A 60,948-nucleotide genomic window follows, 5' to 3' on the forward strand; every position below is an offset into this window, starting at 1 on the left:
AAGTTGCGTAGAGAGCTCGCCTTAGCCATGATGGCTTCTTTAAGGGTGAAGTCGTGGAAACAAATTACGTCCCTAGGACGTGCAGCAGAGCCCTTGGGCTTGAGTGCTCTATGAGCTCTGTCCAGCTTGATCTTATGCGAGGGTGGTTGTCCCAAGATCATGTTAAATATGCCTTCCAGTGTAGCAAAGAGATCCTCGTCTCCGGAAGGCCCCGTACCCGGATATTATTCCGGCGGCCTCGGTTGTCCAAGTCCTCTAAATGCCGCCCCATGCCCCTGAGCACTGCCGTTTGGGCAGAAATGGATTCATGAAGAGTGGATATATATTGCCTGGTGTCATCCTGGGCATTTTCCAGGGAGTCGACCGGGTCCACCACATGTTTAATATCAGTGCGAACTGCCGCGATTTCAGCTCTACAGGCTTCTGTAACTTCAGAGATAAGAACCTGAAAGATCTCTTTTGTAAGAAAAATGGCTAAAATAGCTCGACCAGGGCTGTAGAGGTTCAGACAGGGGTGGGGGGTCCATAACAGCAAGTGATGGAGGGCTTGGAGATCTGACCCAGATGTCAGAAGGGAGAGGAGAGCTGCTGTCCCCTTGATCCAGCAATGGTGGGGCTGGGGAGTGCTTATTTTGCCAGGGCTCATGCAAGGGGGGTCCTAGGAAGGCTAGATGCAGGGTCCCCTGGGGTAGTATCTCGTCCCCTAACCGAAGCCACAGTACCTTTGCGTGATGTCGCCCCCTGAGGGGTGAGTCCAGGAGCCATCATGGTGGGATCCCTCCTTCCAGCAGCGGCTGGCCGAAATTCCAGGGCAGCCGGTGAAAGCCCCAGCTCTGAGAATCTGTGCGAGGACACCGCCAGCGGCAATCCAGACCCTTGATGAGCTCCAGCAGGGGTTTGCAGCGCTGGATCACGCTCACTACTCAGAGTGCGGGAGTCAGACGGGGGAAGGGAGGAATGGCAGGAGGCCCTCTGTGCCTTGGGGCTGCGCGGTGGAAGCGCTGGACCCGGAGCACGATCCCAGCCCTGTTCAAGGGTCCTGGCAGGTGAGGGGGACCTTTTGATATAAAGGGTTTGGCCACCTTTAGAGGTTTTTTTTGCAAACCCCACCTCGTGGGCAGACTTGCAAAGGGAAAAATACTTACCTGCTCCCCGCCCCAGGGTCCTTCACTGACAGGCCTTGTCTGCCTTGCTTGGGTCCCCCGCTGTCAACATCTGCTTTGTACGCCATTGCAGCCAACGGCTTGCTGCAGCGGTGACCTGCCCCCACCCCTTGTGTCATGTGATCAACTGACGCGACAGAAGGCAAGCAGGTGACCACTGCAGCCAGCGATTTGCTGCAGAGGTGTCAAAGTGGATGCTGACAACAGGGCACTTTAGGGAGGCAGCTGAGGCCAGGCAGCAGGTAAGTATGCTTCCCTTTGCAGGTCTGCCCAGGAAGGGGGTTTGGACCCCCCCCCCCCATAAGGTGGCCAACCCTTTTAAGAATCTCCGCAACAGTTAAAAATGAATAATGTAATAAAGAAAATCAGAACATTCAGGAAATATTTTATTTGGTAAATATTATCGTAGGTGAAACTGAGAAGAATCAAGACAAACTAAAATCAACATTATATTACTATGTGCAATTTACACAAAAATAGATGTACAATGCAAATATATAGTTTTTTTCCAGATTTTTTTCAATAAAATGTAATACTTTTAATACAGGGCTGTTCTAAAATATTATATCACAAGAAACACACACAATGTATTCATAGTGTAGTCATATTTTATTGTGATCAGTGTAGAAACGAGCCCTAAAGTGACCCCTAGTTGCCAAGATATAATATAACTGACCAATAGGGTCCGCTTACTGTTTGCTGAAATTAACCAGCTGATAATATGAATGCCCCAAGGTGTGACATCAAAGCTGAGTTCATACGAGCATATCCCAGACGTATTATCTAACCGTATTACTGAAATGCGTCACAACCTGACCGCAGGTTTAACAGCATGTGTCATGGCCTGACTGCAGGATGATGCTGTGAGGTCGGGTTAGTAGGGCCGTGACACACTCAGTTCAAGGCCTCTTGCACACGGCCGTATGGCTTTTTTTTGTATTTTGCGGTCCGCAAAAAATACGTCTGTGTGCATTCCGTTTTTTACGGAACAGCTGGCCCCTAATAGAACAGTAATATCCTTTGAACGGATGTTTTATCTTTGAACGGAACGTAAAAACGGAAACGGAAGGCATATGGAGTACCTTCTTTTTTTTTTTTTTTTTGCGGATCCATTAAAATGAATGGTTCCGTATACGGTCCATATACGGAAAGCAAAAAACGGAACGGAAACGGCCTAATACGGACAGATAAGCCTGGTGTACGCTCATGTAAATATGGTCTAATGGGGCTGCGGTCTTTCATCAGCAAGGGTGCTGGGGCAATACATAAAAGCAATTACATAAAATAATAGGTGACAACCACTGAAGCTCTTCACTAGCATCTTTGTAAGGGAAAAGTTTCCTCGACTTCTACTTAAGATCTGCTTTAACTTTATCTACTGTTTGATACAGGAAAAATAAAAAAATTAAAATAAACTGAGGCAAAAGCACAAAAACTGGCATTTAGGCTATATTACTGTTTTATTTAATAGCACTTAAAAAAGGAGGTTTACCTATCGTAGTAATGGTGAGGAGCCGATTTTGAGAATTGAGGGTCTGCCGTCCCTTCAGATTTCTCTCTAGACAGTGCTCCTTCTGCCCAGGCACTTAGCAGAGAACTGCATTACAGTCCTAGAAGGGTAAATGCACACAATGCGGATTACATGCGGTTTTTCTGCATGGATTTTCGTGCAGAAAAACCACAGGGTAATACGGTACCAGCAAAGCTTATTATATTAGACAAATCTCACGTACACTTTGCTTTTTATTTCCGTGTCAAAATTGACTGCTGTATGGATTTTAAAATCCACAGCATGTTTTTGCACCTTCTGTAGAGTTGCTTTCCCCATAAACTAAACCAAAAACTGCATTAAAAATATGCACAAAAACGCAAAGAATAATGCAGATTTGTGTGCTTTTTGTGCAGATTTTCTGCACACAAATCTCCACCATGTGCAGGTAACCTTTGTGTACCTGAACACGGTGCAGATTATGCAGGTTTTTTTCCGCACGGATTTTGTGCGGAAAAAACAGCAGTGTATTACAGCTTGAGCAAAGTGAATAGGATTAAACACATTTCATGTACACTTAGCTTTTTTTGCTCTGTGCAGAAATTGACCTGCCGTGTGGATTTAGAAGTCCACAGCATGTCAATTATAATTGTGATTTTTGGTGCGGATTTCACCCTTTTCAATGGGAGGCCAAGATCTGCGGCAAAACCGCATCAAATCCGCACTACAAACTGCAAGTAACACATACGACTTTTTGTGCGGTTTTGGTACATAAACGCACAGAAGCAAGTTCACGGTTTCCACCGATTCTGTCGGCGGTTGATTAGCCCCAGTGAAAAACAATTAGGTTACCTACGGGTGGATCTGCTGGCACATCGGTGGCAGAAATTCACATTCCAGCCTCAGATTTCTGCCAAGGATTGTTTGAAAAAAATAAAATAAATTAAATACATGTTGAATTTGCCTATGGCAGGGATGGCCAACCTGCGGCTCTCCAGCTGTTGTAAAACTACAATTCCCACCATGCCCTGCTGTAGGCTGTCTGGGCATGCTGGGAGTTGTAGTTTTGCAACAGCTGGAGAGCCTCAGGTTGGCCATCCCTGGGCTATGGCATCAAACCCATGTGAACACAGTCTTACAATGCTACAGCTAACAAATGCAAAACAGGAGAGAAAAAAAATTAGCAAAAAAAAAACAACAACATCTAGACACACTAGAATAGAATGATATAAAGCTCTGGCATTATAGCTATACATGGTATATTTCTGCAGGAGAGAATACCATCGCGTGCTACACAATTCTGACCGTCAAAAGGCAGTGGAAAACCATGAACCCTCCTAAATTACAAATGCCTATTTTTTCCTCACGATAAGGACAAATGAAGGGAAGAAATGCTCAATACTAGTGTGTGTGTTACGAGAATCCCAGCAGGGCTTGATATCCTGCCGTCCATGTGAAAATATCAGAATGTATTATTCACTAAAGGCCACACACGACATTGTCATCTGCACACACTGTCATTCATTTCTTATACTCCACGTAAGCAATTATATATTAAAAAGCTACATTACCATTAATTGGTCACATAAAATGATAACTATAACCTGATATAGTATCAGCACTGAACGCCAAGTCCACAATGGAAGAAGCCCCATCACATATCACTTGACAACCTACGCACGAGTCTGAAAGGAATGGCCGGCTGCGTCTATGGAGTGTTTCAACATGGCCAAACCGCCAAATATTCTCTGCTTAGAAATATAAAAACGAGAGTCATTTTAGATAATTACGACTATAGCATTTAGCAGTATAGAAATTATGACTATAGCATTTAGATAATTATGAATATAGCATCCATGATCTGTCAGTGATTTGCAAGGACCATCGGTAGGAGATGCTCTGGAAATGAATTTTCAGCCTAGTAGCGCGTATGATCAAATGGAGCAAGCACAGGTCCTTCAAGGACATCTTCACAGATGAACCACTGACCATCTTATTACAGAGGTTATCATGGACACGGATGTGAGAATAAAGACTAAGGCCTCTTTCACACGGGCGTTGCGGGAAAAGATGCGGGTGCGTTGTTGGAAAATGCACGATTTTTCCGTGCGAGTGTAAAAGCGTTTTAATGCGTTTTGCACGCGCGTGAGAAAAACCGGCATGTTTGGTACCCAGATCTGAACCCGGACTTCTTCACAGAAGTTCGGGTTTGGGATCGGTGTTGTGTAGATTTTATTAATTTTCCCCGTATAACATGGCTATAAGGGAAAATAATAGAATGCTTAATAAAGAATGCTAAGTAAATTAGGGATGGAGGGGTTAAAAAAATAAATAAAATTAATCTCACCTCATCCACTTGTTCGCGCAGCCCGGCTTGTCTCATTTCTTCTTCTTTGAGGACCTGGGAGGAAAAGGACCTTTGGTGACGTCACTGCGATCATCACATGGTCCATCACCATGGTCCTCAAAGAAGAAGAAAGAAGACAAGCCGGGCTGCGCGAACAAGTGGATGAGATGCGTTTAATTTTTATATTTTTTTAACCCCTCCATAACTCATTTACTTAGCATTCTGTATTAAGGATGCTATTTTCCCTTATAACCGTGTTATAAGGGAAAATAATAAAGATCGGGTCCCAATCGTCACCTAGCAACCATGCGTGAAAATCGCACTGCATCCGCACTTGCTTGCGATTTTCACGCAGCTCTATGGGGCCTGTGTTGCGTTTAAAACGCACACTATAGAGCATGCCGCGATTTTCACGCAACGCACAAGTGATGCGTGAAAATCCCCGCTCATGTGCACAGCCCCATTGGAGTGAATGGGTCCGGATTCAGTGCGGGAAATGCGTTCACCTCACGCATTGCACCCGCACAGAATTCTCGCCCGTGTGAAAGGAGCCTAAGGGCTCATTCAGACGACCATATGAATGGGTCAGTATCCGCTCCGCAATTTTGCAGACCCATTCATTTCAATGGGGCTGCAAAAGATGCAGACAGCACACAGTGTGCTGTCTGCATCTGTAGTTCCATTCCGCGGCCCGGCAAAAAAGATAGAGTATGTCCTATTCTTGTCTTGTCTATTGCGGACAAGAATAGGCATTTTCTATAATAGTGCCGGCCATGAGCAGAACGCACACGGGCCGGTATCCGTGTTTTGCAGACTGCAAAACACTATGGCCGTCTGAATGAGCCCTAATCCTGCAACGATGTCCTGCAGTGATACAATGACACATTATAACAGCAATGTAAATAAAAGGGGTGACGAGTCTTGCCTATAAAAGGGACATTTACTGATGGATCATAGTAAACTGATGATACAAAAATATATAGAATCTTAAAAAAGAATAACCTAGCAGGCATTTTCAGGTATGCACTTGTCACAAACTTAGTAAGTAAAATAACATTTGTTACCAACATGGTGCGGTGCCTACCGTGAGAGCGTGCAAACGTCACTTCTAGAAGTAAAATACACAAAGTTGCTTTTAGTTCGCGTCGGGAAATTCCAGTTAAATTTATTCTTTAATAAAAATCTCAACAAAAAAAAATAATAATCTAGTATTGTACAAAATAATCAAAACTTTGAGCTCTAAGGCAACTGAAGAAAAAAAAAAAAAAAAAGCCCTTGTGTAAATATACAATCATCTGTATAAAGGACGTGTAAACCCTAAAGCACAAATAGCCCAAAAAAAAAACCTTACATTTAGGACTTCAATGTAAAGTGGCACTCCTGCTCCAGACAAACTACAAGCAGGAGGCAGACACTTGTAGCTGTACATTTTGTGCACGCCGCGTAGCCGTACCCTTTAGGCCTCATGCACGCGTCCATATCAGTTTTGCGGTTCACAAATAGCAGATCCACAAAAACACAGATAACCGGCTGTGTGCATGCCGCCATTTCTTTCTTTTCTTTAACTCCTGAAGAAACGTCCTGTCCTTGTCTGTAAACCGGGCTAAGAATAGGCCGTGGGGCCGCGGAACGGACATAACGCAGACAACACACGGTCCGCAATGAAATTAATCGGTCCGCATCCAATTCACAAAAAAATGCAGATCTGATGCGAACTAAACATACAGTCGTGTGCATGAGGCCTAAGGTCAGAAGAATCACACGTGCCGTTTTTGTGGGAATTTTTAATGCATTTTCTTTTTTTTTTGTCATACACAAGCGAGAGGATAAGGATAAGCCTGTCCTGCATACTTTTACTAATCTAATGTCTTTGGCCGAAAACACTGCTTCAAAAAACATTTGTTTGTTTTTTTGGAAATTGACAAAACTTTTGAAGCGGTTTTTGATGTAGCATATAAGTGGATTCAAAAGGAAGGGGGAAGACAAGGCAAGACTTATACTTCTCCTTCCTGCTGGATCCACTTCTGGCCTTGGCTCAAAAACTGCACTGGAATATTTTAAAAAAATATTGTGTATGAAATCTCCACTTCCTCCACGGTGACGATTCCTCCATTTATAGAGCACCGCTTGAGGCCAAGTGTCCCTGTTATAGTCACCTATCAATGTGGACATGAAAAATAGCAATTTACCGGCTGGGAAACTAGAATCCCCATTACATCTATATATTAAAATGTAACTTTTATTTCCTAATATAAAAGTACAATCAACAAGTACAACAGAAAGTGACATTTTGATGCAGGGACTATGAAGACAGGATGGTGTGTAATGATATCACTTCTCTCATAGTATCTGATGGTCATACCACCCAACGGTGAGTGTAACTGATGCAGCCACACTGACATTATTATATCAGTAGTGTGAACTGTATATATATCAACATATGCTGGGATACTTTTAAATGGTCACTAAGTTTTCACACAACTTTGCATGAAATCGATGGTACAAGTGACCATTAAAAAAAAAAAAAAAAAAAAAAAAAAAATCTTTGTTATATGTCTTATAGAGAAATGTTTAGTTTTTCATTTTATTACTTTATTAATTGCTTTTCGCTTTGAAATTTGCTTTGAATCCATCCAGGACGGGAGAAGCTCACAGAAGGATCATATTACACATGTCAATAGGAGAAGTCTATGGAGAGGGGAGGGGGGAGGAGTCAGCAGGAGCTCAGAGACAGGCACAGCAAGAGAGACTGCTGCAGTTAAATGTTAAGTTTATATATCAGATAAAATGCTTTATTCACAGTCATACAGGTCAGTGCCGCTCTGTAATGTCCTCCATGATCCCAGGGCTGCTTCTGAGTGAGTAAAAGAAGGTTAGGAAGCAGATTCTCCTCTACTTACTGTGTGCAGTGGATGGGAGTTGGTCTGCAAACTAGAGATACTGCATGCACAGAGGAAAACTGCTAAAAAAATGGTACATACAACTCAGAGTGGCAGAAATACTGTTATTCCTAATGTACCAACACTGTGCTATTGATTATGCAAAGTTTGTTAAAAGGTTAGGTAAGTTTTAAGTATTTAAATTCACCCCTAGCAATTTATTATACCGTGCCAGCAATTCACTATCAATAGCCCTGAATCCCCTAGGGGTTGTCATGCTAAGAGCAAGACATATCGTAGAAGGATGGGGGTGGTGGGGGGGCTACAATAGATCCAGTTTTAATAATATCAGTTTTAGTAATCTCAAACTCATACTGATATGCATCATCTTGACTTCATTAGTCTCTGCATAGCAATCCCAACTTTACATTTCACTTACTGAGTCCACTGTACACATTTTCACATTATATTATAAAATAAAAATTACACTTTAATATGCAGAGTGGAATATGGGTTCTAGATGCCCTTTAGGGCCAATTATTATGAATGAAGTCACTTTAAAGCAGATCTGATGACATCATTGAGGAGCTACATAGTTTTCTATTACCTAATTTAGTATTTTCATGAAAAAACCTGTAGACATGCAGTCATGGCTCATAGTGTAACCCTGTGAGCCCTGCTTCCTGCACCTACATAAAAAGGAGGGTATTATACAGGGAGAGTTGTCAATCACTGCATGGAGCCTCAGATAGGAGACCTGACAGATACACATTGACTTCTTCAGCCATAATCCACACCTTCTATGTTGGTCACTTACCACCTGTAAACCTGAATGCAATGCCAATGACTGAGCATTTGCCCATTATGCCAATCATGGAGGATTCTGGTGCATGTTGGTGACATTCATATTGCATTTACAACATATAGGAAATAGGAGAGCTGAACAAAGATGAAGGATTTTTAAGTATGTAAATTTAGTATTAGTACAGTATATTTATTTCTATGGACATATGGTCTAGATAGAAGTAAAAAAAAAAAATCTGCACATTTTAAAATGTTGAGACTATGTTTTAAAAGTGTGTTAAACCTAAATAGCCTGCAGTCTTTCTATGCATGGGTCCTCTGGATGTGACAAGATGCAGGATTATGTAGACCTCTTATCCTAGCGAAGAGGCTCTTCATTCAGAGTTCTGCACAGGCTTCCTGTGGGATGGCGGCACGAGGTGAGGAGGTAGCTCACTGGGCAACTCGAAGCCTTCCAGCTTAATCTTAATGAGATGCTTTGCCAAAGCAAATTCTTCTTCGTCTAGCATGCCATCCATATCATAATCTGCTAGTTTCCAGATTTTCCCTAAAACGCTATTTGGCAGCTTCGAGTTCACCATCTCTTTCTTGGCGTTGACTCCAGAAATCTTGCCGTTGATCGGAGACAATGTATAAAACAGCTCATCGTAAATCGGTTTATCCTTGGCGACCACCCATTCTTCTTCACCGGCGCCTTCTCCTGCTCCTTCTCCGTAACCTTGGCCAAAGGGACCTTCCATGGTGCCTTCAAATGCTCCACCGTGGACCATTTGTGTTGGCATGCTGTTTTCTTCCTCTCGAATCAGACTCATAAGAGGAGAGATTTTATTGGCCAACATATTGTCCACACCGTCTATTAGTTTAGGCTTCAGAACATGGAATTTGGAAAAGTCGTACATCTCCAGTTGTTGCTGAGGATTAAAAAAAAAAAAAGACAAAATATTCAATCGGATGATAAATTTACAATACACTCATCTACTTTACTCTTGGATGCCCAGAATACAAATGGTACACCTGTGATGTACAAAAGCACTAAAGTCTGTGAGCAAAAGCATACTACAGCAGGTATCTGTCTCAGGGGCAAGAAGGCAGTAGAGTATAAAGCAGTGTTCACATGGCATCATTTTCAGGATGAAAATCTATGGAGATGATATCAGCCTCTGAAACTCAGGTGATTTTTTGGTGCATTCCTGTTTTTCCGCAGCATTTTCAACTACATGCCTAGCGAACAAGTGTATTTGAGGTGTACTTTAGAAAAATCAGTAAAATGCTTCAAAGCAGCGACACGCTAACAGTAGTGTAAATACAGTATATGGCTCAGTGTGAACTTTGGAAACCATGGCAAACTGTTTTTGAAGCATAAATGGGTGTTTTATGCACCAAAATGCGCTGCAGATTTTCTCTTAGGGTGAATTTGTTGCAGAAACTTCTGTGATTGTCTCCTTCATCTGAATGGAGCCTGCAGAAATACATGTCCTTGCTACAGAACAGGCTTCATTCAGGTGAACGGTAAAGATTTTAAGACACAAATTTCTGCAACAAAATCTTCCACTTTCGAATTTGCCCTCGAGTCAGAGAAATCTGTACCTGCATTTTCTTGACCTCAGGAAAGTCCCCGGGTGAAATCTGATGTTCTCTCTGGATCTGCAAGAAGATTTCAGGCAACTTGCTTATTAGCTCCTTCTTCTTGGCCTCTTTCCCAAACATGGCAGGCATCTCTTTCTTTAGGTGACTTATTATGTAGGCATGTACCTGCAGGATAAAAATAAATAAAAATATATTTAAAAAAAATAAAATGATGGGATTAATAAGCATTACCATAAAAATAAAGTATATAAAAAAAAGTCCATTACCTTCTACTATCTAAAAATCTGACCTACTTGCATTCTGTTCATGTAGCCACTAGATGGAGCACTGTCTCCAAGAAACATAAAAAAAAACTTCCAGCACATGTTTAGTCCAACTCCACAAAAAACACATTTAGATAATTTATTTTAATTTTCTCAATACGGGGGGAACTGGGTGTGAAGGTAATGGATGGACTGCACCCTTTAGGCCAGGATCTCACGTGACTGAAAACGCATCGGAAAATTCTGCTGTGGTTTTTATTGCGTTTCCGTAGCAAAAAAATAAAATAAAAAATGCACTGCAAAGAAAAAGGGGGTCAGTCAGCACATCCCAATGCGCAGGGGCACGTTGCTATGGCTGAGATAAACACTGTAAAACAAAACATGCAATGCAACAGCTCTCTGCAAACCAAATAAAGTACAAAAATGCATAATAATTTCTAGTGCTATACTTATAAAATAAAGATGCTTGGCAAATCATTTTGTACAAAATTATTTGAGCCAGTCTGCCGCACGTCAAGGCGATCTCTGCAATTATGCATTTTTGTACTTTATTTGGTTTTGCAGTGAGCTGTTGCATTGCATGTTTTGTTTTACAAAAAAAAATATGCATGTATTGCATGTGTTTTTTGCTGCGGAAAAGCCAGACGATTTTACCCTCTCCATTGAGAAGGGTGAAATCCTAAATAAAAATCTGCTGTGGATTTGAAAAAAAAATGCAATACGGCAGCTTTTCTGCTGAGTGTTTTTTTTTTAATTTTGTTTTTACGCAGCATGTCGATGAGAATACTGAAATTCTCATCCACTTTTCTGGTACTGTACAACACACCGTGGATCTGCCGCATGAAAATCCACAACGGCAAATCAGCAGTTCATCAGTCACGTGTGACCCCGGCCTTAAGGTCCTTTTGCAAGGGCAGTTTTATGCAGTTTTTGAAGCCAATGCCAGGAGTGCATTATAAAGTGAGGGGGACATATAAAGAAAATATTGTTCTTCTCATTGCTATAAATCAATCAATTCTCAGTTCTCAGGAGAAAAAGTGCCCTAAGTGAGGTCAACGTTCCAAGGTAACAAGAGCCAGACTCATGCTCAGGGCAGGTCTGTATAGGACGTATTCATTTACAAGAATGATATGTACCATGAGTCTACGTCCTGCATAACAAGTCTACAAGAGCCGCTGTGTCATGCACACAGTAAAAGGATTACACCAATCTGACAAAGGCTAAGAAAAAAAAAGTGGTTCACACACTACAATTACCATTTACCAGTTATTAATACTGCACAATATATGGTAAATGTAACATTTAGGTGAAAATCCTTCTTGCATACAAAATTCCTTAAAGAGGTATTCCTGTATCAGCAAATAAAACATTATTCTTTGTATGGCGACATTTACGCAATTTGCATATATACCTTCTGAATCAATTGCCTTACGGTTATAACCCCTTAAAAAGCATCGGTCAGCATGAGCAGCCCTGTTAAACCAGACACCTGGTAGGGTTGATCATGCCGATTAAAATGATACCTTTGTGATGTATGTAGGTAGAATCATTGTAGGAATATCAAAATTTTTAGTAATATGCAAATGAGCTGGTTTGAGCACCGAGGGGGCGGCCGCAGCCCTTGGAGCACTGTTTTTGTAACAACCCCCTGCTTTGGGCACTCCCCCTCCCTTGAATATCTATATAAATTACTGGTTGAGCACGCATACGTATGGAAGAATTGGTAGAGGTAGCTATCGGACATTTGGACGTCATCTATCATTTGTATGTCCAACTTTAGTCTAAAGGAGAGGAGATAACTGAATTCAGTGGGGCAACAGGAGCTTCCCCATTGTACTCTGTAGGCCAGGTGATTGATTATGTTTTACCTTATATTTAATCACACTTAGTAAATATTTGTATCACTCAGCCTGTTTAATCCTATTTATTCCCAAATCTGGATGGCAATTCATGTTAAAATAATAACCTATAATATTTTTATTCTGAAGCTAGAGTTGGACTACATTTCTGCTGCATACAGATGGCGGTGACACTTGTTGCTCTAACAGTTGGATGTCCATTGTCGATCTGTGGCCTTGGTTGCCATCCAGTAAATCTTTAATATGACTGTGGAAGCAATTCTGTAGCAGTGTGTGGAAATCTCCATTCATTGGTATGAGTCGTCCCTGTGTCTGATATAAAATGTACCGGTAATTCATCATCTCACCATTGACTATGCCAATCTAAATCTTAAAAAACGAAAAAATTTGAATTAAATAAAAACCATAACACATTGTCATGTAAAGTGCTTTTGTTTCGACCCAGACTTGCATTTCCTTGTTTCTCCTTCCAGCCAAAAATGAACAATGGGGATCACAGTGGAACTTTCCTTCTCAGGTCCCTCCAGGATATAAGCAGCACACGCTGTACTCCTGCACTAGAGCGGCAGAGATCCATTAACGACATTGCTTAAAGGGGCCTTCCAGTAAAAAATATTTTTTACCAAGGACTGTGACTTCAGAGGTAACATGTCGCCTGTGGCCACGTCACCACTGAAGTCGGTCATTGGCGGGAGCGGTGCATGTGACCATGCCCATCGCCAGTCGGATGTAAACAGCGCAGGGACCGGAAGATAAAAATAGCGGAGGCAGAGCGGTGGACCAGGTAATTCTGAATTTTCCGTTTCAGGTGGCAAGCTGTGGGCACTTATAATTATTACCGGAAAGTCCCTTTAAATTCACAGCTAGCTACTAAAAAGCACATCTACATGTTTAGGCCTTATGCACACAAACGTATTTTGTTTCAGTGTCTGTTTATTTTATTTTTTTGCGGATAGGATGCGGATCCATTCCTTTTTAATGGGTCCGCAAAAAATGCGGACAGCACACTGTGTGCTATCTGCATCAGTATGTCCGTTGAGTAGCCCCGCAAAAAACAAAACAAAAAAAAACATCCGTTTTTTTTTTTTTTTTTGCGGATCCGCAATTTGTGGACCGCAAAACACACACGGTCGTGTGCATGTAGCCTTATTGCCGAGAAATTAAAGAGGTGGTCCGGCCCAGCAACCAACAACCCCAATGTGCCTAACCTGTGCCCGCTACTGGTCCTCGCAAGATCATGAAGTGGCTCGGACCTGTGACCACCGCTGTGGCCAATCACAAGGTCAATGGTCACATCTGCTTCAGCGCTTCACTGCTATGACGTGCCAGTCAAGCTGTAGATGATTGGCCGCAGCAGTCACCAATGAGCAATTCACTTCCCTGTCCCACAGGGACCACAGAGTGGTGAGTGTCAAGGCAGAATGGGGGTCAAGGGACCTACACCTACCTATGGATGTCAAAAATGTCTATGAAGGTAATCATTTGGAAGGACCCTTTCATAACTGGCTTACAAATAGTTTTAGGAGGAGCAGACGGGAAAATTAAAAACGGATTTCTACCGTGACATAATGAAGTATGAAGTGTAAATACTAACAATTTTTTTTTTTCAAAAACAAATAATATTTTGTATTTTTATCACAAAGACTGAAAATATTCTAAAATGTTTTTTATGGCGACACTGCAGTCACTTTTACTAAAATGAAAGCACAAATAATTACTGTAAATCAAGATTATTTTTTTAGTACTTTGGGGTAGTGACAGCTTGTTGAAGTACTATAGGGGGTTTACGTTGTTCCTGGTAGTCCGGATTTTGCACGTTTCTTATTAGCACTACAGTCTGGTATCTCACACCAGTGTGCTATTGTAATTAAATCCATACATCCCATAGGCCTCATGCACGTGACCGTATTCTGCATCAGTGTCCAATCCACAGTTTTTGGTGGATCACACACAAGAAAAAGAAAACAAAACAACAAATTGTGTATTTTTGTCACTGATTCGGTTGCTGAAATTCTGCTGATTTGATGCAGATTTCACTCTTCGAATTGAAAAGAGTGAAATCCACAATGAATGGTTAGAATATAAAAAAATTGACATGCTGCATATAAAAAATCTGCACCACAGGTCAGTTTCTGCTGCGGGGTTTTTTCTGCCACATGTGGATAAGAATTGTTAAAAACTCCTATTGCTGGTACTGTACAACGCTGCAGAAAATCCTCGACGGCAAATCCACAGCATTAGGCCTTTTGCACACAAACGTGTGCGCCCCGTAGTCATGCTGCGGCCCGCAAAATGCACGAACACCGTCCGTGGGGCAGCCGCAGTCGATCGCGGACCCATTCACTTTAATGGGTCCGCAATCCGGCCGTTCCGCAAAAGGATAGGACATGTTCTATCTTTTGCGGAACGGAAGTACGGGACAAAACCCCACGGAAGCACTTCGTAGTGCTTCGGTAGGGTTCCGTTCCGTGCTTCCGTTCTGCATCTCCGGATTTGCGGACCCATTCAAGTGATGCGGAATGCCCACGGAACGGCGTCCATGTATTGCGGATCCGCAAATGCGGTCTGCAATACGGCAATGGGGCGCACACATTCGTGTACAAGGGGCCTTACCATCACATATTGACATGGCCTATAGGGGTTTTCCAAGTTAATTTTAAATGGGCTGGAGGGATGTTGTAAAAATATTAATAAATAAATAAAAAAACTAACCTTCCCATCACCCTCAGATCCAGTGCTGCCACTCAGTCCACTCTCCTGAGCTGCAGCGGTGATGCCCTGTATACTGCTGCAGCCAATCACTGGCTTCAGCAATGTAGTATATATGCAGTATACAAGATGTCACCAATGCACAAAAAAAACAATACGGCACTGGATAGAAGAGAGTTGCAAAGGGGAGTTAAAGGTTGTTTTTTTGTGTTTTTTAAAAAAAAAAATGTTCCTGCACTTGGCCCATTAAAAAAATAAAATAACTTGGAAAACCCCTTTAAAATGAAATCTAAAAGCCTTTACACAGGCCATACAGCTGACTGCATATAGCCCCCTTTGATAAACAGATGAAGAATGTGTATGGCTTACCCATGTAATTCATCTGTCCAGCAGATGGCACCAAAGTCAGCAGCAAGTATATATATATATATATATATATATATATATATATATATATATATATAGTGGTTTCACATCCTTAAAACGGTATCCAGATGAAAAACCCCTAAGAAAGCTACTGCGAAACACGTGTGGGGTGTCCCGTGTGCCGCCCACTTGGTCTGTACTTATAATATGTGCTGGGTATAGAGGAATTTTTTGGGGCCAACTATTTGGACCTTGATATCTATTTATAAGTGTTTGGGCATTAACCTGTGGGCATAGTCCTGCTATTATCTACTCTGTTCACACTTTATTTGCACTTTAGACACCTTTGAGAACAGCATTATTTATGTGGTTGATGTGTCTCCCGGTTATATTATATGTATTATATTTAATCAAGATGAATTTAGATATTTTATTAGCAGTGTGCTAATCTGTTTTCCGGTGAATACAGGTGTAAAACCTAGTAGGAAAGGGAATGTAACGTGTTCCTATAAAATAACAAGAGGAGATGTGAAAGGCATCCTTGATAGGGGCACATGTTTCACCGCATTCCTTGCATAGTGTTTCTCCAGCACCATGGAGACATGGAAACAGCGGCCGTCATAATCACCAGCACTTACCTTATCTCCATTTTAGAGGCCACCTTGGAGTGAGCGGTGAGTAACCCACCTAATGAATCTGGGTCTGTTCTATTCAGATGCGTGGCGTTCACAAGAAGTTATTCACATGTACATTAGCGGACGCATAGCACGGCGGAAACTTGGAGACCTGTCACGTCTATTCCGGTAACCTCTTATACGGTAGAGTTTATAAGAATCCGATTTATTTTGAAAAGAAGTTGAGGTTGGTATGGTAATGAACATCCTATAGACAGGCGGCACGCTTTCGGTAGCTTCTATCTTTCTGGTTAAGGGTCTATTCACACATCCGTTGTTCTGGGTCTGCACATATTGCCCTGATTCATTTCAATGGGGCCACAAAAAAAGCAGACAGCACACCGTGTGCTGTCCGCATCCGTAGTTCCGTTCCACGGCCCCGCAAAAAAAAAGATAGAGCATGTCCTATTCTTGTCCGGACAAGAATAGGTCTTTCTATCATAGGGCCGGCCATGTGCACTCCGCAAAATGCGGAACGCACACAACCGTTTTCCGTGTTTTGTGGATCCACAATTTGCGGACCGCAAAACGCTTATGGACGTGTGAATGGACCCTAAATGGGGGTTTTCCCAAGATCTAGGACACTGATGGATGACCATTAGGATAGATCATCATTGTGTTATTGTGGGGCTTAAATATCCAAAAATACCATCAACTGAAAGAAGCCAAGGACCCTTCACTGCAGTACCCGGAAAAGTGCCACTCTGTACCAGACTGGGGCGTAGCTATAGTAGAAGCTGGTAAAGAAGCTGCTACGGGGCCCAAACTTAGAAGGGGCCCACCCACGAGGAGAACTATAAATTTGCTGTGGTGCCCAGTCAGTTTTGGTACCAGACACCGTTGCACGGCCAGGGCGGCATTTTGTTGGGTATTTTGTTTTAGACAATCAATGAAGGTACCAGGGAGTTGGATGCCGTGTACTACGGCTAGAGCTCACCAAACTTGACTAGTGGGGTGACAGGAGGAGGGGGGAGCAGGGTCACCAGGGACCAGTCCATCGCAGCTCCTTACCTCTCCAGCAGCCCTGTCATGTTTCCCAAGGTCCTCGGGCAGCGCGCCCCGCTCTCCTTACAACAGCCACCTCGGGAGCCGGCCCCTCCTCCTTCCAGCTCCCGCCGGCTTCCCCTGCTGCAGGACCTGTGTCGCTCCGGCGCGCGCCTATACCAACCAATAACAAAGCTCCTCGCTGTAAGGAGCTTTGTTATTGGTTATTTCAGGCACAGGCAGCATCGCTGCGCTGCCTGTGCCGTTCATAGCCCTCACTGCACTGATGAATGTGGGGGAGAAGTCTAAGGCCTCTTTCACACGAGAGTTTACGGGCCGTTTTTTGCATTCTGTATACGGAACCATTCATTTCAATGGTTCTGCAAAAAATAAAAAATTAATAAATAAAATAAAAAACTGAATGTACTCCGTATGCATTCAGTTTTTCCGTTCCGTTGAAAGATAAAACATGTCCTTTTTTTTGCCTGCAAATCACGTTCCGTGGCTCCATTCAAGTCAATGGGTCCGCAAAATAAACGGAACACATATGGAAATGCATCCGTATCCGTTCCGTTTTTGCGGAACCATCTATTGAAAATTTTATGCCCAGCCCAATTTTTTCTATGTAATTACTGTATATGCCATACAGAAAAACGTAACAGGAACACAACGGAAGCAAAAAACGTACCAGATCCGTGAAAAACTGACCGCAAAACACTGAAAAAGCCATACGGTCGTATGAAAGAGGCCTAAGGCGTATTGGTACACCTTAAGACTTTTTCCAGGGAGTAAAATGGCCTGAACAAGCGTTTATGACGCTTGTACAGGTGTTATTGCGACCTCAGCTGGATTTACGGGGATGCTGAGAATCGGGTCCGCACCGACCTGATATTTATGACCTATCCTGAGGATAGTTCATCAATATCGAAAACTGGACAAGCCCTTTCACAAAATATATTCTGCAGTTTTCAAACCAGCAGCAGGATCTGAATACTTTTGTAATTGCATGCACTTAAAAATTTAGAATAGCCACCTAGTTATTCAATAGCGTGTATCTGTATAGTGCCACCTGCAGTTTGTTCTTATTTCTCGGTCCACCTCCCTGAGGTGGACGCACATGCTCAGTATCAACAGTCAACTGCTTAGGGAGAGAGCTCCAGCAGAAGGGACACCCCCCCCTGAGCTGCAGCAGAAAGGACACGCCCCCTGAGTTGCCAGTTTGATATAAATCCAGCAATGAATTACAAGATCTCTGGACCCATGTGAGGTACAGGGCTGGTTCTAGCTTTGTTAGATCGGGATTATCATGTACTATATGATGTCTGATTTTTATTTTTTACGTTAATCATGGAATAACCACTTTAAGGGCCTTTCTAGCAAAAATGCTGGACAAAACAGCGCTTGGCTATGATGGTAATCTGACAATTTACAGCGATAGCCTATCCTGACCACTTTATATCAGCCCCAATGTGTTAACTGATCATAAATACCCTGATCTCATCTGTACGTTTGTGAAACATTGTAAAATCGGATTTATACAAAGTCTAATAATCTAGAACCTTGAGAGTCCAAGTGAAGTACTTCATTGGGTTCTAGATTTACCGTTCTGCGAGGGTAGTATTTTTAGTTGACTGGGTACGGTTGGTAACAACATGTTCTAGTACACTCTCCACCACAGCCGGAAAAGATACCTTTGCACTTCCCTTGTGAATTATGCAACTCCATCACATGAGTTTTTCTAGCTCCACATGGAAGTTTAAGGGCGTTCCCTCTCTCTTTCCTTCTCAGAGATTAATTAAGTACACAAGCAAGACAGGTTATCCAGGTTTTCAAAACCAGTCAAATGCCAAGCTTTACAACAGGAAAAGGATTGCCTTCCTTACTTAGAAAAGCCAAGAGACCAGCCAAGGGTAGGAGTAACAGACCAAGACGTAAACCAAGACATAGTTGTAGGGTTAGGTCACCCCTCATTACACTCCTGGGAACTGATCTGTATCAGACATCCTGATTGTACACCAATGATGTAAAATACTGCGGTCACAATGAGACACACAATTTATTCCTTAGCCTCTGGAGGTGTTCCTCCTATTGACAAACACATGGGTGGCTACATATTTTTTTTTAACCAAGGTTTCCAGATTTTGGTTCGGGACCATGGTAAGGCCTCTTTCACACCAGCGTTATTGATTTCCGTTGTTCTGATTCATTATAGGAGCAGAACAATGAAAATAACAGCACATAACTGAGCCAAACAGACCCGCTGACTTTAATGGGATCCGTTTGGTTTCCGTCCGGAGTCCACAGACTCCACATGCAGGACGTTTCTCCTTGCTGTTTTTGACGGTATCTGTGATGGAGGCCGCGAACGGAGCCTCGGATGCCGATGGGAACAAACTCTAATTGGGATCTCTGGTGAATGCTGTGGCCTCCTTCTAAGGGCTCATGCACACAACCGTATGCATTTTGTGGTCCGCAAAAAATACGGATGACGTCCGTGTGCATTCTGTATTTTGTGGAAAGGAACAGCTGGCTCCTAATAGAACAGTCCTATCCTTGTCCGTAATGCGGACAAGGTCTCATGCACATGACCATATGTGTTTTGCAGTCCGCAAACATTTTTTACGAATCCGCAAAAAGTACGGATGACGTCCATGTGCATTCCATTTTTTGCACAACGGAACAGAAGTGAATGGGGTTCAGTGGCAATACCAAGCACAGCCGCTTTACAATGTACGGTGCTGTGCTTGGAGAGATGCCAGGAGTGCGGTGGCTCCAGGACTCAGACCTCTGCCGATCCCATAGAGATGACCTAACCTGAGGATAGGTCATCATTATCCATTACTCCGCAGCGCAATATCTTAGACGATGGATTGGATTATGATGAAATAGTTTAGGCAAAATGTTCACATCCCTTTGTTTTTAGATGTTAGTTTTAGGTACAAAGGTCTGCAAGTGACCAGCAGAGTTCCCATGAAGATACTGTATGATGCATTAAAAACAAAGGGATAAGATTTACTACAATTGCAGAATTTCAAAAATATGTAAAATGCTAACAACTCCGTCTTGTTACTCACTAGTACATGCACGCAGTCCTAGATGAAGGTGCTCTGTAAAGATATATAGGGGTTAGGGTTGTTTCGGGTATCGAACTTTCGATACCCAATCGATAAGATACCGGGACTTGTCTTTTATCGATACTAGGCTGTGCTACTGCACAGCCCAGTATCAGAGAACATGGCCGCGCTGCTCTCAGCGGGCGCCATGTTCCCTCAGCAGCACAGGGAAGAAGGAAGCAGTCTCTCCCGTCCCCTGTGCTGCTGCTGTCGCTGCTTTCAATGAGAGAGCAGAGTGGCGGAGGAGGGGAGGGGCTGTGGCCACTGCGCCACCAATGATAACTAACGTTTAAGGCTACATTCACACGTCAGTATTTTTCTATAATCCGATTTTCTGTCCGTTTTTTGCGGATCCGTTGTTCCTGAAAATGTTTCCGTATGTCATCCGTTTTTTGCGGATCCGCAAAAAACGGAAACATGTATAAATTTCAATAAGCAAATTTGACTTTGTATTGTACCAGGATCCGATTTTTCAGGAAAATAATAGGACATGTTTTATATTTAAACGGACATGCGGAACGGAACAACGGAAACGGACAGCACACATTGTGCTGTCCGTTTTTTTTCCAGGACCCATTGAAAATGAATGGGTCCAGATCTGTTCCAGAAAAAACGGAACAGATCAGGAAAGAAAAAACGGACGTGTGAATGGACCCTAATACATTACAAATGCAGGCAGCGGCAGAAACACATTGCCGGCACCCTGCCTCTCACAAGGCGCTGCGATCCGCAGCAATAAACCCTAAGGGGTTAACTGCCGCTGATCGCAGCACCCTGTCAGAGGTCGGGTGCCGGCAACGTGTTTCTGCCGCCGCCTGCATTTGTATATTAAACGATAATTATCATTGGTAGCGCAGTGCGCCCTCCCCCACCTCCCCAGTATTAAAATTATTGGTGGCAGTGGCCACATAGTTCCCTCCCCTCCTCTCATTGGTGGCAGTGGCAGCTTCTGATCGGAGCCCCAGCAGTGTAATTGCGGGGCTCAGATCGGATACCATGGCAGCCAGGACGCTACTGAAGCCCTGGCTGCCATGGTCAGCTCACTGCTGCTGTGTGCACTATGCACACGGCAGCAGGGAGAGTGTGAAGTCCTATTCACCCTAATAGAGCTCTATTAGGGTGAATAGACAAGGGATTGAAAGATCCCAGGTTCTAGCCCCTAAGGGGGGAAATAGTTATTAAATAAACTGTCCGAAAAGTCCAAACTATTAAAACATTAAAAAATATCTCCTATGCGGTGAACGCCGTAAAAGAAAAAAAATGTAAGAAAAACTGCACGATTCTGCTTTTTTTTTTTGTCACCTTGTCCCCCCCAAAAATAGGATAGGACTGTTCGATTATGGGCTGGACGTTCCATAAAATGCGGAATGCACGCGGCTTTTGGTCATTTAATTTTTTTCGCGTGGTATCGAATATCGCAATACTTTATGGTATCGAAAACGAATCAAAATTTTGGTATCGAAACAACCCTAATAGGGGTAATATATACATGGCATATATGCTTATCTTACCTTTGCCAGGCGAGCTCTTTTAATGAGGTCATTCAGTTTGCGGAGTGCAGCGTTTCTTGGAAGGCCCCGAATGTCTCGGAATAGATCTTGAGCTTCCATTTCAAACAATTTACGGTTCTCTGTGTTCTGCAAAGGCTTAGCCCAGAATGAGCCTATGTAGACTCGTACCACCTCCGGAGTGTTAATCACCTTTCCCAAGGACCACATCAGGGCGCCATAAACTCTCATCAGCTGTTGGGTATCCACCTGGTCGGCTTTATTAAGCACCACTCTGATTTTGTCATCCTGACCTCGAAAAGCTTTGATTGCCTCCGAAAACTCATCGGAGATGTCCAGTTTGTGAGCATCAAAAAGGAGAATAATCCGGTCAACGCGTTCTGCAAACCACTGCAAGACCTGGCAGAAGTCATAACCTGTAAAAAAGAAAAAAAAAAAAGAAAAATAGACCAAAATAATGGAAAGTGGAAAAAGCAAACACACAACAAAAATGACCAACAAGAAGTAAAAGTTCAAAAAATTTCAAGCTGAAATTTTATCTAAAACTGGCAAAAAGTGAAAGTCTCAATCGCCTGTAACATAAGAATAGAGGCTTCACCAAACCAGTAGATGTAAGTTCTCCACCCAAAAGGCTAAGCCTCTAACAAACTACAATTAACTCCTATGGTTCTAAGGCTACTTTCACACTTGCGTTGTTAATTTCCGCCATTGAGACAAGGAAGAGGATCTCAATACCGGAAAAAAACGTTTCAGAATGGAAAGAGAACCGTTCAGGATGCATCAGGATGTCTTCCGTTCCATCAGCATTCCTTTTTGGGCTGCAAGCTGCGGTTTTGTTGCCGGTCATAAAAACAAAAAAAACAAATCTGGCACTGAAAACAAATGTAAGTCAATGGTGACGGATCCGTTTTTTTTCTGTTTTGATTTTAAGCAACCGCATCCTAACGGAACGGATGCATCTTGATGTGCAAAATCAAAACGGATCCATTTAATGCCGGTATTGAGATCCTCCTGGGGTAGAGATTTCTGCGACTGCTTCACTCGTCTACACAGGTTTTGCAGAAATCCATGCACATGCTGAACAAATCATCCTATTCAGACTTATTGGACTTTCAGTTGCAAACATTTTTGCATGAAATCTGCCATGTGTGAATATACCCCCTAACGAACCCATCAATGAGTCTACACTGCTGGATGTACAACACTGAAGGATTTCCACAGAAGGGGAAAAATAATATAAAGGCAGGAACACGATTCTGTTTCAGTCTAAAGTGAATTTTACCGTCACTGGAATTTTCTATACACATGAGGAAGCCCATGATGGAAGTGATCGAATACACTGGATGTACTAAAATCAGTTCCAAGGAAATATGCCCCACATCACAATATTTACAAGTGTAATGGCCATAGAAGAATACAGGACAGAGTTAAGGTGTCTATAGCCCTGCAGACAGTATAGTAATGGTAATAATCAATCATTACTGTTCCCAGCATCCACAATATTCCCTATAGGACCATGGTGGGAATGAGATCCATTACCGACATCCGCATTATATAACAGGGGTGCATAACCTGAGCCCTGGCACCCGCATGCAGCCCATGAGGCCAAGCTAAGAGGCCTACAAACATCAGGACATGGACATCTTTCAAAAAGACCTGGCTGTCAAATCAGGAGCAGGAACTGGAATGGTGCACTGTGTGTCTCGCACTTATAGGGTGGTCGGCTCGGTGTGTCTCGCACTTATAGGGTGGTCGGCTCGGTGTGTCTCGCACTTATAGGGTGGTCGGCTCGGTGTGTCTCGCACTTATAGGGTGGTCGGCTCGGTGTGTCTCGCACTTATAGGGTGGTCGGCTCGGTGTGTCTCGCACTTATAGGGTGGTCGGCTCGGTGTGTCTCGCACTTATAGGGTGGTCGGCTCGGTGTGTCTCGCACTTATAGGGTGGTCGGCTCGGTGTGTCTCGCACTTATAGGGTGGTCGGCTCGGTGTGTCTCGCACTTATAGGGTGGTCGGCTCGGCGTGGCTGGAACTAATGGAGGTTCTGCAGTGTGTGGCTGGCCCTAACAGAGGTTCGGCAGTGCGTGGCTGCCACTTATAGGGTGGCCGGTCAGTGTGGCTGGCATTTATAGGGGGGTCGGCTCAGTGTGTCTCGCACTAATAAAGGTTCGGCAGTGTGTGGCTGGCACTAACAGGGTGGCCAGGTCAGTGTGGCTGGCTCCGTGTTCATGCAAAAAGACCTGGCTGTCAAATCAGGTGCAGGAACTGGAATGGTGCACTGTGTGGCTTGCATTTATAGGATGCTCGGCTCAGTGTGACTGGCATTAATGGAGGTTTTGCAGTGTGTGGCTGGCACTAATAAAAGGTTCAGCAGTGCGTGGCTGCCACTTATAGGGTGACCGGGTCAGTGTGGCTGGCTCCAATGAAGGTTCGGCAGTGTGTGGCTGGCACTTACAGGGTGGCCAGGTCAGTGTGGCTGGCTCCGTGTTGCTGGCAATTATAGGGAGGCTGGCAATGTGTGGCTGGCACTAAGGGGACCAAAGTAAAGATATAAGGGTTATATTTTAAGCAAAGTAAAAGGAGTTAACCAGGCAAAGCTGTTACTGTTATGCCCAATATAGAACAGAGGGGGCAGTGAATAGCGGTTGTACTGACCCCTTGTGACATGCACTCCCCCTCAGAGTGTTTGGCTTACCCAGAGTGCTCCTTTAATGTTTCATTGCCGCCCTTGGGAGGGGTACAATGTGACTCTTGGACCAGAGAAGCCTGTGCGCCCCATTTATATACAGTATGTGAGACACTGTCTAAGAATGGAAACCTCCATTACACAGGCAGTAACCTGGGCACGGCACTTACATTTGTTAGTGACATGATAATCCGTGGAAAAAAATATTTACATGGAGCTTTTTATAACTTCAGTTAAAATAAGAAAGAAAAAAAAAAAAGTTGGGAAGGTTTCTGCAGAAAGAAATAAAATGTTGCTGTACTTTGCATAAACTTCCTTTTCCTCTGGTCTCACAGAAAGTAAAAACTCCCTTATCTCTGCAGCACAGGCTCGTCAGGGAAAATACTGTACACCGCTCTTTTCTTGAACTTTCAAATAGGAAATATGACCCCCCCCCCCTCACTAAAAAAATAATGCCACCTATTTGTCTGCAGAGCCGTTTCTAGAAGTCTAGTCCTCAGGACCGTCCCATAAACCCCAAATGTGGTCCAGGTAATACCATACAATTCAGTACACCGTGCTTGCCATTCATTTGTCTGACAGGTATCCGAAGAGTGCCGCACATAAACCATATGCTGCATGGCCGAGCATGCATGTGTATCTCTGGCAGTGGTTTATCTCTTGTAAGAACAAAGGATTGTGAATATCAGAACCAACATGCCCAATCCTTTACTAACTTAAACACTTACCTGGACGCCGTATAATGGCTCCATACAAGGGTTAAAAGGGATTGAGTGATTAAAATAACTTATCTCTGATCGGTGGAGGTCCAACCCCTGGGGCCTCCACTGATCATGAGAATGGGTGCCTGCGCTCCCCCATTTGAATGCGGTGCCGCTCCCTTCAGCCCTAATGGGCCCCCAGTAACAGCTGATCTCTGGCAGTCTCCTACAGTTGAATGGTACGGCGGACAGATATGTATATCTACCACTCCCTTCTAACAGGAAGCACAGGCCGATGTTCTCATGATCGGCTGAGGCCCCACTGAACAGACATTTATACCCAATCCTGTGGATAGGGTATAAGTTGTCTTAATGGGACGACCCCTTTAAAGGTTTTTTTGAGCCTATGTATGATGGGGTATCTAAGGAAAATGATCATACTCACCTGCTCTCCTTCGCTCTTTTCCGGCATCCTGGCTCCATTCCTGATCTTCCAGTTAGTTTACTTTCCGTCAGGGTACGGATGGGTTCACGTGCGCTGCTGCAGCCAATGACATACCTCAGCGGCGACGTGGCACGTCAATACTGGGTCAAGGGCCGCTTGGGTATACGTCACCTCTGGGGCCAGTCATTCATTGCAGAGACACAACTGACCCTGTCAGTGCCTGGCTGGAAGTAAACAAGCCAGGGACCAGAAGTTCCCCAAACGACTAGTTTTGATCCGCGTCCAATCTGCATTTTTTGGGGTTTGCATGTGGACCCAATGTCATCTGTCTGCTGCCCACATCCGTGCAGCCATTCCGCAAATGATAGAACATGTCCTATTCTTGCCCGTTTTGCGGAATGAACACAGCCAATATCTGTATTTTGCGGACCACAAAATGCATACAGTCATGTGCATGAGGCCTAATCCTGAAAAAAACCTTTAATGTGGCTGTGTATGGGGGTCATGTATTTTGTGGCAAATATCAGTTCAGACACTGCCTGGTCTTGTCAATCAAAGTGGAGAGGGAGCAGCAGTTGCAGACAAAGCTGAGCCTCTAGGTGTAATGGTAACGCCCCCGTTGCTCCAAGAGGCTCATTTGCATATAGTAAAACATGATTTTTCTCAGCAATGCGGGCACATATGGACATGGGACCAACACAGATGTCTTCAGCTGCCAAGCGCACATGTAACAGGTCAGCCAGTGTCATAGGTACAAAACTGCTGACAGATGCCCTTTAAATCCACTCAGACTACTTATGCCAACAATGTTTGTTCCTGCAAGTAGCGTGAAAATAAAATTAACTCCAGCTGTAATAAACCATTTCCTGACACCAAAGCCTTAATGGAATAATTTTCCACCAACTTTATTCACATGTAGGAAATTGAACGCCAAAAAGGGAAATCCTGAGGATGAGGTGGCATCTTCAGAAGGGGATGAGGTGGGTTTAGAATCAGATACTTAAAGTTTTCAAGGACTTTAGGATAGGTCATCATTTTTGTCACTGGTCCAACTCTTGGTCCCACTGCCCAGCTGTCTGCAGGAGCGGCTATGCGCCTGGTTCGATCGAGGTCAGTGCAGAGACTAGGACCTCTGCTCGATATTGAGGAGCGATCATTAGGCGTTCCAGAAAACCATTTTAAAGAATCAAAGTCTGAAGTTACCAGCGATATTACAGCTAGCCAGGGTCAAAGCGAGAATTTTTTTTTTTTTTTTTTTTTACAAAAATCAAAGGGGTTGCTATTCATGCAGGGAAACTATTACCAGTCTCCTCTATAATGTCTTCCACGCAGAAATAGCAAGTTTTGACCAATTTAAATTTCTCTCTCAGAAGACTGAATCCCTTCCTTTCTTTCTTTAAGCACCAAATCTGTCACGTATGGATCGGAGCGGTAGACTGTGCAAAACTCAATGCAATAAGAATTGAACAGGGGCGTCTGGTGGTTGTGGCAGGGAGCAGTGGTGGTCTGGTGGCAATGGGTGGCGTCTGGGACGAATGCACAGGAGGCAGTTATAGGACAGTCTTATACACAGTATATTGGACTGTTGCACAGTATAGTGCACCCTATAGTCCTCTCTGTGGTCTCTGCACACTGCGCTCCAGACATAAACCATACGGGAAAATAGACCTCTCCGTGGTCCCGGGTACTTGCATAGAAAAACTAATAACCAAGAGGCTAAACAAAACCCTGTTTCTGACCCTTATGTGAAAACATAACTTTCATTTGATTACTCTAATACCTAAACACATAAAGGAAAAAAAGAACTTTAAAAACCTGCTGTTTCTCTAGATGACCTTATGTTGATGGTAGTGTTAATAAAGTTCTTTTTTTCCTTTAGGTGTTTAGGTATTAGAGTAATCAAACGAAAGTTTTAGGTTTTCACATAAGGGTCAGAAACAGGGTTTTGTTTAGCCTCTTGGCCATTAGTTTTTCCATTCATAAACCTCCACATTGAGCTCCCAGCAGCAGATAGAAGCCTGGAGGGCACGCTGGCACTTCTGGTGTGACATCACCTGGGCACATGGTCTTTGCTCAGCAGAGGCTCTGCTCCCGCCATGCTGTCCCTGGTACTTCATCCACAGCCGGCAACGGCGTGCGGGTGGCGTGCACTCCCTGTTTTCATAATAACTGAAAAAGAAAGCTGCTGAGTTCAGCGCGCGGGAGAAGGGAAGGGGGGGTTAGAAGAGCGGCCAATGGCACGGCAGCCTGTGGATACTGACAAATCAGCAGCCTCCTCACCAATAACAAAGCTCTGTACTGTGCGGAGCTCTGTTATTGGAGCTTTCAGGCACTAGCGGTATTGCTGTGCCGTTCACAGCGCTCATGAATGGCAGTGAAATTATTGTGCGTATTAGACATTTTTTAGGGAGTTAAAACTGCCTGTACAGGCGTCTATGAAGCTTTTATAGGCGTTATTGCGACTTCTGGTTGGTTATGTGCTTTTATGAACTCATTCTCAACCAAAAGTAAATTAAACGTCAAGCAACAACGTATTCTTCTAAACTGCAGTAGACAGAGGACAAAAAGACCATACAATGTAAAAGATGAGACATTTGAAGCATATCTACAGGATGTGGTCTTGCCAATGGTGAGTTTGGGAGGTGGACCATGACCACGGTGACTGGGGAGGGAGGAAGATGTGGGGGCACAGCCAAAGTTATGACGCACATGGCAGTTTCATCACGGTTTCTGCACGAATCTCAGCTAAAACCACAACAAAGTTGCTTTGTGCAATGATGCAAATGACCAGCGGAAGGGTCTGCACATGATGACACCATCTCTGCCGGTTGTCAAGCCACAGGGGTGAGCAGCAAGGAGGCAGACCAATGAGCTGGTAAGCAGTATATTGTATGTTTATGGGGGTCTTTTCTGTGAGGTCTTAGTTAAGGGGGACTTGGATCTCAATTTATTTAGGGGTCTTCTTGGGTCTGTATTTAAAGAAGCACTCCTACAAAAATGTTTATTCTCTGACCTGTTTGAAAGGTCCCTGATGTCAACTATAGTAAATGTAATCTTCTTACTAGAGACTGTGTTTGTGAGTTAGAACCTCCCTTCTGATCCTCAGCTGTGTCATGTGACCAACACTCTGATCTCAGAGTCACTTACTTCTCTATTCATTCAGACTCAATGTCAGTCTCATAGGAATGAATAGAGAAGCAACTGAATTTCTGTCCTGTGTCAGTTGGAGAGGCAGAGTGTTGGTCACATGACACAGCTGAGAATCAGAAGGGAGGTCATAACTCACAAACACAGTCACCGGTAAGAAGATTACCTTCACTACAGAATACATCATGTACCTTTCTAATGGGCTAGAGAATAAAGATTTTTGTGGGAGTGCTCATTTAAGGACAGCATGAGTCAGTATTTATTTAGGGGGTTTTGGTCTGAATTTACTTACAGGGTCTAGTTTGGGGGTCTGTATTTGTTTAGGGGGTCTGATCAGGAGTCTGTGAAGGTGTTTGGATTTGTTTCGGGGGCACAAATTTACTGTATTTAAGGAATTTGGGACTTTATTTATTTACAGACTATTTAGGAACGGATATAGTTTAAGGGTCTGGGGTCTGTATTTTAGTTTAGGCGGGTTATGTTCCAGGGTCTGTATTCTAAAGTCTAAATTTTTTTGTGGTGCTATGGCTGCAGAAACAAAGAACCTGTTATGCTGGCAGCCCATGCCTGCCGCTGACCCACTTTCCTGAGAGGACACCTAGGGAAGGACGCCTGAGCTTTAGGTTATCTAGCTTGTAAGTCACTAGTGAAGGTGTGTTGTTCCGTTTGTCTGCCTGTGGGCCAGCTGCCAACCAAACTGAGACTATTCCAAGAGGTAACAGCCTGGTGGCTCCCCTGCAATGAAGTCCAGATCCCTGTATAGGGGTTAAAGGGTGAACACCAGGGGACTGCCAAGATAATGCCCTTAGGTCTAGCCCAAAGTCAAACCGGTTGGTTAGCGCAATGGTTCCACACCCATTTCTCGTAACAGTACCAAAGTTGTCTCAATAGAGAGCCGTGCAGTTGCCTGCCATGATGGTGTGGGCCAGACAGAGAAGAAAAGAAACAGACCAACTACAGAGATGTCACCTGTGAGTCACTGGAACATAGATACTTTGTCTGTGCATGTGGACAGCTGAGCAAGCATCCATTTCTCTTAATTCTTCACCTAGATACGACAGCCAGGACTGGGAGCCCGGACCTCAAGATAGGTGCAGGTACCTGAGATAGGGCCCGCAACTGTCAGACATCTATGATATATCCCAGGAATAAGCAATCATACACATACAAGAAATTTTAGGTTTCCCACTGTTGCCTCTACAGAACGTGGACACAGAGTCTGAGGACTACAGTCTGGGAACCAGGTAGACATCTGAGAACAGTATTCAAAATTAACAGAAACTATCAGTAAATTAGAGAAATGTTAACACATGTAGATTTTGCTGTGACTCTGTAGCAAAATCTATGGCAGAAAGTTTGCCAGAATCTTTCATCATAAAAGCCAGAAATTACAATAAAATATAATTAGTAATGTGATATTAAAAAGAGAGTAAAAAGCCAACATCAAAGTCAAGTCAGAATGTGCTCTCCAATAGATACATAAAGATAACCAACCTCTACTAATACGCTGCTTCTCTCCAGAGAGGATACCAGGGGAGTCTATGATACTGATGCTCTTGAGGACTTGATTGGGCAGTTGTGAGCACATAAACCTGAAACGGAAGCAAAAATGTACACTATTCAGTCAGAGTTAAGATACACAATGATATTTCACAACATTCTGAATAAATTGCGAATGGTGTATATTGAGGTTCCTAGTATAAAATGCTACGGATGAGAAAGCACTTCTGATGGTTTGGAACAAACTGCACATAAAATAATAAACTCTATAATAACCACTCGATTCTCCACTACCGCTCAGGTCAGTGTTTACAGAATGTAGCGGCAACAGCCATATATGGCACATGGTCACTTCAGCCAATCACTAGCCTCAGTACACCGCTGGGGAAAGCAATTGGCTGCAACAGTAACATGCCGTATACTCAAGAAAGTGGAGGGCTGGGAGCGAAGAAGGAAAAAGCGGAGGGCTGGGAGCGAAGAAGGAAAAAGCGGAGGGCTGGGAGCGAAGAAGGAAAAAGCGGAGGGCTGGGAGCGAAGAAGGAAAAAGCGGAGGGCTGGGAGCGAAGAAGGAAAAAGCGGAGGGCTGGGAGCGAAGAAGGAAAAAGCGGAGGGCTGGGAGCGAAGAAGGAAAAAGCAGAGGGCTGGGAGCGAAGAAGGAAAAAGCGGAGGGCTGGGAGCGAAGAAGGAAAAAGCGGAGGGCTGGGAGCGAAGAAGGAAAAAGCGGAGGGCTGGGAGCGAAGAAGGAAAAAGCGGAGGGCTGGGAGCGAAGAAGGAAAAAGCGGAGGGCTGGGAGCGAAGAAGGAAAAAGCGGAGGGCTGGGAGCGAAGAAGGAAAAAGCGGAGGGCTGGGAGCGAAGAAGGAAAAAGCGGAGGGCTGGGAGCGAAGAAGGAAAAAGCGGAGGGCTGGGAGCGAAGAAGGAAAAAGCGGAGGGCTGGGAGCGAAGAAGGAAAAAGCGGAGGGCTGGGAGCGAAGAAGGAAAAAGCGGAGGGCTGGGAGCGAAGAAGGAAAAAGCGGAGGGCTGGGAGCGAAGAAGGAAAAAGCGGAGGGCTGGGAGCGAAGAAGGAAAAAGCGGAGGGCTGGGAGCGAAGAAGGAAAAAGCGGAGGGCTGGGAGCGAAGAAGGAAAAAGCGGAGGGCTGGGAGCGAAGAAGGAAAAAGCGGAGGGCTGGGAGCGAAGAAGGAAAAAGCGGAGGGCTGGGAGCGAAAAAGGAAAAGCGGAGGGCTGGGAGCGAAAAAGGAAAAGCGGAGGGCTGGGAGCGAAAAAGGAAAAGCGGAGGGCTGGGAGCGAAAAAGGAAAAGCGGAGGGCTGGGAGCGAAAAAGGAAAAGCGGAGGGCTGGGAGCGAAAAAGGAAAAGCGGAGGGCTGGGAGCGAAAAAGGAAAAGCGGAGGGTTGGGAGCGAAAAAGGAAAAGCGGAGGGCTGGGAACGAAGAAGGAAAGTGAAGGCTGGGAATGAAGAAGGAAAGTGAAGGCTGGGAATAAAGAAGGAAGGGAAGGCTGGGAATAAGGAAGGAAGGGAAGGCTGGGAATAAAGAAGGAAGGGAAGGCTGGGAATAAAGAAGGAAGGGAAGGCTGGGAATAAAGAAGGAAGGGAAGGCTGGGAATAAAGAAAGAAGGGAAGGCTGGGAATAAAGAAAGAAGGGAAGGCTGGGAATAAAGAAGGAAGGGGGAAAAGGAAAGGGAAGAAAGTAAGGAAGGGGGGGGGGGGGATATATATATATAAAAAAAATATATATATCAGGCCTGTAGTGGAGTATGCCTAACATTTGTCAGTGGGACTGCTGAAAGGAAGCCCCTGAACTGTCTGTCCCGTGATTATCATCATTAGGCCGCTAATAATTTGGTCAGTGATTTCAGTCAGGTATTGTGAGCAAAAACCAGAAGTGGAGCCTATACAGAAATAAAGTATAATGGAAAGATTTGTTCCTTTTCTGTATTTTTGACCCGCACCTGTTTTTGGGTTACAAAGGCTTCATGCACACGGCCGTTGTTTGGGTCCGCATCCGAGCCGCCGTTTTGGCGGCTCGGATGCGGACCCATTCACTTCAATGGGGCCGCAAAAGATGCGGACAGCACTCCGTGTGCTGTCCGCATCCGTGACTCCGTTCCGCGGCCCCGTTAAAAAATATATAACATGTCCTATTCTTGCCCGCGCTTTGCGGACAAGAATAGGCATTTATATTGCCGGCGCCCGTTCCGTAAAAATTACGGAAGGCAACATGGGCGGCTTCCGTTTTTTGCGGATCCGCGGAACGCAAAAAACGGCTTGGCTGTGTGCACGAGGCCAAATAGTGCTGAAAATTACTGATCAAAAACAGACCAAACACTGACTATGTGAAAGTGGCCTTACTCTGCATTTTTACGTGGGCTTCAGGTATGCAGACATCGCTAGCAGTACCAATTGTAAATGATTTGGATCCTGGATAGGCAGCTATGCATGTACAAAGCCAAAAGGCACAGTCCTGCAGCAACCATTAGGTAACATGAATCACATGTAAAAACTGCGCCGCTGTAATCTCATTAGCGCAGCAGGCTCATTTGGCCTGAATTTATTAGATCTTAAAGACTACAATCAAATGCAACAGGACAGGCCTGGATTTTGTTTGATTCCTATGAGTCGTCATGAATCAGATGTATTTACAGCATCTCCTCATAAAGGGTCATTTTCTGAAAATATTTTGGCAGACATTATTGTGATGCAGTCCTGAACCACCTCTATTTCTAGACCTTAATGTCCCTATCTTGTTACAGCGGCACTGTGTGATATAGATTTCTTCTCCGTATATCTGCCACAAGATATTGATGGATGCAGAAAAAGGACATTACAGCCAGCCCTGAGACAAGCTCAGGCACAAAAACGACTAAGTGTCACCTAATGCTGGTTTCAAAAGGAGGAGGGTTCTACATCATTGGTCTCCTGCAGTTACAAAACTACAACTCTCAGCATGCCCTCACAGGCGCTGTAAGACCATATGTGTTTCCAAAGAGTATACGTATGGGTACAGCAAGCGCATTTGTGTTTAGGGGGGTATAAATGCAGGTCCCAGCCATTCCCTTGAACCTCAGCAGCATTTAAGCGGTTGTCCACCTTCTGAGGGAGGAGGGGGAGGGGGGGGGGTCCTTGTCAGACCTGCAAAAGGGAAGCATGCTTACCTTTTCCCCACTGCCGGGTCCCAGCTTCTTCACTCCCTGACGTTGGCTGCCTCACTCGGTTAAATGTCCCCTTAGACACGACTGCAGCCAGTGACCTGCTCCCTCTTGAGTCATGTCAACTGGTCACGTGACGCAAGGGGTGCAGGTCACCGCTGCGGCCAGAGATTGGCTTCAGAGGCATCAAAACGGAAGCTTACATCTTGGGAGCACAGCAGAGCAGCTGAGGCCGGGAGAGAAGGAGCCAGTGCCGGGAAGCAGGTAAGTATGCTTCTCTTCGCAGGGCTGCCCAAGGGAGGGATTCTCCAAAACCTCCCTAAAGTTGCAGAATTCCTTTAAAAGGGTTGTCCGGGTTCAGAGCTGAACCCGGACATACCCTTATTTTCACCCAGGCAGCCCCCCTGAGGATAGCATCGGAGCATCTCATGCTCTGATGCGCTCCCTTGCCCTGCACTAAATCGCGCAGGGCACTGGCTCTTTTGTTTATCATAACACACTGCCGGGCGGAGGCTTCCACCCGGCAGTGTGTTCGGTGATGTCACCGGCTCTGATGGGCGGGTTTTAGCGCTAAATCCTGCCAATCAGTGCCGGTGACATCACCGGGCTTCCTGGCAGCCCCATGGAGAGCCCGGTACGTCACTGGATCTCCAAAAAAAATGCCTTTGCCCTGCGCGATATAGCGCAGGGCAAGGGAGAGCATCGGAGCATAAACTGCTCCGATGCTCAAGTCAGGGGGGCTGCCGGGGTGAAAATGGAGGAATGTCCGGGTTCAGCTCTAAAGCCGGACAACCCCTTTAACCATCAATGGTTTTCTGGTAAAAACCTCATTGTGAAAATGGTTCTCCTGAATGTGAGGAAGCTACACCCTACAAATGACTAACCAAGCAGTGTTTTAGCCCTAGGAGCATGCATTTCCTAGAATACAGGAACATATCAATATCACAACAGAAAAATGAAAGACATAAGTCACAAAGGTTGTTCCTTTCTAAGGTCAGAAGGAGGTGAACCCACTTACAGGATCTGGGCAAGGAATGTGCAAATACTTGTTCTCGGCCTGATAGTCTAAGAACATAGACCTCGTAAATTTCCAGCCCCCTATCATCCTCTATGTGCAATTCATTTTAAACAAAACCAATATCCAACTATGCTCCAAATGAGAAATTCCCAAACTGACTAGCGGGGTTCCAAAAATGGAATACATAGAAATCATAGGGTCCCACAGCAACAAAATAAATAAATAAAAATGCCCTCCCCAAAAAATATCAACTTGACCAAGATGCAAGCTCACAGTCTCAATACAAGCCCTCTGCAAAGCTTTGTTTTCCTTGTAAACAATTGGTTTTTGGCAAAGGTACCTCAATAAGATTACCCAATCCAACCCTCTTTAAAGAGCATAGGTCACCAGGATCAACCCTATTAAACCAACTATACCGCCCTGTAGGGTTGATCCAATGGTTAAAACTATCTAGTGAATATCGGTGGTAGCATTCTCAAGAGGGGGGGGGGGGGGGAAGCCTAGTCTTCTTAAAGTAAATGGGAACTTCAGAAGACTGAGGGGCATGGCCAGCACTGGAAAGCTGAGGAGCACTAAAGGAGACAGGTCACTCCCATCGGTGGACTGAAAACATCATTTCTAGGGCTTGTTTTATACAGGACAAGTTATACTTTGTAATGGAACCATTTAAAGGAATTGTCCCCTTTCATTGCCCACAGTGCAAGATGGCCCGGGGAGGCAAGCGCCCCGCTGCTTCCATAACACCCAAAGCAATAAAAATCAATGATTTTAAAAAAAAAAACGGATTTTTTTTTAATTTAAAATCTGATTTTTTTTTTATATACAATGCTTTTTGGAGGAAAATATATTACCATCATGAAATAAAGAGGAGTTTTGTTTTTTTTTTATTATGCAGAATAAGGCTGTATATGTTAAATTTTTTGGGTAAATAAATTCCATTAATCCATTCACAAGGTTTTTGTAAGATTATTGGTCAGTTTCTCTGCCCACAAGATATTATCACAGATGCTTGGTTTACTTTTGCAGTTCTCAAAACTGAATTTGACTCAGCAGAGATCTCATGCCTCTTCTTCACAGCAAAAATGTTATAACATGAACAGAGTTGAGAAAAATACCTTAATCCTAACTTCTGCAAATCTATGAATGCAGAATCAACCTAATCAAACTAATATGAAAAGTTGTTATTCTAAAAATCTTAATCTACTTGCATATTATAAGTTATACCAGCAAGAAATAGTCTTGATGTAGAAAACTATGATTTAAATCAAGCCTTACTGACTAGTGATTTAAATCGTGATTTAAGGGTACTTTCACACTTGCAGCAGGACGGATCCAACAGGCTGTTCACCATGTCGGATCCTTCCTTCCGCTATTTCGCCGTGCCGCCGCTCCGTCCCCATTGACTATAATGGGGACGGGGCGGAGCTCCAGCGCAGCACAGCGAAAGCCGCCGGACTAAAAAGTCCTGCATGTCTGATTTTTCGCGGTCCGGCGGCACGGCGAAATAGCGGTAGGATGGATCCGACATGGTGAACAGCCTGTCGGATCCGTCCTGCCGCAAGTGTGAAAGTAGCCTAAATCAGTTTGATTTGAATCAAATCCACCCTGGTTACAACTACACTGTAGCCCAGCGATACTGTAAAACAGTGTTTGCTCTGTTAAAGGGACTCTCTGTGTCACAGATATTGATGACCTCTCTTCAGGAACGGTTATCAATATCAGATCTTTGGGGGTCCGACACCCGGCACCGATCAGCTGTTTCAGGCATCCCTCGTCAATCAGAAACTATACAGAGGACAGTGCTGGAAGCAAACATCTCCGTACATGCCGGGGGAGCTGCAGCATAAGCTTCCATTCAAGTGAAAGGCAGCCGAGTTGCAGTAAGCCGGCACCAGAAACCACACAGTGTATAGAGCCTTCTGCTTCCACTTCATACTACAGCGGGGCAAAAAAGTATTTAGTCAGCCACCAATTGTGCAAGGTCTCCCACTTAAGAAGATGAGAGGCCTGTAATTTTCATCATAGGTACACTTCAACTATGAGAGACAGAATGGGGGGAAAAGAATACAGGAAATCACATTGTAGGATTTCTAATGAATTAATTGGTAAATTCCTTGGTAAAATAAGTATTTGGTCACCTACAAACAAGCAAGATTTCTGGCTCTCAGACCTGTAACTTCTTCTTTAAGAGGCTCCTTTGTCCTCCACTCGTTACCTGTATTAAATGGGACCTGTTTTATACTAATAACAAGTTCAAAGACACCTGTCTACAACCTCAGACAGTCACACTCCAAACTCCACTATGGCCAAGACCAAAGAGCTGTCGAAGGACACCAGAAACCTAATTGTAGACCTGCACCAGGCTGGGAAGACTGAATCTTCAATAGGCAAGCAGCTTGGTGTGAAGAAATCAACTGTGGGAGCAATAATTAAATTATTAGAAAATGGAAGACATACAAGACCACTAATAATCTCCCTCGATCTGGGGCTCCACGCAAGATCTCACCCCGTCAAAATGATCACAAGAATGGTGAGCAAAAATCCCAGAACCACACGGGGGGACCTAGTGAATGACCGGCAGAGAGCTGGGACCAAAGTAACAAAGGCTACCATCAGTAACACACTACGCCAGATGCCAGATGTGTCCCCCTGCTTAAGCCAGTACATGTCCGGGCCCGTCTGAAGTTTGCTAGAGAGCATTTGGATAATCCAGAAGAGGATTGGGAGAATGTCATATGGTCAGATGAAACCAAAGTAGAACTTTTTGGTAAAAACTCAACTCGTCGTGTTTGGAGGAGAAAGAATGCCGAGTTGCACCCAAAGAACACCATGCCTACTGTGAAGCATGGGGGTGGAAACGTCATGCTTTGGGGCTGTTTTTCTACAAAGGGACCAGGACGACTGATCAGTGCAAAGGAAAGAATGAATGGGACCACGCATCGTGAAATTTTGAGTGAAAACCTCCTATCAGCAGGGGCATTGAAGATGAAACGTGTCTGGGTCTTTCAGCATGACAATGATCCCAAACACACCGCCCGGGCAACGAAGGAGCGGCTTCGTAAGAAGCATTTCAAGGTCCTGGAGTGGCCTAGCCAGTCTCCAGATCTCAACCCCATAGAAAACCTTTGGAGGGAGTTAAAAGTCTGTGTTGCCCAGCAACAGCCCCAAAACATCACTGCTCTAGAGGAGATCTGCATGGAGGAATGGGCCAAAATACCAGCAACAGTGTGTGAAAACCTTGTGAAGACTTACAGAAACCAATTGACCTCTGTCATTGCCAACACAGAGTATATAACAAAGCATTGAGATGAACTTTTCTTATTGACCAAATACTTATTTTCCACCATCATTTGCAAATAAAATTATAAAAAAAAAAAAAAAAAAGACTGATTTTCAGGATTTTTTTTTCTCATTATGTCTCTAATAGTTGAAGCGTACCTATGATGAACATTACAGGCCTCTCTCATCTTCTTAAGTGGGAGAACTTGCACAATTGGTGGCTGACTAAATACTTTTTTGCCCCGCTGTACATAGTTTCTAGCACTACAGCTGCTCCAAACAGTTGATCAGTGGGGGTGCCAATTACTGGACCCCCAAAGATCAGATATTGGTAACCTATCCTGAGGAGACGTTGTCAGCAGATTTGTACCTATGACACTGGCTGACCTGTTACATGAGCACTTGGCAGCTGAAGGCATCTGTGTTGTTCCCATGTTCATATGTGCCCGCAGTGGTGAGAAAAATGAAGTTTTAATATATGCAAATGACCTTCTAGGAGCAACGGGGGCGTTGTCATTACACCTAGAGGCTGTGCTCTCTCTGCAACTGCCGCACCCTCTGCACTTTGATTGACAAGGCCAGGCAGTGTAAATGTGATCCCCGTCAAAGTGCAGGGGATGTGGCAGTTGCAGAGAGAGCAGAGCCTCTAGGTGTAATGACAACACCCCCACTGCTCCTAGAGGTTCATTAGCATATATTAAAACATTTTTCTCAGCAATGCGGGCACAGATGAACATGGGACCAACACAGATGTCTTCAGCTGCCAAGTGCACATGTAACAGGTCAGCCAGTGTCATAGGTACAAATCTGCTGACAGATGCCCGTTAACTATTAGCGTGCAGTTCTACTATTCTCACAACTTTATTAGTACCCTTTGGTAGATGGAAGCAGCTGACAACAATATACATATAGAGTGACTAGGGTAAACACAACGTAAACTGGTACCCGTTTCATAAGTAGTACATAGCTACTGTACACACGTATCGAGAGTAAAGTTTCAGTATGACATTACTCGCTCTCCGGCATTCACCTGACTGACACGTGGACTGACGTCACTGCACATCAAAGCTAATGTTCCCAGTCATTTCATGACTCATCTTCAGCAGGTCTGAAACCTGGACTGAAAGAGCCGATTGTGCTGCATGTAACTTTTAGGACTTAAAGGAATTTTTTTAAGCAACATGATAATTTTTTCTCATTCTGCAAACAGCTTAAAATGGTATAAAATAAGGGACTGCTAGAGCGAGCAATCATCAGGAATGAGCAGTGCTAATCCCGGTCATTGCCCACTCAGATTGGTGATATTTGGGGATAAACGATCATGTCCCCGCCCTCTTTGGCCCATATTATCCATTTAAAATGGGCAGCAGGTAATCCATCATTTTAAAGTGTACCTCCAATTATAGACAAAGTTTCATGAATCAATAGTATAAGGGAAGAGAAACTAGTAATAGATCTAATTGCAGACAAAATGTCCCTTTCTCGACCTAGATTGCGCTTGCAAATCCCTCACCTCAATTCACTGGTAAAATTGGTAGACAAAAGGCTGCTAAAAGCGGAGGTCGATGGAAGAGGTAGCAGGCAGCAGGAGACTAGCTGCTATTATGTCTTCCATACACAGCACACAGAGAAGAGTGGATCCTTATTCTATTTTTCTACCAGACACACAGAAGCAGCAGCATGGAGGACATTATACAGCAATAATGAGCAAAATAGATGTGAATCTAGCACTGGGGTGAGATAGCAAAATAGAGACCGTATAAATTATACTTCTGTTCCGCCCGTTTGCAGTTATTCCATCCTCCACACATAAGTACATGACAGCAGCTGTAACCTGATCCCTCAAGTGAAACTGAAAATCCTTCATCTCTGCCTCAGGTATACAGATATTATCAGTGAACTGGAAGGGTCTTATCAGGGCTGGAGGCAGGGAAAGGAAGAGACTGATCTGACGAGTGGAGAAAGATACATTTTCTGTATCGCTTAAAGGGGTTATCCAGGAACAATAATAATGACCTTTCCTCAGCTGTTTCAGGAAGCAACCAAGCTCACCGGAGCTCTGGTGAGGGCATCTGACTCCTGGCATCTTTTCAAGCACAGCTTCGTACAGTGAATAGCGGCTTGGTATGGCAGCTCAGCCCCATTCGCTTCTTTGGGGCTGAGCTGTGCCTAGGTCACGTGACCAATCTACTGTGACCTCACGTGGCCTAGGAAGAGGCCGTGACGCTCATGGAGCACCAGCCCCTTCTAACAGCTGATTGACAGGGGTCCCAGGTGTCAGACACCCGCCAATCTGATATTGATGACCTATTTAGAGCATAGATCATCAATAGGGATGAGCTAAAGAGACTTAAATACTGATGACCTACCCTCTGGATAGGTCATCAGTATCTGATCGGTGGGGGTCCGACACTCGGGACCCTTGCCAATCAGCTGTTTGAAAAGACAACGGCGCTTCTCCGAGTATCGCAGCCTTCTCCGTGCTCACCAAGCACAGTGCCGTACATTGTATAGCGGCTGTCCTTGGTATCGCACCCAGCCCCATTCACTTAAATGGGGCTGAGCTGTGCCTAGACCATGTGACCGAGGAACATGACGTCACATAGTGTAGGAAAAGCTGGTGAAGGCCTCAGCGCTACTGCGAGTGCGGATGCGTTCTCAAACGGCTGATCAGCAAGATTCCCGAGTGTTGGACCCCCTACGTGCAACACAGACACTGATACACAGTGATTTGCGGTCACGTGAGCCAAAGTCGCCGTGTAACACTAAACTTATCAAAAGCTGTGACATCACAGTCAATGGGGACGCGTTGCGACATTCAACCTCCTGCAACACAACAGTTGCATTATTGATTGTAGGTAGCATGCAACACAGATCAGAATGCAAGTCTCATGCAACCTCTGCTATACGCCCATTTTAGAGCAGCGACTCATATGTAAAAACAGCCAAACAGTTGCAAAAATGTTGTAACTTTCCTGATATATGCTGTTGTGCAGTCATAGCCTAAAAGTTTACTGAAACCTGAACTTCTCTTTTTTTCCTGTCATATTAGCAAACATTGTGCTGTAATCTAGAACCTGATAACCTGTAGTCCCATGTAAGCGCTGCTACTGTGTCTACTTACAGCCCTTTAATAGATAGTGTTACAGTTGTCATTCAGCTGAGTACATGGTTTACAGATTATAACAGCTTTCACTTTTCACATCTTATATCAGCAATTCTAAAGTACATTCTTCTGATAATCATGTGATTTCCTAAATGTCAGTAGATTTCCTAACGCCTAATTGCCAGAACAAATGGCCAACAACATTTGAGAAACCGTTATCTAACTTACAGAAAAAAAAATACTAAAGAGATTTCCTCACTTCAGCAAATAGCATTTATCATGTAGACAAAGGCACTTCCTAATGTATGGTGATTGTCCATGTTGCCTCCTTTGCTGGCTGGATTCATTTTTCCATCACATTATACACTGCTCGTTTCCAGGGGTTATTGCCACCACTACAGCTCAAATAAAAGGTGGCTAGGACAAGGTCTGCTGTGCATGCGTGCCTATGCGCACTCCTGCGTTTCCTCCCACAATAGAGGTCGGCGCTTTTTCCTATAGTGTGCAAGCACAGGGTGGTCCTAACCCCTGGACACGATCAGTATATAATTTGATGTAAAAATTTATCCAGCCAGCAAAGGAAGCAATATGGACAATCACAATACATTAGTAAGTGCCTTGTATTCAGTTTCTCTACATGATAAATGCCACTTGCTGAAGTGAGACAACCCCTTTGATGCTTGGTTTGAAGGGTTGTCGGGTTTCACGATATTAATGACTTATCCTCTCAGCACAGATCATCAGTATCAGACCGGTGGCGGTCTGACTACCGGTACCCCTGCCGATCAGCTGTTTGAAGGGGCAGCGAGCGTTACGTCTTCTTCCATGTTTACCTGCTCCTTGTCTCCCTTGTAGAGGCGGCACAGTGCAATTACAGGTGTTCGTCCAAGTGAAATGGAGGGTAAGCTGTAATTACAATCCAGACTGCATGCACATAAACACTGACTAGGACAAAGCGCGGCGCACATGAGTGCCGCAGCCCTTTTAACCAGCTGATCGACTGGGCTGGGGGGGGGTGCTGGGACCCCCACCGTTCTGATACTGATGACCTATCCTAAGGAAAGGTCTTCAATATCATAGTCCAGACAAACCCTTTTAAATAGGAGCGGGGCACTTGATATGTGGATAGTGTGAATAAGTGAGGGCAGGTATCTATATCCTGTATACGCTTGGTTTCAAAATTACAAGTACATCAATCCAAAAGTAGTTTCTGGCTTTTTATTTAAAAAAAAAAAATTATATATTATATAATATATATATATATATATATAAAAGTACATTTTTTAAATATATTAGACATAGACCCCACCTGTTCAAGAAGGCATTTCCAAAGCTGTTTAATTTTCGAAAAGGTTTTTTAGGATCAACAACCAGCGCGTTTCCCGGTATACTTCCCTCCTGGTCGCTATACATTACAGCAATGAACGAATCAGTGGTGGGCTCGGGTCCTATTCGCATTCCTGGAAAGTCTTGTTCTAGCAGGTATCTGGCAGACAGGGAAGAGAAGAACAAAACCATGAATATGCAATCATCGCTGATAACAGGACTATTCACACATATGATTGTGCCGGAGTCAGGTGGGGAAGTAGAAAGACTTGAATGGCGAGGTATGGAGCAGTGGAGCCAAGTACTAAATTAGAAGACTAGGCCCCATCTGTTTTGCAGTCCGCAGATTGTGCATCCTCAGAAGGATGCGGTCTGCATTTTTTGAGGACCCATTGACTTCAATGGGTCCACATTTCGCAGAAAAGTTCTATCTCTTTGTGAAACAGATATACGGAAAGCACACAGATTATCCATGTGCTTTATGCACCCCCATGTCCATTCCACAAAAAGATTCAGACCATGGACCTATTGAAAACAATGGGTCCACATCTGTATTTTTGCAGATCCGTGATTTGCAGATCGCAAAACAGATACAGTCGTGTGCACGTAGCCTAACCGTTAAAGGGGTATTCCAGTTGGTTAAAGTTATCTCCTCTCCACAGGATAGGGGATAACTATCTGAATGGTGGAGGACCTACCTATGGGGTCCCCAACCAATCACAAGAACGGGGGCCCTGTACTCCCTGCAGTTCCCTTAAAAAGGAAACTGAGTGGTGGGTCGCTCCATTCATTTCTATCAGAGTTCTGGAGATAGTCGAGTACAGCGCTCACCTATCTCTGGAACCTCCACAGAAATGAATGGAGCGGCCGCGAGTATGTGCGACCAGCCGCTCCGTTCTTTTTAGGGGGCCACTGTTCTCATAATCAGTGGGGGTCCCAGCAGTAGGATCTAGTTATTCCCTATCCTTTGGATGGGAGATGACTTTAACCAACCGGAATACCCTTTTAAATGTTTGCTCTGGATTTCACCCATGCATTTTCAAAATCCATCAAAACGAGCAATGAATGAGGATAGCATCTCCCCAAACACAGCTGTATGTGGACCATTAAAAGTAATGAACCTCAAACTCAGACCCCACACTGTAGGGAGCGGTGTTAAAACTGCTTATCTTAGCAGATCCCCTTCCGCCACGCCGCAGACCGGTCACCTCCGCTACATGATAAATCCTTGCTCCATTAATCTAAACAGGCCCCTCGCTTCTGTCACACACAAACAAGTCCAATTCCTGCCCGGAGGAACATGGAAGTTCACATGCAGAAAACAAGTGGAGAAAGGTGGAGTTACACGACCCCAGGAAGAGGCCGTCTTCATTCTTGTGCATTGTACAAAGTCAAATCTCCTGATTTGAAGGATACGGCTAATAATAGAGTACACGAACATTTGGCAGCGGCGACTTTGGATCAAAACGGCGGAAAACCTTTAAATAATAAAACTAAAAAGGAAGGATTTTAGCGGTTAAAAGAAAACAAAAACTGGTTGGTTGGCTTGAAACGGCAAGGCTTGGACAGGGTTGTTTTCCTCCTCACTAGGAGCTACCTGCACAAGGTGCAGATCTGTATGCAGAAAATCCACATTAAAAAATAAATTAAAAAAAACACACATAAATCTGCACCATTTATCGCAGTTTTTGGTGCAGATTTTCTGTTTCAGGTGCAGCACAAGCAAGTGACATGCTGTAGATTTTAAAGACTTCCATGGGTCCGCGATCCACAAGATATGGCGATCATGTCCTATCCTTTGTGGCACAGAGGTATGGAGCTGGAAATACACGGAAGCCCTTCCGTGTTCTTCTTGGTCTGTGCGTCGTGTGAATGCACCCTTTGTCTGAGCTTCCACGTGGCGGCAGAGATGTAGTCACCTGCATCTCTGGCCTCATGCACACGAACGTATTTTCATTCCGTGTGCGGACCGTATACGGAACCATTCATTTCAATGGGTCCGCAAAAAAAACGGAAGGTACTCCATGTGCATTCTATTTCCGTATGTCCGTATTTCCGTTCCGCAAAAAAATAGAACATGTCCTATTATTGCCCACATTACGGACAAGGATAGGACTGTTCTATTAGGGGCCAGCTGTTCCGTTGCACAAAATACTGAATGCACACGGAGGTCATCCGTATTTTTTGCGAATAGGTTTCTTGCGGACCGCAAAAAACATACGGTCGTGTTCATGAGGCCTAACCGAAATACACCTTTAACTAAGGGCTCATGCACACAACTCTTGTTGTTTTGCGGTCCGTTTTTCACGGATCCGTTGTTCCGCATCCAAGTTTTTTTTCTCTGATTTAAGTCCTCTTCTGTTCTGTTATATCACAAAAACATAGCTGAATGGTTTCCGTATTTGATCCTTTTTTTGCGGATCGGAAACTGAAACAGTAACTTATTAATCACGATACACATGAGCAATATGGGCTGGGCATAACATTTCTACAGTATGGATCAGCAAAATACGGATGTGTTCCATGTGCATTCCGCATTTTTTGCGGACCCATTGACTTGAATAGGGCCTCGGACCGTGATTTGCGGACAATAGGACATGCACTACTTTTTGGCGGAATTGCCATGTGGAAAAATGGAAAAGGAATGCACATGGAGTAACTTCCGTATTTTCTACTTATTTTCTGAAGTGAATGGTTCCGCATATGGTCCGCAAATAAAAAAATAAATAAAAATAAAAGGAACGGAAGCGGAAAGAAAATACGCTCGTGTGCATGAGCCCTAAGGGTAAAGGAGCCAAACCAATATATTACAAGAATTAGTGCAGATTGTGTGTTAGCGTGTATTCAGACATTGCGGTTAAAAATCGATCACCAAAAAAAAAAACAGGACCCCTGCCGATAAGCTGTTTGAGAAGGCTGTGGAGCTTCTGTGAGCGTTGCGGCCTTCTCTCTGCTTTTTCTAGGCCAGTGATGGCTAACCTCCGGCACTCCAGCTGTGGTGAAACGACGACATCTTGGGAGTTGTAGTAGTGCTGAAGGTTAGCCATCACAGGCCTAGGCCATAGTTTGAGAAATTCTATGGTACAGCAAAAAGTCCATATAATGCTTTTAATCCATCATGTAAATGTTATCCATTTCCAGAGATTTCACATATGCATAAAGCTTTTACAAGGCCATGTATTGTCCCAACGCTTTGTCGAGGGATCTGCGGCCTTAAGTGGATGAACTTGGTCTGGGCGGCCATGTCCTAGGCCAGTGACGTCATGTTCATCGGTCACATGGCCTAGGAGCCCCATAGAAGTGAATGGGACCGAGCTGCGGTACCAAGCACAGCCGCTATACAATGTGGGCGCGGTGCTCACAGGAGCGCAAGGGCCTTCTCAGACAGCTGATCGGCGGGGGTCCTGGGTGACGGATCTCTAAGATTTGTCTTACCTCCTGAGAACAAAATAAATGGGGAAGCTGAAATCCAGTGTACCCGATCCTCGTCTCCCCCAACATCAGCTGTCGGGGGAGCACTGGGAGGCCTCCATACACATTAGATGTTGGCCCAACACAACATAACCGGTACGTTCAGCCAACATAGATCTAATGTGTGCGGCCAGTCCAAGCGTTCAGTAATTTACATATATGGGGGAGATTTATCATACCTCTTGACAAGCCTCGTGTATGTGACTTATTAAAGGCCACTTGCGAGAAGTTCCGTTTTCACGCCACCCTCCCCACTTTCTGAAAGGGCCGCGGTGAGGGCAGGGCCAGTGGGTCCGCCACATTTATCTTCATTTGCACCTCGATGATCTACGGCAGTTCTGAGCTGCAGATTTCATCTTGGCACAGGTTGGTCGCATCCTCTATGATATTTAAAAATCATTCTGCCCTTGCTGTTCTGGAAAGCAACTCCCTCTGCACCGACTTCCTGTCTGCCGGTGACAGCAGCCAATCTGAGGAGGCAGAGCCTGAGACAGGGGGCGTGTCCCAGACTCCCTGTGTGCACTGCAGCTAAACTGTAGTCACAGAAAACAGCTCTGTCCAAAAGGAGTTGAGCTAAAAAAGAAGGACAACAAATAGCAGGTAATCGGGCAGATGGGCCCGTCGTTCGTGTGGGCACATACATTATCGTTTCGGGCCAGCAGATCGTGCAGCCTAAACAGTGTTCTGCTGCCCAGAAACAATCAGCTGTAAGAGGACGAGCGATGGCAATAGCGACCGCTCATTGTCATACTGTGGAGGTGATCGTTGCATGTAAATGCAGAGCTTCACCTCCACTCAACAAGCCCCCGACTGTCAGGAAGAAACGCTTCATTCCCAACAATCCGCTGATCGTCTGGGCGTGTAAATGCACCTTTACAGATCATTTTTGATATCCTGACTTCGGCCCATTACCCAAAAAGCTAAAAAGTGACTGTCAGCATCCGGCCCACTGAGGAGAACAGCCGGCCACTTGTGGGGTGGATTGTTCTTAGTTTGCGCCAGGTGTAGGAGCTACCGTTAAATGTGTCTTTCCTGTAGCTCTCTGACTTCCACAGCAAGTTGAATGAACTATGCGGTGCCTTCTGGTCTAACAAGCCAGCAGACGTATGGGAGGGGACCTGCTGATGACATCACCCGTGGATCACATGCTGTGTATTAGGAGCCGTTCAGCCTGGCTGAAGTGGAAAAGCCGTGTCATCAGAATGACATTATGGCTGCAGTCGGATTGAACTGACAACCAATGATGGAACGGCCACGATTATCTCCCACCAGTCCTACGGGGGGGGGGCAATGCATTGAACTGGCGGCTGAGGGAACATGCCTCGCTGTGCACAGCCGGCTCCCTAAGCTTGCCGCTACCTCCTCTCAGTGGGTGTCTGCCCAAAGCAGGGTGCTACTGGCTGGGGTAGTTGGTCCTGGGTCCCTCCGAAGTCGCGGAGGTTTAATCCCTGGCAAGTCAGCGGAAGGGTGAATCTCTGTCACCTGTGCCATCCTGTGTCCTTGCTGGGACTGTACTGTATGGTGCTGACTGTTGGTTATCCAATAATCCTGTTGTGTTGTCTGAGTAGTGTTCCACCCTCAGAAAACGAGCATGGGTGTTCTTTGGTAGTCAGGCCAGCGGACGAGCGCACCCACTGACCCTCGTGACTCTCCACAGCGACGTCATTGTACTCAGTATTAGTGTGCACTTGGAGGCATTAAAGGAGTTCTCCAGATTCTCTGGCTCAATTATTTCAGTTAGGCCCTTTCACACGAGCGAGTATTCTGCGCGGATGCGATGCGGGAGGTGAACGCATTGCACCGGCACTGACTACCGACCCATTCATTTCTATGGGGCTGTGCACACGAGCGGTGATTTTCACGCATCACTTGTGCGTTGCGTGAAAATCGCAGCATGCTCCTCTTTGTGCGTTTTTCACGTAACGCAGGCCCCATAGAAATGAATGGGGTTGCGTGAAAATCACAAGCATCCGCAAGCAAGTGCGGATGCGGTGCGATTTTCACGCATGGTTGCTAGGAGACGATTGGGATGGAGACCCGATCATTATTATTTTCCCTTATAACATGGTTATAAGGGAAAATAATAGCATTCTGAATACAGAATGCATAGTAAAACAGCGCTGGAGGGGTTAAAATAATAATAATAATAATAATAATAATAATTTAACTCACCCGGCATCTCCTTCTGTCTCCTTTGCTGAACAGGACCTGTGGTGAGCATTTTACAGGTAAAGGACCTTTGGTGACGTCACTCCGATCATCACATGATCCATCACATGATCTTTTACCATGGTGATGGATCATGTGATGACCGCAATGACGTCACCAAAAGGTCCTGTTGCTGCACAGAAATCAGATGAAGACAGAAGGAGATGCCGGGCATCGCGATCAAGTGGACTAAGGGGAGTTAAATTATTTTTTATTTTTTAACCCCTCCAGCGATGTTTTACTATGCATTCTGGATTCAGAATGCTATTATTTTCCCTTATAACCATGTTATAAGGGAAAATAATACAATCTACAGAACACCGATCCCAAGCCTGAACTTCTGTGAAGTTACAATGTTTTGCACTCGTGCGGAAAAATCGCGGGTGTTCCTGCAACGCACCCGCACATTTTCCCGCAACGCCCGTGTGAAAGAGGCCTTACATTTCCAAAAATACATGCAACAAAAATTTACTCCTGAAATTTGGATGTATTTGTTACAGTACCTCCCAGAGGTGGCACACCATAACACAGGAGGTCCTCCCGCCTCATGAAGGTGGCACACCATAACACAGGAGGTCCTCCCGCCTCATGAAGGTGGCACACCATAACACAGGAGGTCCTCCCGCCTCATGAAGGTGGCACACCATAACACAGGAGGTCCTCCCGCCTCATGAAGGTGGCACACCATAACACAGGAGGTCCTCCCGCCTCATGAAGGTGGCACACCATAACACAGGAGGTCCTCCCGCCTCATGAAGGTGGCACACCATAACACAGGAGGTCCTCCCGCCTCATGAAGGTGGCACACCATAACACAGGAGGTCCTCCCACCTCATGAAGGTGGCACACAATAACATAGGAGGTCCTCCTACTTCATGAAGGTGGCACACAATAACATAGGAGGTCCTCCTACTTCATGAAGGTTACACATCATAACACAGGAGGTCCTACTGCTTCATGAAGATGACACCCTAACACAGGAGGTCCTCCTACTTCATGAAGGTGACACACCCTAACACAGGAGGTCTTCCTACTTCATGAAAGTAGCTAGCCATAACACAGGAGGTCCTCCCACCTCATGAAGGTGGCACATCATAACACAGGAGGTCCTCCCACCTCATGAAGGTGGCACATCATAACACAGGAGGTCCTCCCACCTCATGAAGGTGGCACACCATACCACAGGTGGTCCTCTTACCATATTAAGGTGGCACGCCATACCACAGGTGGTCCTCTTACCATATTAAGGTGGCACGCCATACCACAGGTGGTTCTCCTACCTCATGAAAGTGGCATACCATAACACAGGAGGTCCTCCTACTTCATGAAGGTTACACATCATAACACAGGAGGTCCTACTGCTTCATGAAGATGACACCCTAACACAGGAGGTCCTCCTACTTCATGAAGGTGACACACCCTAACACAGGAGGTCTTCCTACTTCATGAAAGTAGCTAGCCATAACACAGGAGGTCCTCCCACCTCATGAAGGTGGCACACCATAACACAGGAGGTCCTCCCACCTCATGAAGGTGGCACACCATAACACAGTAGGTCCCCCTACCTGATGAAGGTGGCACACCATAACACAGGAGGTCTTCCCACCTCATATAGGTGTCACACCCTAAGGCCTCTTGCACACAACCGTATAAATTTTGCGGTCCGCAAAAAAACTGATCTGCAAAAAAATACGGATTACATCCGTGTGCATTCTGCGGAACGGAACAGCTGAATAGAACAGTCCTATCCTTGTCCGTAATGCGGACAATAAATGCGGACAGTAACTTCTGGGGTTTTTTGCGGACCCATTGAAGTGAATGTCTCCGCATACGGTCCGGAAAAAAAAAAAAAAAAAAAAAACACGGAACGGACACGGAAAGAAAATACGTTTGTGTGCAAGAGGCCTAACACAGGAGGTCCTCCCACCTCATGAAGTGGCACCTACCTGATGAAGGTGGTCTTGCCAGTGCTGTACTGCCCCACCAGCAGGACCATGGGCAGGTTCTTGAAGTCAGCCTCCTCCAGCGCCGGGGAGTGGAACTCATGGAAGCGGTAATGCTCCTCCAGAGGCAGCAGCTTCCCGGTGTACAGGGACTGCAGGCCGCCGGTCACCGTCTGCAGAACATCCTGAGGTGAACGGCCGGAGCCGCCCTCCTTCCCCAGCCAGCTGAACATGTCCGGGGCTCGTCTTCTCCGGGGGCTGCAGCAGGTGTCCGGCACTGAGCGCTGTCACCACCAGCATGGGCTGAAGACACTTCCTTGTTATCCGGAGCAGGGAGGTGTCCGCCCTCCTGACAGCAACACGTCACCTGAGCGCTCTCAGCCCCGCCCTGCTCACCAGTGGCTGCCAGTCTCCTCCGTGGTCCCAGCCGTGACGTCACCTGCTGCGCTCTTATCTACTGCAGCAGCACCTCCGTGGCTCTCCAGCGCCTCCAGCGGCCGTTGTCTGTCAATGGAATGTGAAATTGCCAAGTTTACAAATTACAATTGGTGACTGCGCAAGAAATAATATCCCCCAAGGAGAGGTAGATATGTGACCTTGAAGGGGCTGTCCAAGTAAAAAAAAAAATGGCAGGGAAGGTGTTAAAACAATGGAATAAGTAAATAAGTAATACTCAAACTATAATTTATAGGGCTACATAGCAAAACAAGATGGGCCCCACCACCTAGTGGCTGCAATAATTAACGCTGTGTGTAAAAGAATAGCACTAGTGTGTGTATACAGTGTATATATATATATATATATATTTGTTATAATTTTTTTTTTTTTTACAGCAAAAGCGACTATATTGTTTTACTAAATTGCTGTTTGTTTGTTTCTTTTCCTGTTTTCTTGCTTTTGTTTTTTTTTGAGTGAGGGTCACACCTCATATTAATAGGGGGACCTCCGAACTTGGACTGAGGTTACAGTTTAGTCCCGCTGAGGATTTATACAGAGGGACATATGAAAGTGAATGACACGTGTGGTCATATGTAAAGTTTAAATTTTAATGCTGCTGTGTCAAATACCACCCCTCGTGCCCGCTTGACGTCACCTACGTCGAGCTCACGAGACGCGGTATGGTCCCTGGTTACCAAAGCGTGACGTTACACCCTCCTGGAGGAGCAGGTAAGGTCAGATTGGTACAGTTTACACAGACACCTCCTGTCCACGCGGGCACAGAGAGGCAAAAAACCGAAATGTGAGGAAAGAGACGTGAAGGAAAAACGTAATCCTACCCGAATCATGCAGAACTGGTGATTCCAAATAACAGGACTGGCACTTGCTACAAGGAGGTACTGGAGGCAGTACGGACAATGAATAAAGCACCTGTGAACACAACAATAGGTAGCTACGAATAAAACCGCTTTAGGAGAGCTAGGAATCAAAGGGGACTAGATCACGAGAGGATGCCTCGTGAAAGTCCACGGAAAAGAAGGAAGAAGAGAGAACGGAAGACCGTGAACGGGGAGCAAAGAAGGATGAGAGTGGCGAAAAATGCACAAGAGGGAGGACCCAACCCGAAAGATGTAGAGTGCAGGGAATAGGGGGCCGGAATGTGCCGGGGACGGGTGATTTGGTGACTTTCCGGTGACAATGCCGAATGGACCTGAGTGAATCGAGTGACGTCCTGGGTGATTCAGGACGAAGTACCTAACCCTCGGCGATTCAGGACGTTGTACGTGGCCGTGAGAGCAAAAGGTGACCCGAGCGACATGGGCCTGAGCGATTCAGGCAGGTGCCGGGCTATTAAATGTCCTGAGTGATTCAGGAAAGGCACCGGATAGTTATGAGGTGGGAACTAAGATGGACCCTGATGGTGGCTGACATCTGAGTTATTTTTAGGAAAGAGACAGCCAGAACGTGGACCTGAACTATTCAGGTGGACACTGGCCGACAAAAAATACCCGAGCGAATCAGGCAGAAAAATTAACCCTGGAGATGCAAGTGGAAGACAGACTAGGGAAAGTGTCCGTCTAAGTGGACCTGATGTGCTCAGTAGGGTCTAGAGGAACAGTCGACGAACCCGGATGACAGAATCTGGGCGATCCAGGATGACAGAGACAGAGCGAGCCTGGGCGATCCAGGAAGGCAGAGGCAGAGCGAGCCTGGGCGATCCAGGAAGACATAAACAGAGCGAGCCTGGGCGATCCAGGATGACATAGGCAGCATGGGCCTGGGCTCTCCAAAATGACAGAGAGAGTGAGCCTGGGCGATCCAGGATGACAGAGACAGAGCAAGCCTGGGCGATCCAGGATGACATAACCAGAGCGAGCCTGGGTGAACCAGGAAGACATAAACAGAGCGAGCCTGGGCGATCCAGGATGACATAGGCAGCATGGGCCTGGGCTCTCCAAAATGACAGAGAGAGTGAGCCTGGGCGATCCAGGATGACAGAGACAGAGCAAGCCTGGGCGATCCAGGATGACATAACCAGAGCGAGCCTGGGTGAACCAGGATGACAGAGACAGAGTGAGCCTGGGCGATCCAGGGAGACCACAGATGATGCGTGAGAGCGAGACCAGAAGCAGGGAAGACAGACAAATGACGTATGCATGATATATGAAGAATTCAGGAAGCTGTTGAGCAGCTACTTGGCTGACCGGGAGGACTGGATATCAGACGGTACTGCAGCCCTGTTAGTTTTGGAAAAAATTTATCAGCACCTAGGTATAGTCAACAAGCTGATACATTAAGACCTGAACCCGAAAAGGTTCAAAGGAAATTGAAAAAATAGCACCTCCACCTAACCTGGCAAGGGAAGGACCGTTCAAGGGACGTCCTGCCCCCCCGGCATGTATGTCAGCCAAGCGGAGACGCCGATCTCCAGGTGACTGGAGAACTCCCCGGTGTGCACGGCAGAACCTCAACCTTAAGCCCAGGCCCAGAGCATGGAATGGGTCAGAGTCCAACAGGAGCAAGGTTGCGGACCCAATCCATGCCATGGGCTGCCCCTGGCACCACCGGCATCCTGCAGCACCAATTGCTGTGAAGCCAGAAACCCCACAATCGAGACAATATCCATGGAGTCAACTATAATAGAAGAAATGAAAAGGACACAGAGCAGTGCGGCTTTTGACGGGGAGTGCCGCAAGCCCAGCCCAGCGGGAGCGGTCAGCCCTACTTGAAGCGCCGTGGATGCCGCTGCCGAAAGGCCCCGATCAGAAAATGAGACTCGCACCGCTGCGAGGAGACTTACCAGGAGCTGAGGGAGGAAACCCCGGCCGGACCCAGCGCTGGCAGGCCGGACGGACCGCTGCCCCCGGCCGAGGAAGCTGGAGAGCCGCGACTTACCGCGGAAGTGATGTAGGCTGGGGGGACACTGACGAACCGGAAGTGACGGCACCGGCTGGAGGAAAGCACTAATCGGCCGTCCATAGGGAGAGGCTGCTCAGGAATATGTAGAGGGCAGCCCCACCCACAAATCCAGGCCGTAACCAGCCTTATTATAGGTGTTTATGTTAATAGAGGTAACTGAGGGTACATCATATTGTATTATAATTAGAGTTGAGCGGCACCTGGATGTTCGGGTTCGACAAGTTCGGCCAAACTTGAAAAAAAATTTGGGTTCGGGACCCGAACTTGGCCCGAACTTGACCCCGAACCCGAACCCCATTGAAGTCAATGGGGACCCGAACTTTTGGGCACTAAAATGGCTCTAAAATAGTCCTGGAAAGGGCTAGAGGGATGCAAAAGGCATCAAAATGTGCTTAAGAGCATGACAACTGTTCTGCAAACAAATGTGGATATGGAAATAACTTTAAATAAAATAAAATAAAATAACAAAAAATTACAAATTATTAACCTGTAACTCAGAGAAGGAGGTGGATATGGAGTCGGAGGTTGAGGAGGCGGTGAATGTAGTGTTGTAGGTGGAGGCAGTAATGGAGGAGGAGGAGGTAGTCAACAATGTTTTTATTTTTATTTTTATTGGGGTAGGTAGCCCCCAAAATATTGTGACAAATAAAAAAAAAGAAAACCAAGAATCATTGCACTTGACTTGAGTACAAGAATGTATGTTTGATGGTGGTATAAATGTCTATTCTGCACAAGGTACAGACAAGTCTTGTGGGATCCAAGCCTGGTTCATTTTAATGAACGTGAGCTTGTCCACGTTGGCTGTGGACAGGCGGCTGTGGCTGTCTGTAATGACGCCTCCTGCCGTGCTAAACACACGTTCAGATAATACACTGGCTGCAGGGCAGGCCAGCACCTCCAAGGCATACAGGGCAAGCTCAGGTCATGTGCCCAATTTGGAGACCCAGAAGTTGAAGGGGGCAGACCCGTCATTCAGTACGTGTAGGCGTGTGCACACATACACTGCGTGCAGAATTATTAGGCAAATGAGTATTTTGACCACATCATCCTCTTTATGCATGTTGTCTTACTCCAAGCTGTATAGGCTCGAAAGCCTACTACCAATTAAGCATATTAGGTGATGTGCATCTCTGTAATCAGAAGGGGTGTGGTCTAATGACATCAACACCCTATATTAGGTGTGCATAATTATTAGGCAACTTCCTTTCCTTTGGCAAAATGGGTCAAAAGAAGGACTTGACAGGCTCAGAAAAGTCAAAAATAGTGAGATATCTTGCAGAGGGATGCAGCACTCTTAAAATTGCAAAGCTTCTGAAGCGTGATCATCGAACAATCAAGCGTTTCATTCAAAATAGTCAACAGGGTCGTAAGAAGAGTGTGGAAAAAGCAAGGCGCAAAATAACTGCCCATGAACTGAGAAAAGTCAAGCGTGCAGCTGCCAAGATGCCACTTGCCACCAGTTTGGCCATATTTCAGAGCTGCAACATCACTGGAGTGCCCAAAAGCACAAGGTGTGCAATACTCAGAGACATGGCCAAGGTAAGAAAGGCTGAAAGACGACCACCACTGAACAAGACACACAAGCTGAAACGTCAAGACTGGGCCAAGAAATATCTCAAGACTGATTTTTCTAAGGTTTTATGGACTGATGAAATGAGAGTGAGTCTTGATGGGCCAGATGGATGGGCCCGTGGCTGGATTGGTAAAGGGCAGAGAGCTCCAGTCCGACTCAGACGCCAGCAAGGTGGAGGTGGAGTACTGGTTTGGGCTGGTATCATCAAAGATGAGCTTGTGGGGCCTTTTCGGGTTGAGGATGGAGTCAAGCTCAACTCCCAGTCCTACTGCCAGTTTCTGGAAGACACCTTCTTCAAGCAGTGGTACAGGAAGAAGTCTGCATCCTTCAAGAAAAACATGATTTTCATGCAGGACAATGCTCCATCACACGCGTCCAAGTACTCCACAGCGTGGCTGGCAAGAAAGGGTATAAAAGAAGAAAATCTAATGACATGGCCTCCTTGTTCACCTGATCTGAACCCCATTGAGAACCTGTGGTCCATCATCAAATGTGAGATTTACAAGGAGGGAAAACAGTACACCTCTCTGAACAGTGTCTGGGAGGCTGTGGTTGCTGCTGCACGCAATGTTGATGGTGAACAGATCAAAACACTGACAGAATCCATGGATGGCAGGCTTTTGAGTGTCCTTGCAAAGAAAGGTGGCTATATTGGTCACTGATTTGTTTTTGTTTTGTTTTTGAATGTCAGAAATGTATATTTGTGAATGTTGAGATGTTATATTGGTTTCACTGGTAAAAATAAATAATTGAAATGGGTATATATTTGTTTTTTGTTAAGTTGCCTAATAATTATGCACAGTAATAGTCACCTGCACACACAGATATCCCCCTAAAATAGCTAAAACTAAAAACAAACTAAAAACTACTTCCAAAAATATTCAGCTTTGATATTAATCAGTTTTTTGGGTTCATTGAGAACATGGTTGTTGTTCAATAATAAAATTAATCCTCAAAAATACAACTTGCCTAATAATTCTGCACTCCCTGTACTGCTCCACCATGTTGGTGAAATGCTGCCTCCTGCTAAGACGTTCCATATCAGCTGGTGGTGCTGGTTGTTGTGGCGTGCTGACAAAGCTTTTCCACATGTCGGCCATGCTAACCCTGCCTTCTGAGGTGCTGGAGGTGCCCCAGCTGCGTTGGCGACCTCTTCCTCGTCCTCTGCCTTCGACCTTGTGCTTCCACTGTGCCCCCGCTGTCAGGAAGGAATGCCACCAGCAGCGAGTCTACGAGCGCGCGCTTGTACTCGCGCATCTTACGATCACGCTCCAGTGACGGAATTAAGGACGGTACGTTGTCCTTGTAACGGGGATCCAGCAGCGTGGCCACCCAGTAATCAGCACAAGTTAGAATGTGGGCAACTCTGCGGTCGTTGCGGAGACACTGCAGGATGTAATCACTCATGTGTGCCAGGCTGCCCAGAGGCAACGAAAAGCTGTCCTCTGTGGGAGGTGTATCATCTGTGTCCTCTGTATCCCCCCATCCACGCACCAGTGATGGCCATGAGCTGGTCTGGGTGCCACCCTGCTGTGAACATGGTTCCTCCTCCTCCATCTCCTCATCCTCCACCTCCTCATCCTCCAGAACTGTGCCCTGGCTGGACAATTGTGTACCTTGGGTTTGTGGGTGCAGGAACCCACCCTCGGAGCCACTTGGGAATGACTGGCCGGAAACCCTACGAAATGATCCCTCTTCCTCCTCCTCCTCCTGTGCCACATCCTCTTCTATCATCGCCATGAGTGTTTTTTCAAGGAGGCATAGAAGTGGGATAGTAACGCTGAGAACGGCGTTATCGGCACTGGCCATGTTGGTGGAGTACTCGAAACAGCGCAACAAGGAACACAGGTCTCGCATGGAGGCCCAGTCATTGGTGGTGAAGTGGTGCTGTTCCGCCGAGCGACTCACCCGTGCGTGCTGCAGCTGAAACTCCACTATTGCCTGCTGCTGCTCGCACAGTCTCTCCATCATGTGCAAGGTGGAGTTCCACCTTGTGGGCACGTCGCATATGAGGCGGTGAGCAGGAAGGCCGAAGTTACGCTGCAGCGCTGACAGGCAAGCAGCAGCAGGGTGAGAATGCCAAAAGCGCGCACAGACGGCCCGCACTTTATGCTGCAGCTCTGACATGTCGGGGTAATTTTTAAGGAATCTCTGCACCACCAAATTCGGCACATGCGCCAGGCAAGGGATGTGCTTCAAACCGGCTAGTCCCAGAGCTGCTACGAGATTTCGCCTATTATCGCACACCACCAGGCCGGGCTTGAGGCTCACTGGCACCAACCACTCATCGGTCTGTTGTTCAAGGCCCGTCCACAGCTCCTGCGCGGTGTGGGGTTTGTCCCCCAAACAGATAAGTTTTAAAACTGCCTGCTGTCGTTTACCCCAGGCTGTGCTGAAGTTGGTGGTGAAGGTGTTACGCTGATCGGATGAGGAGCTGCTAGAGGATGAGGAAGCAGAGTAGGAGGAGGAAGCAACAGGAGGCAAACTGAAGCGCCCTGCAATCCTTGGTGGTGGAAGGACATGCGCCAAACTGCTATCCGCCTCAGGCCCAGCCGCCACTGCATTTACCCAGTGTGCTGTTATGGAGATATAACGGCCCTGACCGTGCTTGCTGGTCCACGTATCCGTAGTCAAGTGCACCTTGCCACAGATGGCGTTGCGCAGTGCGCACCTGATTTTGTCCCCTACTTGGTTGTGAAGGGAAGGGATTGCTCGCCTTGAAAAGTAGTGGCGGCTGGGCACGACGTACTGTGGGACAGCCACCGCCATAAGGCCTTTAAAACTATCCGTCTGCACCAGACGGAATGACAGCATTTCAAAGGCAAGTGATTTAGAAATGCTGGCATTCAGGGCTAGGGATCGCGGGTGGGTAGGGGGGTACTTCCTCTCCAGCGTTTGGGATATGGAGAGCTGAACACTTCCGTGGGACATTGTGGAGATGCTTGGTGACCCAGGTGTTGGTGTTGCTGGCAGATCCTCTGTTTTTGGGGTGCCAGGTGGCACTGTCACTCCAGAGGTGGATGAAGAGGCCGCGACTGCAGCAGAAGAGGAAGCAGGAGGAGCCAGAGACCTTTCTTGGTTTTTGAGGTGTCTACTCCACTGCAGCTCGTGCTTTTCACTTAAATGCCTGGTCATGCAGGTTGTGCTCAGGTTGAGAACGTTTATGCCTCGCTTCAGGATCTGATTGCACAGCGTGCAAACCACTCGTGTCTTGTCGTCAGTACATTGTCTGAAGAACTGCCACGCCAGGGAACTCCTTGGAGCTGGCTTTGGTGTGCTCGGTCCCTTGCTGCGGTGGGCAGTAGAAGGCGTACTGTCTAGAGGACGGCCGCTCCGCTTTTGCACCCTGCTTCCTCTTCTGCTGTGCTGGTGGCTCTGTGCGACCACTGCCTCTTCCTCCGAACTACATCGGTCACTTGCATGACCTTGATTCCATGTGGGGTCGAGGACCTCATCGTCCTCCACATTATCTTCCACCCAGTCTTCACCCCTGACTTGCTTGTCGGTCTGCATGCTTTCGAATCCCCAGCAGTTGGCACCTGTGTTTCGTCATCATCCGAGACGTGCTGCGATGGTCCTCCCATCTTGAAAAATAAGTGGTTAGGCATAAGTGCACTCAATCTCTTCCACTTCTGGGGCAGGGCTAGGTGGATGGCCCTGGGAAACCCTGCTAACAGAGTCATCAAAAAGCAGAAGAGACTGCTGCATGACTTGGGGCTCAGACTGCTTGGCTGATTTGCAAGGGGGTGAGGTGAAAGACTGATGGCCATCGGCTGCAGGTGCCAACTCTGATCTTTCAGCAGGAGACTGGGTGGGAGACAATGTGAAGGAACTGGATCCACTGTCAGCAACCCAATCTACTATCGTCTGTACTTGTTCAGGCCTCACCATTCGTAGAGCAGCATTAGGCCCGACCAAATACCGCTGCAGGTTTTGTCGCCTACTCGCACCTGAGGAAGGGGTTTCACTTGTGCGTGTAGCTGGCACAGATCGACCACGTCCTCTCCCTGCAACAGGAGCTCCACCAGCAGCACCACGACCTGGACCACGTCCCTTATTTGATGCTCTCCTCATATTTTTTGAATTTAGGATCTTGCCCTAAATGGGTGTTTAATTAATAGTAAAAAAGAACAACAGTATGTAAAGGGTGTATCTCACACGGCCTGAACCAGATTAGGCCTCAATTAAAGATTTCTTTGCACAAAATGGCTGTATTTCAAATGACTGTATTTCAAATGCCTAATTCAAACCCCTATATGTAGGGGGGTATCTCACACGGTCTGAACCAGTGTAAGTAAATATATCTTTGCACAAAAAGGATGTATTTCAAATGACTAATTCAAACCCCTGTAGGTAGAGGTAGTATCTCAGAGGGCCTGAACCTCTGTAGGCCTGAAGTAAATATATCTTTGCACAAAATGGAGGTATTTCAAATGGCTAATTCAAACCCCTGTAGGTAGAGGTAGTATCTGAGAGGGCCTGAACCTCTGTAGGCCTGAAGTAAATATATCTTTGCACAAAATGGCGGTATTTAAAATGGCTGTATTTCAAATGCCTGATTCAAACCCCTGTATGTAGGGGGGTATCTCACACGGTCTGAATCAGTGTAGGCCTGAAGTAAATATATCTTTGCACAAAAAGGATGTATTTCAAATAACTGAGTTTCAAAAGGCTAATTCAAACCCCTGTAGGTAGAGGTAGTATCTCAGAGGGCCTGAACCTCTGTAGGCCTGAAGTAAATATATCTTTGCACAAAATGGCGGTATTTAAAATGGCTGTATTTCAAATGCCTGATTCAAACCCCTGTATGTAGGGGGGTATCTCACACGGTCTGAATCAGTGTAGGCCTGAAGTAAATATATCTTTGCACAAAAAGGATGTATTTCAAATAACTGTATTTCAAATGGCTAATTCAAACCCCTGTATGTAGAGGTAGTATCTCAGAGGGCCTGAACCTCTGTAGGCCTGAAGTAAATATATCTTTGCACAAAATGGCTGTATTTCAAATGCCTAATTCAAACCCCTGTATGTAGAGGTGGTATCTCACAGGGCCTGAACCTCTGTAGGCCTGAATTTCAATATTGGTGCACCAAATGGCGGTATTTAAAATCTCTGAATGTAACCCAAATGTATTAAGGGTGTATCTCACAATGACATGTGCATCAAAGGCTGCCAACTAATTTTTGGAGCCCAAACGACTGTTTGTTTAACAACTGAATTTGACAGCAGTATATAAGCCTGTAATTTCACACGTGCTGATGCTGCAAGGCCTGAAAATACTGTTTTTTGTCAAATAAGTGTGTTTTTCAAGCCCCCGAAAATGATGGGTGTATTTCTAGATTAAATGGCACACTGACTAATACAGATGTTGTAGATTGCCCAAAAAGTCTTTTTTTGCTAACAGAATATGAATGCTGTATATATTAAACTTGAATTTAACACTTGCAGATCTGGCAAATACTGTTTTTTACAAAGAAAAAATGTGGGAGATTCAGTCAGCGCAACCCTGTATGCAGGTGCACATCGCTATGGCGAAATACATATACAAACGCAAAATACAAATGCAATAGCACTCTGCAACCAGCACTCTGCCCTGCCTCTATGCTGGATGTTGAATGAGGCATTGGTGTACATTTTGGCCAAAGCGTAATAAGCCACTCACCACGTCAAGGTCGCCTCTATGAGTGGTCCCTAACACTAGTTCCTACCTGTTCATGGGCCATGATAGCCATACAAAGTCCAGGGAGCGCAGGTACAGCATGCACGCCAGGCACACTCTGCTTTTAACCCCGTCCGGTGCCGTGACAGCTTTCATCGGATCCAGGGATGCAAGTACCAACATGCATGCTGAGCCCACTATATACTTCTCCTGGAGCCAAATGGCTACTGGTAGGCCCTGTAGAAGTAGACTCAGTTTTATACTGACTTTAAAACCAAATACTGTTTTTTGAAAAAGAAAAGTGTGTTTTTCAAGCCCCAAAAAATGATGGGTGTATTTCTAGATTAAATGGCACACTGACTAATACAGATGTTGTAGATTGCCCAAAAAGTCTTTTTTTGCTAACAGAATATGAATGCTGTATATATTAAACTTGAATTTAACACTTGCAGATCTGGCAAATACTGTTTTTTGAAAAGAAAAAAGTGTGTTTTTCAAACCCCAGAAAATGATGGGTGTATTTCTAGATTAAATTGCACACTGACTAATACAGATGTTGTAGATTGCCCAAAAAGTCTTTTTTTGCTAACAGAATATGAATGCTGTATATATTAAACTTGAATTTAACACTTGCAGATCTGGCAA

At 45.5% G+C, this 60,948-nt stretch overlaps 1 protein-coding gene across 1 annotated transcript; it reads right to left on the bottom strand.

The window, feature by feature from the left end:
* Positions 1 to 8,652: 8,652 nt before the first annotated feature.
* On the bottom strand, positions 8,653 to 50,151 carry EHD4 (EH domain containing 4). The gene is made up of 6 exons (XM_040412760.1): positions 49,718 to 50,151; positions 42,076 to 42,252; positions 30,215 to 30,312; positions 21,749 to 22,161; positions 10,270 to 10,434; positions 8,653 to 9,593 (listed from the first exon to the last, which is right to left on the bottom strand). The coding sequence occupies exons 1-6, from the start codon at positions 49,945 to 49,947 to the stop codon at positions 9,057 to 9,059; spliced, it is 1,620 nt and encodes a 539-aa protein (XP_040268694.1). The 5' UTR covers positions 49,948 to 50,151; the 3' UTR covers positions 8,653 to 9,056.
* Positions 50,152 to 60,948: the final 10,797 nt, after the last annotated feature.

Source organism: Bufo bufo, chromosome 11 (genome assembly GCF_905171765.1).
Source record: "Bufo bufo chromosome 11, aBufBuf1.1, whole genome shotgun sequence".
Taxonomy (NCBI): Eukaryota; Metazoa; Chordata; class Amphibia; order Anura; family Bufonidae; genus Bufo; species Bufo bufo.

Coding starts and splice junctions, on each gene's coding strand:
- EHD4 (XM_040412760.1), bottom strand. CDS start 49,947: ATGTTCAGCTGGCTGGGGAAGGAGGGCGGCTCCGGCCGTTCACCTCAG. Junction 10,435..21,748: donor AAAGAGCTCGCCTGGCAAAG/GTAAGATAAGCA, acceptor TTTATCCTGCAG/GTACATGCCTACATAATAAG. Junction 9,594..10,269: donor CTGAGGTCAAGAAAATGCAG/GTACAGATTTCT, acceptor TTTAATCCTCAG/CAACAACTGGAGATGTACGA.